General features: G+C 44.6%; 1 long non-coding RNA gene across 1 annotated transcript; it reads right to left on the bottom strand.

The window, feature by feature from the left end:
* Positions 1–27,801: 27,801 nt before the first annotated feature.
* On the bottom strand, positions 27,802–62,573 carry LOC146400262 (uncharacterized). Its single transcript, XR_014816681.1, has 4 exons — positions 60,332–62,573; positions 57,482–57,565; positions 34,038–34,172; positions 27,802–30,031 (listed from the first exon to the last, which is right to left on the bottom strand). It is a non-coding gene; the product is annotated as an uncharacterized LOC146400262 (long non-coding RNA).
* Between the last annotated feature and the right edge of the window lie 9,516 nt (positions 62,574–72,089).

Here is a 72,089-nt window from a genome sequence, read left to right as displayed (position 1 = left end):
CTCTGATTTGATCCGTAGCCTGGGAACTTCCATGTGCCACAAGCGGGCCCTAAAAAAAAAAAAAAAGAAAGAAGAGGATTTAAGTGAATATTTTGAAGTGAGTAATGTTAGGAAATACACTTAGATACATGAAAAATTTTCCCCCAAATTGAGTATCAGAATTTTTGCGCCTGAATTTAAGTAATTTTTTTCAAGCAACAATTCAGTGTTTTTTAAACAGTTACAACATGTAAACTTTTTGGAATCTCTTTCTTTATTTTCAAATTCCAAAACCCCTACCATACTTGTGAAACGATAGAGGGAGCTGGCTAATACCGTAGATTCTAACTCAGAGTCAGAATTCCCTTTTTAGCGACTTCTACCAAATAGAGGGATCAAATTAGAACCTTATAGGGAAGTCACTTCCACTAGTAGAGAGATGGAGAGCTTGGACTTTCAGAAACAAGGATGAAAACTGGTTTGAGGGTGTTAAATGGTATTTTTGGAAGCTCCCATTTTTCGCTTCTACATATGAAAGTTAAATTCTGTTCATTGCGAAACGGTAGCAGACGACTCTCGCCGAGGTCTTTTGCTCCAAGGAGCAAGGCAAGGGCTCAGCCTGGTCTTCTGCAGCCACACCAATGGATGACAATTTGCTCCCCAAGGGAGGGAAGATGTCACTTCACGGCAGCCTTTGCTTAACCTGCTCAGGTCAAACACAGCAAAAGAATAAACAGCCGCAGAGAAAATAAAACGTGCCCGAGGGATCAAACTGACGGGGCTTTAGATTCTCAGATGCCTCGGGCTGATGCAAGTGCAAAGTCATGGACCTTTTTAGAGTCGTGTGGCTGCAAGGGGAGGAGAGCATTTTCTGTAGCAGTGATGGAGACATCTCACCACTTGGGCGTGTCACGGGGGCCCTGGGTGAGCGTGAATTTTCTGTGACCTGCAGCTGGGTCACAGCAGGTCTCCTACCAATCTGTCAGGTGCAGACATGTTGTATTCACATGCTTCTTACTCCTCAGCCCGTGTATGAAGAAGAAAAAGGTAATCAGCCTTGGTGGTGTGGTCTCTGCTGCAACCGCCTGATGAACTAACATGATGCCTGCTGTAAACACGCACCTAGACTGCATTTAAAGCCTTTTTGGCGAAGCTCTGTGTTCCTTAAAATCTGAGGACAGCATCTCAGGGGCTGCATGCAAACACATGGGCTTTGTTCTCTTCATTTTCTGAATAGACTCGTCGTACTCAGAACGGAAAGTGCCGGGTGAGATCACCCGCTAGCTGACGTGGGTCGGCCGGCTGTTCTGGGCACCCTCAGGCAGCAAAGGAAAAGGCTTCATGCCCCACCAGGGACAGCTTGCGCTGCAGCGTAAATTCAAAGTACTGGAGACCACGTCTATTTTCGAGTCTCGGTCCTAATGTCATCTTTTTATTGTGGCAATTGGACTACCCTCTGCGCATCACTATGTGACAACCATCCAATGTAAAAGAGATCTTTTCAGCTCAATAAAATATATCTCATAAATACCCCCCCAAAAAAACAACCTTCTGTAAACCTGAAAACTCAGTGACACAAAAACTTGTTGAAATTCACTCATGGGTTGTTTTCTTCACTCGAGAAAGATGAGAAAACACAGTTAACGATGCCAGCAAAACTACTTCCACAAACACATACTATATAGCGCACTTCACTCCCATTTTTGATATGTCTTATGTATCTAATTTGGCCTCTGTGATGTGACACACTCCCTTGAGAGGTCGTATGTATTTTCTACACATTTGATTGCAGGAAATCTAAGGCAGATTATTTTTCGCTTTGGAATTTGAACATAAAGGTATGTAGGATTAGTTACCATTAGTCTCTTAGAAGATAACTCCACAAATCATAATTTCGTCGATCCTAACTCCATCAAACTCCTTTTCAATGAATTATGCTACTCTTTTTAAATTTTTTACAAATGAAATTAAAGTCAATATTTCCAAAAATCGAACATTCCCTTCAGGCGTTGACAACAACAAGGCAGCAGTTTTCACTCCTGCCCGTCCAGTGATTCTTTCTTGGCAGCCAAGGTCATTTTGGCTTCTCTGTGAGCCCACCCCTGAGCCATCCCTGGGTCCTGTCCTGACTTTTGGGTGGACAGGATTTCAGATGATAGGAGTCCAAGTTAAACGCCAGGCGCCTCAGATTTCGAGCAGTCTGTGTTCCACCCGTGGCCAGGTTCCTGCCTCACACAGCAGCTCTGATAAACGGATTCTTGACTATGTCCCTTTCTGAGGAAACTGGCTTTGATCACCTTCTCTAGGATCCCAGAACACTTTACTTCATTTCTTGACTTCGCTGCATCCTGGAAGGACCAAGCGTCTCTTAAAAATCTTGGGCTTATGGCTGGACAAAGGCTATCCTACTGCTGGCCCTGTTTAAAGCCACCTGCCTGATTCTTTCTCCCCCACGTTTGTCCACCTCACACTGCAGGGCGGGAGAGTAAGGAAACGAGGCGTGTTCTTCACAATGATTATCTTCTCACCTCTGCTCCCGAGGACTCCGTTACATCGTCGGACTTCCACAGCTGTCAGCTAAGCCCCGGCCACTCCGCCACAACCACCCGTCCCCAACTCTCTCCGTGCAAGGAGTTGACTTCGGACACAAAGGAGCTGTTCCCTTTCCACTTGCTCGGCTCCCAAACTAAGAGCACACTCTTTCCACTTGGGCCTCACCTCAAGCCACCGACAAGCAAATACCACTGTATCCCAAGAGTCAGACTCCTAATACATCGGGACAAATAAAATAAATTTTCCATCCATGTGTAATGTACACACTGAAACATCTAGAATCCCCGCAGATGCTAAGCCGCTTTTCATGACAGCTCGGTCAGTGCCACTGACTTGATTCCATGCTGGTGCGTGAGAGCGCAGAGAGAAAAGGGGGAAGAGGAGGCGATATCAGCAGACTGACCCCGGGGTGACGCGTGGATGTTCTCTGCCTTTAGAGCTGCCCGTCTGGGGGACCCGCTCTGCGCTGGCAAAGCCACAGAGGACACACTGCGAGGGAGCCAGAGCCTTTACGTGGACTTCAATCATTACGTCATCACAAGGCTCCGCCCAGTTAATTTTATGTCCAAGCAAACCACACAGTATTGCCATTTCTGGATAACAAGACATGATTTTTTTCCCCGCCATCCATGGAAGGTAGGTAGCATAAAAGGGCTCCTTAAAAAGGTACACGCAATGCATCATCAAGAGAAAGAAAACAGCGAAGGATTAAAAAAAAAAAAAGATTTGAAATGTCAGAAGCTTTACCTTTTCTTAGATTACTTATTGTCCTCAAGACCCCTCCCTCACAGAACGCAAGGCGTGGGGCAGATGCACACAAACCGCCCGACCAGAGCTGGCCACGTGGCAAACCATCGGAAACATCCGCTCTCTCCCACCTCGTAATCCGGATTTCCCCACATCTTCTACACGTTGCTCTGGATGTGCCAGGGATGGGAAGTGCCTTCAGGAAGGATGGAAGCCAACTTCTGTCTGACCATCCAGGCCCCTTTGGTGTCTAGGGAATGTTCTGGCTTGCTGACACACGGCGCTGGTTTTACGCAGGGCTGTAGATGCTTCACCTCCTCTTGTACTCACAGCACTTTGGATGCTTTTGGTTAAAAGCTGCCCTACCCGGCATCTCCTCCAACGCCTTCCCGACCCTTAGATGCCTTGACCACAGGATTTCTTTCTCTCTCTCTCTCTTTTTTTTTTTTTTTTGTCTTTTTGCCTTTTCTAGGGCCCCTCCCGCGGCATATGGAGGTTCCCAGGCTAGGGGTCCAATTGGAGCTGTAGCCACCGGCCTACACCAGAGCCACAGCAACGCGGCATCCGAGCCGCGTCTGCGACCTACACCACAGCTCACGGCAACACCGGATCCTTAACCCACTGGGCAAGGGCGGGGACCGAACCCGAAACCTCATGGTTCCTAGTCGGATTCGTTAACCCCCTGCGCCACGACGGGAACTCCTCTTTCTTTTTTGTTAGAATATAGTCGATTTACAGTGCTGTATCAGTTTCTGCTGTACAGCGTGGTGACCCAAGTCTCACACACATATATATATATTTATGTACAAGCATTATTTTCATCTTACGATCTACCGTGTTCCATCACAAGATTCTAGATAGAGTTCCCACTGCTGTACAGTAGGACCTCATTGCTCATCCATTCTCAATGTAATAGTTTGCATCTACTGACCCCAAACTCCCCGTCCATCCCACTCCCTCCCCCTTCCCCCCTTGGCAACAAGTCTGTTCTCTCTGACTGTGGTCTGTTTCTGTCTTGTAGACGGGCTCACTTGTGTCATAGGTCAGATTCCACACATAAGTGATATCACACAGCATCTGTCTTTGTCTTTCTGACTTGCTCCACCAAGTAACCACAGTACTCTCAGTTTGCCCGTCCCCTCAAAATCACTGCTTCTGGACTTAGAAGGTCTTACATGGGCCAAACAGCAATGTTCGCATTAGTCTCAGCACGAGTGGTAGTGGAATGGTACTGTAATTATCAATGAGATTTCTAAGGTTTTGAGCTGAGGGAGGTTTTTTGGAAAATACAGAAATAAGTTACTTTCTCACCGGGAAAGCTTAGGAAAAATAAACTTCCCAACAAGAATCACAGAAGTCCAATAATGAGTAAGCCCGAGTGGAATTTTGCTTTTATTCTGTACATTAATACTAACAAATCCTTAATCACAGCCATCTAAAAGAAGTAAAAAAAGATTCAAATAGGAAAAACTAAATTATAGCTCATTTATAGATACAATCAGGCCCAGGAAATAAATGTAATAGATACTATCTCTTTAGAATTTATCAAGGCAAATAAACACTGCTCAAATAAATGTGCTTTAATAGTGAGGTTTGACCTCCCGTCAAGTTTTATTTTCACTGTCTTGTGAATAGCTAACATTTATGCCTTCTATTATGTGCCAACAAAGCACTTTATGTGAATTATTTCATAAATCCGACAAATGAGGGTGACTGCGCCCTCTCACTGGGTGTCTGACAGGATTCTACAATACGAAGAGGTGTGTTCAGTGTATGGAAATGATCACCAGTTAATATTTTCATTTTACACAGCATCAGTCTAAACCTGAAGACAAGTCAATCGCCAAAGCCTTACTATTAGAAAACAGAAAAGTCAGGAATGACACGGAATTCCTATCAGATTCTGTGGCTGCAGTGATTAGGCTGCATTTTTGCATAATTTGAACCAGTACAGGTTTTCCTCTCTCTTACCAGGCCTGTCTCGCCGCGTGTGACTGGGAACCATGAGGTTGTGGGTTCGATCCCTGGCCTCGCTCAGTGGGTTAAGGATCCGGTGTTGCCGTGCGCTGTGCAGGTCACAGACAGGGCTCAGATGTGGCGTGGCCGTGGCTGTGGCAGTGGTGTAGAATGGCAGGTGTAGCTCTGATTGGACCCCTAGCCTGGGAACCTCCATATGCCGCGGGTGCGGCCTTAAAAAGAAAAAAAGGAAAGAAATGAATACTTTATACGTGAAAAGCCCGGAGCCCTTCCTGTGCTTCTTCCCCCTGGACTGCACCCTAAACACACTCCCTGTTCGTGACTAAAGATGAGGCATCCTGAGTTCGACCGCCTGTGGATGAAAGGTTATTAGCATGTGATGTTTTTTCCAGAACTTTCCTGGTTTGTTCTGATCTCTGACCAATGTGCCCTTTTTGCAGGTGCTGTTGTCCTACCGGCGAGACCCAGGCCACCACCACCAAGATCAGGCCCAGAACTCCTGACACCAGATCTGAAGACCAAGACTCGCTCCAAGGAAGCAGAGGCGTGTCTGCCTCAGTCCTGGTTTCTCTGAAACCCTGTTTTTCTTCTTTTAGGCTAGTTCTTCCCCAAAGGAAGGCACAGGCTTTCAGGCAGGAGCCTGCTGTGGCCGCTTTGCCCGACAAAGCCACAAAGCCCCCTTTCCTTGGTCACCCGCCACTCTGTCTCTGCGTTTCCGTGGGGCACCTGAGCACAGAGGCCGAGCTTTGACTGAGAACCACGTGCCCTGCGGTGGCAGCGGTGCGGGAGCTCCGGTTCTGTGAGCGCGGGAGACCCCGCCCGTCCGGTGGTCACGAGGCCTCACTGGAGGTGCTGCCGGGTCCTTCCGCTGGCTTTTAATTGCAGGATTCGCTGAGACTGCTGACGTGGCCCTTGGGCTGGACACGGACTCCTGGAGCAGGTGGGATTCGACGCCCCATCCCCGGGACGGGAGGACCCCTCGGGGCTCCTGGCGATGCAGATGAGGGACGGAGCGGGCAAGCTCCACGCGCAGGAGCCGCTCGCAGAGAACGGAGAGGATCCAGGGGTCGGTAAGGCCTGGACGGGGGAGGAGCAGGCCACACTCTGAGGCTATCGAAAGAGCTGAGAAATCGCCGGGTTTGGCTGAATTTTCTTAGAAAAACTAAGGACAGTTTTGGCTCGTGGACAGTAGAGGCTCGTGACAGTCAGGCGAGTTAGAGAGGGAAAAACCATATATTGTCGTGTACCTGAGGTCTCAGGACAGAACTCACACCCATTCCTCCAGTCTTCTTATTTCTCTCTTGGAAACTCTGGGTAACGTTGGGTCTTCATGGGATGTAGCAAAAATAATGAAGAAAAATCACAATCTTTAAGTGTTACCTTTAAAATTCCTTTCCTTATCCGCAGGCAGAAAGAAAAAAATAACTCTGCCGTTTGTTTTTGAATATTTTTGATATGGTAATCCCCAGCTACCAGCTTGGAATATCTCACCTCTTCCAAGCTTTGAAGCATGGAGAATCTGTGAATATTTCAATATTTTTTCTCTTGCATACTGAAGAGGAAAATCTGATTCCTAGAAGCCAAGGAAAAAAATCCCTTCAACTCTTAGGCAATATTTAATTTCACAGAATATAGAAGAAATATACACAGCCCTTGGGGAAACCTCACTAGCAATAGCAAAGAAAGCAAAACTTGACCTCATGATCAGCTAAATAACGTGGTTTTTTTGGTGTGCAGAGTTGAGGAGAGACAACTTCCTTGTTGATGAAAATCCCAGGGTTAATTTTAAACATATGATCATTAATGTTTCGATAAATATTTTGAACAAATTTTTTTAGGTTCAAATACCTGTGAATTGTTCCATTTTCTATTTTCATGTCTATTATTGGTTTTATTATTAGTCCTTGGATGAAATTTCACACTGACATAAATAAAAACCTGTATTTTTGGATGAAGACAGAAAGAGAATATGTACATAAGAAGCCACTGTGTATATTTCAAAGAAAGGAAGCATCTAAGGAGTTTTGCTTTGAAAGGAATCACTCTGGGGAGTTCCCTTTGTGGCTCAGCCGTTAATGAACCCAAGTAGGATCCGAGAGGACACAGGTTCGATCCCTGGCCTCGCTCAGTGGGTGAAGGATCCTGCGTTGTCGTGAGCTGTGGTGTAGGTTGCAGTGGCTCTGGTGTAGGCCGGCGGCTACAGCTCCGATTGGACCCCTAGCTTGGGAACCTCCATGTGCCGCTGGAGCTGCCATTAAAAAAAAAAAAGAAAAAGAAGAAAAAGAAACAAAAGAAAAAGAAAGGACTCCCTCTGCTCATAGTTTCGAGTTGCGTGTGTCAAGCAAAAGTTACACTGAAGCCTTTACTGGCGGTTATCATAACGACATTATAAATCTCCCAGGAGCAGCATTTTACACAATTTTGACAGTGAACGGGAGTTTTTAGTAGAGAGATGAGTTTTTGAATAATAGTGCTTCTTGAAATATTATTTTTGGAAATGCTTAGAAGAATTTAAAAAAATAAACTTTGACAAAGAAACTTGTCACCCTGTTTAAAATTTTTTTCACAAGTTTTCTCCAGTCTTTGGGAAAAAGAGTACTTTATTAGTGTAATGCATATCTTTGTGACTATATAAAAGCTAAATTGAGCAAAAGGTATCTACACAGTGAAATTTACATTCCCAGCTAGAGTTCTCACACTGTCTCCTCTAACCACGTAGGATAATTTTTTAATATTTATAAATGATTGGAGGAGCTCTGCAAAATGTATTCAAATGTGGCATCATTTCGACATACATAGTAGCCACACACAGTGTTTTCAAAGGAACCTGCAGTGAAAACAGCAAGGGAGAAGAACACAATTTTCCTAATCAGGAAGACATTTCTACCTTCATAGAACCGTCATGTTGGAGAGGCCAACCTGCAAGTTTCAGCTCAACGCCCGTCCCTTTCAAATGAATGAGGAAATGGTGAACGAATGTGTGTGAAAGGAATCTGAGGAGGTGCCACCAACAGCTGAGATGGGCTCAGGAGTGTAAAGATTAATAAAGATACGCTCTAAAGGCAGGATTAAATGGTTTTAACTAAAGGAGGTCGATTTGTAAATTCACAAACCCCCCAGTGTTTTTACATGAGTCAGGAAGATGTTTATTTTTAAAGTTAGAATGAAGATTATATCGTAATATCTGTTGTCTGTTTTTGATTCAAAAAAGCTCCTTGGTTGTGATAAATGAGCCCACTTACGTTAGAGAGACTAAACCTGGGTTTGACCACAGGGCCCCCTCTTCTTGTGGACGAGGAGAGTCTCTTCTGCTGCAAAGGGACACGGTACACAGAAAACTGTCCCCACCATCCCGTGGTGCCCTCAGGGAGAGTGAAGAATCCGGGGACTTAGGCTAACGTTCAGCGAGGAAGCAGAAGCTGTTTTTAAGGGCCCCTGTTTGGAGGCGCCCTGCAAGACCATCCATCACGGGCTCCCCAGTGAAACGGGAGCGTGTGTGCAAGGAAGCACTTCTCAGACCTCAGAAGTGTGAGCACGGCTACGATGCAAGATCTGTCAGAAGCAGATTAGAGAACACGGGGGCGGGTAAGTGCAGAGAGTATTTGCAGTTCTCTAAGAAACCATAGGACGTAAAAATGCTCTCATTTTATGCTACACATAATGAAGATTTCATCAGAACCAGTCACCGTGATTACATAGCCAGGGCGGATGGGCTGGAAAAGCACAAAGAGCAAAACTGCTCTGAGGATAGTAATTAAAAGCAATTTGCATATCCACACGCCTGTATAAAATAGATGGTTAGTGAGAGCCTGCTCTCTAGCCCAGGAAAATCTACTCAATAGTTTGTAATTACCTATGTGGGAAGAAAGAAAGGATGCATTTATAGTTATGACTGATTCGCTTTGCTCTACACCCGAAAATAGTACCACATTGTACATCAACTACACGCCAATAAAACTCAATGAAGACAAAAACTTTCCTTTTTGAAATGTGTAAATTTATGCTATACTCAAAGCAGCAAATCCCAAAATTAAACTGACACAAGTGAGTTAATGGCACATCAAATAAGCGACATACCTACCAGGGAGAAGAAAGATTCCAAGGAAATAAAAACACGGTGCTCATTCTTATCCTTAGTAGGTGTGTCGCAAGAAGAAGCAGCCCTGAAAATGAATCTGCCTCTTCACCCAGAAGGTCTCCTGGTAAGAGTTATATTAGTGCTATAATTACAGATATTGAAGGACAAACACAAGTAAATGCATCGGTGTGTGGGAAATCAAGGTCTCACTATAGGAGAAAAGCTAGAAAATATAAAAATAAAAGATTAGAAAAGACACAGTAATATTGAATTTGAATTTCAGACTTCACCAATTTCTGATTCTGAGTCTAAAAATAATGGCTCTGTGTATTTCGTGTGTTTATAACTGCATTCACTTTGCTACACACTGGAAATCGACTCTCCTCCAATAAAATGTATTATTGAAACACTGAAAGAGCCCTGAAAGAGCCAACAAAGATATCCCAGCATTCCACATGTCTAAAGCTTCTCTCTCTCTCTCTCTCTCTCTCTCTTTTTTTTTTTTTTGTCTTTTAGGGCCACACCTGTGGCATATGGAGGTTCCCAGGCTAGGGGTCGAATCGGAGCTGTAGCTGCTGGCCTGCACCAGAGCCACAGCAACCCAGGATCCGAGACCCTTCTGAGACCTAGACCACAGCTCACGGTAACACTGGATCCTTAACCCACTGAGCGGGGCCAGGGATCGAACCCACAACCTCATGGTTCCTAGTTGGATTTGTTTCCACTGCACCACAAGGGAAACTCCCGCCTCTATCTCTTAATTTAATTTCGGAATCTCATGCTTCACTAAAAGGAAATAGGCTTTGTTGGTGAATATTTCGTTTTTATTCTTTGCCACCTGAACTCAAATTATTCCATGTGCGCCTTCCTTCTCTCCTCATTTGAAGAAAACTTCAGCTGGGCACAGTTCTGTGGATTGGAAATTATCCGTCCTCTGAGAAAGACGAGGGGCCCATCATGGTGCAGGCTCTAAAGCTGAGGTTCTCAAAGTGTGGTCTTTGCAGCTCTAAGAGTCCCCACGACTCTTTTACGGGGGGGTCTATGGTTTCAGAGCTGTTCTCACAGTAGTGCTAAGCTGTTTTATTTTACTTTTTTCTCTGTGTTCACATTTGAAAGCAGTGTGACTAGGACTCCCAGCGTCGGAGCCGATCGGGGCTCTGTGAACAGTGTGTAGTAGCTGCTGTGTCTCTACCACACGGCCTTCGTCCATTCCTCCAGCCATGGTCCCTAGGTTGCTTCCCTATCCTGGCGAACGTAAATAATGCTGCAATTAACACAGGGGCACCTGAATCCCTTCTAATTAGCATGTTTTTCCTTCAGATAAATACACAGGAGTGAGTGAAATTTGCTAGATCATAAGGTGGGAAGAGGGAAATGGATGCGGAAGATGAAAAGGTACAAACTTCCAGCTGCAAAATAAATTGAGTCACAGGCATGGACTGTACAGTGTGGGGAAGAGAGTCATTGACTGGAGAACATCTTTGTATGGTGACAGGTGGAAACGACAATCCTGGCAGGACTCATTTTGAAAGAAATGAAAATATAGACTCACTAGTTCCGTAACAGGAACCTGCACGGCGTTGCAGTGCAATTATACTTTGAAAACAAACAGCCTCATATCGAAGACGATCAGAGGTGTGGTTACGAGAGGTGAGGTGGGGGTGGGGCAGGGCTACCTTTAAGAAGAGACCTGTCAAAATGAATAAAATTCCGGTTATCAGACACGTGAGTGCGAGTAATGTAGTGTGCAAGAAAATACATACAGCAAACCCCTCCATATGCTAAATATGCACGTTCTTCGAAAGTAAATCTTAAGAGTGTTCTCATCAAAAGGAAAAAATACTTCCATTTCTTTAATTTTGTGTCACATAAGATAAAGGGACGTTCACTCACCTTATTGCAGCAATCATTTTGTGATGCTTGCAAATCAAACCATTATGTTGTATTCATTAGACTTATGCAATGCTGCGTGCCAAATATATTTCAGTAAAGCTGAAAACAAAGGCTAAAAAATAGAACAGTTTTCCATTAGGCAGCTACATACCTGTGTGAGATTCAGTGAGCTCCCATTCAGCCAAATAACATATTGCAACGCATTCAGTGCCGAAGCAGATAGCAGAATGCAACTGCCATCTATTACACCAAATCTTAGAGATTTGCAAACTTTAAAACAGTTTCAAGCTTCTCAAGTTTGTTGCTCTTTGGACAATATAATTACAGTTTTCATTAAAAGTTTATTGGGAGTTCCCATTGTGGCTCAGTGGTTAACAAACCCGACTAGGATCCATGAAGATGCGGGTTCGATCCCTGGCCTTGCTCCGTGGGTTAAGGATCCGGCGTTGCTGTGAGCTGTGGTGTAGGTCGAAGACGCAGCTCAGATCCCACGTTGCTGTGGCTGTGGTGCAGGCCGGCGCCTACAGCTCCTATTCGAGTCCTAGCCTGGGAAATTCCTTATGCTGTGGGTGCAGCCCTGAAAAAACAAAAGACCAAAAAAAAAAAAAAAAAGTCTATTATTTCTACCAACATGCAATGAGTTTATTTTTGTTATTTCAAATGGATTTATAGATATTTCTAAAGTAGCTTACTTTTGTGTGTTTGCTTTGCTTTTTAGGGCCACACAGGTGGCATGTGCAGGTTCCCAGGCTAGGCTACCTACCTCACAGCTGCTGCTGACCCACACCACAGCTCACGATAACGCCATATCCCCAACCCACTGAGTGAGGCTAGGGATTGAACCCGCATCCTCATGGATACGGGTCAGATGTATTTCCTCTGCACCACAACGGGAACGCCTTCAGTAACTTTTTGATTTTTTTAATATTTATATTTATTTAATTTATTTATTTATTTTGGGGGCTGCACCTGTGGCATATGGAAGTTCCCAGGCTAGGGGTTGAAGAGGGGCTGCAGCTGCTGGCCTACACCACAGCCACAGTGACACCAGATTTGAGCCACATCTGAGACCTATGCCACAGCTTGCAGCAATGCTGGATCCTTAACCCACTCAGCGAGGCCAGGGATTGAACCTGCATCATCATGGACACTATGTTGGGTTCTTAACCCTATGAGCCGCAGTGGGAACTCTCTTCCACAACTTTGAAGTTATAGTGGAGTTCAGGACCAAAATGTTTGAGAACCTCTGTCTTAGACAAACTCACACAGATGTGCGATAGGGCATACATTCATAACAATATATGCGTATGCATCGTCATAGTACTATGCTTTGTACTTTCCAGAAATTTTGTACAGTGCAAGTGTCCTTTGACGCCGGAATGGGATAACGTGGAGCTTGTTCACACAGTAGAATAGAACGATGTCAGTGAAACATGCCACCTACTGAGCGAAAAAAACACGATATGAACACATTTAATGTCGTTCCATAGATGATGAAATTATAACAATAAGACATAATTCGACCATGGGCGAGGCAGAGAGAGTGGCTATTCCTCTGTGACCAGAGCCAGGCGCATTCGAAGCTCGAGGGCTCTTGATGACCGTGCGCTTCCTGATCTCTGCGGTGGCTGCACAAGTGGCCCCTTTCTCGTGAGTCATTCAGCGACTCCTCAGGCTCTGCGAACACAGAACGGTCTTTGCTTTGCCGCCGTTAGAGAGACTTCCCCCCCATTGATGGGTTCCTTTCTGATGATAACCACAGCGTTGAAGAACGGAAGATGGTGGATTTGGGAGTGAACCAGGAGGGGATGCAAATTCCAACATCACCACTTCCTAGGAGAGGAATTTAGTCAAGATTTCACCTTCCGAATGGCATTCTTTATATTCTCTAAACTAGGAAGGAGAGGGGGAAAAAAACAGCTTCACTCCTTGCTCTGAGATTTCAAGGAGTCGTTTAACAGCAGGGCTGGCGGAGACCAGTAAGAGGGCACCCCTCCCTCCCTGTATCTGTCCCCAAAGATGCCTCTGATTCCTCGTCTGTTCTGGAAGGCAGGGCCCTTTACCCAGGAGGCGTGAGCAGCTGGTCCTCTGGGCGCACCGCCTTCCCCGAGGCCACAGCTGCTCTCTGCTGAGTCTGCACAGAGGAGACTGAATGCAAGCTTGTTACCGAGGTGCAGAGGGTGTCTTTCAAAGAATCATCAGATAACTTCAAACAAGGGTCACGTCCAACAAGAAACCTGAGTGTAAGAAACAACATCCCATCCCTGGCAGCACCGTCCATACCCGCAGGCTGCAGGGTCCCAGAGCCTGCTCAGGAAGTAACAGATTTCACACCAGCTCTGGGGGAAGAAGCTGCTAAGATTCTTCTTCTTTTTTATTGAAGTGGAGTTGATTTGCACCCTCGTGTTACTTTCTGCTCTGCCGTGCAGTGATTCTGTTATACATACACGTGCACTTTTATTGCTATATTCTTTTCCATCACTGTTTATCACAGGACGTTGGCTGTAGTGCTCTGTGCTGTACAGTACAGGACCCCGATGCTTAGCCATTCCACTTTGTTTTTCTTTGTCTTTTCAGGGCTGCGCCCACGGCCTATGTATGTTCCCAGGCTAGGTGTCCAGTTGGAGCTGTAGCCGCTGGCCTACGCCACAGCCACAGCAATGCCAGATCCGAGCCGCATCTACAAACTACACCACAGCTCATGGCAAAACCAGATCCTTAACCCACTGATCGATGCCAGGGATTGAACCTACATCCTCATGGATACTAGTCAGATTCATTTCTGCTGAGCCACGACAAGAACACCTATCCATTCTAAAAGTAATAGTTTGCAAACTCCCTGTCCATCCCACTCCCCCCACCCTCTTGGCAACTACAAGTCTGAACCCCTTCTTGGCGGGTCTCTTTGTTTTGTGGATAGGTTCATTTAGGTTGGATTTTAGATTGTACATGTCAGTGATATCATATGCTATTTGCCTTTGTCTGATTTACTGCACTTAGTACGAGAATCTCTAGTTGTATCCATGCTGCTGCAACTGGCATTATTTCATTCTTTTCATGGCTGAGTCATATTCCCTTGTGTATATGGACCACATCTTCTCTATCCATTCATCTGTCAATGGGCATGTAGGGTGTTTCTTGCCAAGATTTTCAATGTCAGCAAGTTCAGAGTTTTACTTTAGAAAAGGGAAAGTGGCCTACACATTTTAAAAATGAGAATCTGAATCTATTAAAAAAATATCCAATATCAGCTGTTCTCAAACATTTTGGTGTCAGGAAGCCTCTGCTCTCTTAAAAATTAGGGATATGGTCCATCAAAAATAACCACATCAGAAATTTAAAAATTGGCTGCATTCCTAAAATAATTTGTTTTAAAATAATAAGCTGGAGTTCCCGCCGTGGCTCATCAGAAATTAATTGACTGGCATCCATGAGGATGTGGGTTTGATCCCTGGCCTTCCTCAGTGGGTTAAGGATCTGGACTTGCCATGAACTATGGTGTAGGTTGCAGATGCGGCTCGGATCTGGGGTTGCTGTGGCTGTGGTGTAGGCCAGTAGCTACAGCTGAGATTCAGCCCCTAGCCTGGAAACCTCCATGTGCCGTGGGTGCGGCCCTAAGAAGACAAATAAATAAATAAATAAATAAGCTCATTAAAGCCTCGCACAAATAGCATAATTTATTAAAAAAATTTATGTCTAAAGTCAAAAACACATTGAGAAGAATATGATTGCTCTTTGCAAATGTGGCTGAATCAAAGATAGCCTGATTCTCAGATTTCTTCAGCAGCCAATGTGTTGAAATGGGGTGTGCAGTCCAGCCTCTGGTCCGTGCCGCTGTCCACTTGTGAGAGAACAATAGAGGGAAAAAAACCAAAATACTATTTTGAAAGTAGTTTTACCCTAGCGGGCTTCTGGAAGAGTCTGTGGAGACCGCAGGCCCCCCCAGGTACACTTGGAGAACGGATGCCTCAGCGTCCCCAGAACAGGACGAGAGGAGGGATCCAGCGCCCAGAGGCCGCCTGGGTCTCTGCATGTGAGCCTGCAGCCTTGCCTGACTGTCACCTCCTTCCAGACGTAGAGGGGCACAGACGTTGTAGTGAGACCTGAGATGCTCAGACATCCTCCGGCCTGCACTGCTGCACGGCCACCCCACAGCCTCTCTTCGTGGAGCCTGTTCTGCTGTTCAGCGCCTCGGGTGCAAAGCTTTAGACGAGCCTCAAACTTCCTTCCTGCCAGGGGTCTGTCTGGATGACTAAATCGCTGTGTTTCCAGAACGAGCGTGACAACTGCCTCAGTTGCTTTCCTGTGTACATCGGCCTTGGCTGTTGAAGGCCATGCGTGCTTATTTCATAGACCATCACAGATACAAGCGTTGATGCAGAAGCCACAAGGAAATGCGCACAGCTCCCTGCTTTGCCGGAAACCCTTTAACTGGAACTAGATGGAAGAGAAGACACAGGATTATTTATCTCCATCACAGAAGTGACATGTACCCTGTTAGTCTTGCGACCTCAGGAGGAATGACAGCTGTGGGTGCTGCTTAGAGAACCGGGGGGAAGGCTGGGGATCAAGGCCCCTGTGGGCCCTACAGGCAGAGGCTGAAAGATGAGGCTGGGGGCCAGAGGTTGGCTGCGTGACGGAACAGACAGAGGACGCACTGCCCTCAAGCAGTTGTCCTGTCCTTTTTTCTGCTGTCACACAAAAGGACACTTGCAAATTGGATGGGGGTGGCCGGGGGTGACCTGCTGATCTTAGTGTCTTCCTCTCCAGATGTTCTCATACAAACATCCCCGGCACAGCGGGTCGTCTCGAGTGGGCGTCAAGAGTGTGACGTGGGGTCTTTTCACGGATCTCACACGGACGTCGTGGAAGAAAACAATCACAGCTCATGTCCTCACGTGTATTTGCCTCTTAGTAGCCAGAGACCACTTTCTAAACAGACAAAGTTTCCTAATGGGCATTATCATTTATGTGACACCTGAAGGGGAGATGTCCCCCCTACAGGCGTTAACGACCGGGGTTGTTGGGGGTGTCTCTTAACTTCAATATGTTCTTCTTCAAAATGAAGTCGTCGTGACGAGAGTCCTACAGTGTCTGGTGCATTTCGCTGCTTAAAGGGCTGGTCAGCGCTGAAAAGAAAGGAGGGGAGAAGACAGGAGCGGGGAGGAAGGAAAGGAGGGAGGGGGGCGACTTGGACAAGGCCGAACGTCGCACCAGGCCGGGCCTGTGCTGACTCAGACGACGCTTGCCTCCACAGCGGGTTTCCAGACAGGAGCGAAGTTGCTTGGCCCCCAGAGGACACGGGAAGGTATCCTGTGGCTGTTTGGAGGAGAGTCGACAGGCATCTAGGGGCTGGGGACCAGGGGCTGCTCTGCATCCAGAGGTTACCGGCCGGCTCCGCAGCAAAGAGTCATCAGGCCCAAATGCCCCAGCACCAAGGCCGTGGAGACCTAAGCTACCAGGCCATGTCTGGCAGACAGACACACTGAATTTTGTCATTTGATCTATGTCCATCTAGTTCTTTGAAATCATTCCAAGACGTTTTGGCCGCACCCGTGGCATTAGGAAGTTCCCAGGCCGGGGACTGAACCCTCGCCACAGCAGCAACCCAGGCCTCTGCAGTGACAATGCCAGGCCCTTAACCTGCCGCCCTGCAGGAGTATCCCCAAGATGTTTCATTTTAATCCACAGCCTGCTGTGAATTTACCAAATGCATTTCTAGAAGGTTAATAGTATAATTCATCAGTCCAGCCAGCTTAATCGTTAGGTAAACATCAGTATTAGTAAAATCTCACTTATCTGCGCAGCGTGGTCTGAACTCAAGGGCTCGTCTAACTTTTCTTTCGTTTGTTCTTAGAAGGAAAGGTATACCCGAGGAGCAGTTGTATCGTCCAGTCTCTTAGTCTCGGAGAAAGACAGGATGACATGGGGAAGCATAGTGAGTGGGAATTCGACTTCTGGCTCGTGCTCATTTAACTTCAGAAAAATAGAAAAAATGGTGAAAAGGGATTTACTGACAGCAGCTGGGGACGGCCTGGCTTCCGCTTTATCACAGAAATTGACTTTTAGCCAATGTTTTACTCCTCCTGGCTTCAATGACATAAGAATTAATTCTGCCTGGCAGGGTTAGTCAGCACATACTTCAGGTGCAATATTCTAAGATTTTAGTAGTAATTCATTTATACTGTGTCTATTAAATAGTCTTAAAGCTATCCTGAATTTAATTGGTAGGCCAATGTTTTATACCACTGACTGGTGAATCACCATCTCCTTTTTTAAATAAGTCAGAACATACCCTGTCCAAGTCACAAACACAGATGATGCTTTGCAGGCTGCTTATAAATGAGAAAGAACTATTATGACAAGAGGCCTTAAAGTAGACGTTTCTCTAAATATCGCTGAAGATAGCAATACACTGTCACTTACAGTTTTTTTAAATAGTATAAATGTGAGACATTGGTGAGGTTTTTTCTTTTTTTCTTTTTTTTTTTTTTTGCACAGGCCATATTATTTCCCAAGGACTGAATTATATTACATGCTTGATGTCACTTCCCCTTTTGCAAGTGCAATTCATTCGATGACGCTTTGGTTCTACAAATATCACTTTTGCACACATATCTCATTGTGTATAATCTCATATTTGACATGAGTCAAATATGGGCACTGCACTATTATAGAATTTAAAATATAATTAATAGCATGGCCTCCATTCAAACGTTCAAATAATAATAAAACACTGATAGTATTCCAAGGCGTAATTATTCCTTACTTTGCACACGTACCTTCAAGGCCTGCTACGCACCCATTTCGCTCACTGTTATTCCAGTGATGCCTGAATTTGTGACGGCGGGTGAAATAAGTAGCCCTGTGCTACCTGCGTGAGACCCTCCACACGTCCGCACAGGAGGTCTGTATTTGTGTGTTATGTGGAAGAGTCTCGTTCCCCAGAAGCTCTTCCAACAGGAAAGGGACGGGGACTCTAAACGTCCGAAGTGGGCAGGAGGAGCAAGCCATGCCTGTGTGCGGGTGAAAAGCTGCCCAGCCTGTGTCTTGCTCTCCGCAGCCTCTGGGCAGAGCAAGTGTGTCCTCATGCTTAATACTGGTCTTGAGATGGAAGGACTAGCCCTGAAACACACCTACACTCGAGGTTACTTAAAAAGACACACATGTTAAAAGATAGTGAAATGTTGAAGATTTTTAATTACTTGTTTTTGAGTTCCAGCTTAATCCCTCTATGATCAAAGAAAATACTTTAATTCATTTAATTTTTTTAAGCTTATTGAGACTTGGTTTATATGGGTCATATTTGGGTTAAAATTAATAGTGTCCCTTAAGCACTTAGAAGGGTGTTTTGGGTTTTTTCTGTCTTTGTTGGCAAAAAGATCACAGGTGTGGATAAGCATATTCACAGATTTTATCCTCTCTCTATATGTTATATATAATCTAATTAGAACTATAAATATACCACTCTGTTTTTGACTTCCTTTTCATCTTGATATGTTTCCCCCTTGTTAGTGATTAAACAAGGTGGCCCTTAGCCTGCAAGGGGTGGGGGTGGGAGGTTCTGCAGGCTGTGTTGCTAGGTAAGCAACTCAACCTAAGCCAGAGTCATCCCTGTAAATGCCTCAAGCTCAGGAAGGACGACCAATGAGAAACAGCCATGAGGCTGCCCCATCAGGCGACTGAAGGCTGTAGCCCATCCAGCCACTTCCTTGTCTGGCTGGGGTGTCTTCGCTCCAAAAGCCGGGCCCCCAGCTCCTATTGGAGGAAGCTCTGAACACCTTTCAGATTGGTTCAAATAGAGGATAAACTCCTAAACAGTTTAACATGACTCATCTTTGAACGCTCTCTTTAAAAATTACTAACTCGGACTCTCAGGTGATCGTTTTTTACTACTGGAAGAAACTACAGGGCTTTGCAAAAACATTCACAAACTGCAACCCAAAAAATATCGCAACCTCTTACAATTTGGCAATAATTCCACGCTTCTTGATCTTCTCCCTTTTGTAAGTATTCACACATACATGATTCTGTAACATGAAATCATACTGGACATCTCTTTTGAAACAACATTATCAGAAATCTAATTCCATGAACGCATAGATTTACGTCACCATTGGAAGTATGAGTTTAACACTGTATCCTCCCTTCACACAAAATATATAATAAGTTGAAAACTAAGGAACATGACCCCAAGACAAAGACGAGGCTAGTTCCTGCATGAACGTATGTGTGGGGGGTGTTTCTATAGTGGGAATTGCAACAAAGCCCTTGTAAAAACTTGATGAGTTGATGGGACTGTTTTCTGAGAGACCCTAAGAAAAGCTGCCTTCTTATAAAATGCACAGGTACGTGGAAGACTGCGTTTGCCGGTTCACAGGCACCTTGCACCTCCGTCTGTGGCAAAAGACACCATCTTCCCCGCGGGCCCTTTCCTTAAGTCCTACACTTCCTGCCCCGTCCCTCAGGTCGAAGGCGAGCGCAGTTCATTTCAGAGTTGATTCCCCAGGGAAAACAGCCCAGAAGATGCGGTGAGAAAAGCATCAGCAAGGGCTTCTCGGTTTTGGAGTCTCTGCAGCCGAACAGCGGCCCCGCTGTGCCTTTCCGAGCACCTCCTCCTGGGCTGGGAGACGAGACGAGTGTCACTGAGAGAAACTGAAGACCAGTGACTGGTGGGACCAAAGGTGGCGCCTTCTCATGTGGCCTGAAACAGATTTACCTTTTCCTGGTAGTTGAGAGAGAACCAAATGCAAGACCTCCCATAAAAATACCACAGAGTGTGAAGTTGCTTGGTGAGCTATTCTCTTTTGTTTCTTTGTGAGAAATTATAAATATTCTTTAAGGAGAGTAAAGGTTTGCACATTTGTAACTCTGAATATTAAATATTAGGTGTTGTTATTTATCGAAACCCTAGTATTTAGACTATGTTTTGTAATTTTAGTATTTTATTAGCTGTTGAAAATAAGCACAATAGTGAATTCAAGTTAAAATACTAAGCTGGCTACCATGGAAGAAAAATTTACTGTTGTAGCAATACAGAAGAAAAAAATGCTATCATATATATATAAAAGCTAACATAATCTATTATATATTACATGGTATATAGCTTATATTAGAAGTAAAATGTTATTGCATGTTGTTTTATATACATATATAAGTCTTAGGACTAGCAAAAGTCTTAACTTAGTTCTTAATTGTGAACAACTTCACTCTGACTAGAACTTTTTGGGTTCTAACTGAAGTTATTTCGAAAACTATGACTGCTCGTGTACCTGTGAAATTAAGTATTTTGCGTATCACCTGATCTCATTTTTGAGAACTTTCATATGGAGTAAAATGATATCTATTCACTAGAAGATGTTGGTATAGGCGTTTTATGTTATGAATAGATCATCAGACATTACATTGAAACATCTTAAAAAATAGCTTTGGCTGTTCAGGCATATGGAATATGGAATTGAATTACATATGAGCCAAGAGCTGACGACTTTAAATTCTCAATACAAAATTTAAGTCTTCGGTTCCTAAGTTCGAATACAATATCCATAAATTACCTAGTTCTGTGTCAATCAAACTTCAAAGTAATGGTCCCCTAAAATGCTCCAGAACATACGAGTCAGGGTATCAGATAAGGAGGCTCACCCGGCAGGGCCGCGGGAGCGGGAGGAGGCTGCACGACGCCTCTCCTCCCGGCCTGCCTGGCACACCCCGTGCCTTGCTCTGTACTCAAGTCGCCTTAATGGTGACATTTGCTGTGACTTGTCTTCTGGCGAGTATCATTTTCCCTCTTCCAGAGAAGACGGCACTGCGGATGTGAAATGCCCATTCATGCTGGAAAAAGGCACAGGGACTTTAAAAAGCTGGTATAAATCCAGACGGCTGTCCGCACAACGCCCAAACTTTGCAAACACTTAGCTTGTCAGTGATGCCAACGGCAAGACCCACACTATGAAATGGAAAATGATGCGGGGGAGAGAGAACCTGTGTGCGTGGCACACACGTAGACACAGACCTGGCGTGACACACACACGGAGCCGGGCCTGGAGGGTGTGTCAGGAAAAATGAGCTCAGCAAGCCTGGTGCTCAAAGCCGACCCTTCCAGGAAAGGCCCGTGGTCAGTCTGGCTCTTGGCTCCCTCCTGGGAACGGAGCTCCCGGCCTGTTCTGCTTGATGCCAGTGTTTGTGCCACCCTGTCCCCATGTGCCCAGATGGTCTAGCTAACAACGTGGTTTACGATGAAAACCTGTTCTTCCTCTGGGAGCATAAAGCAGGAGGAACCGACGTCGGACCCGCAGATGCTGTGTTCCCAGGTGACGGACTCCTGATGAAATCCTGGGGAGCACGGCTCCAGTGAGCTCCTCTGGTTGGCGATACTGCCTGTTTTTGTCCCACCGGAGACTGTCCCCTTTGCCCATCTCACCCTGCCTCCTGCTGTAATAAACCCTGCACAGGACCCTAACAACCTCTGGGTCTGCTTCGTCCCAGTGAACCCCTCGTCCTGATGGTTTTCCAGGAGACCCCGCCATGCGGTCTGCAGACCCTCCACCAGCTGCCCTGCGGCTCGCCAGGCCTCCAACAGCAGCCTGTCCCCCCCGTTTCAGTTCCTCTTAGTCTCAAGCTTTCTTTCATTGCCTAGCGCGACAGGGTGACCCATGAGTCTCATGCCGGAGATAATGCACCAAAAACAGAGCTGCCGTAACTTTGGGCGTGACACTAACTTCTTAATTCAGGGGACCTTTAAGTTAGTTGCCTTAACATGGTTCATTCGCTTTGAATTTTGAAAGACCATAGATTAGTAGAGAAATTTTCCAATGCCATTTCACAAGCAGTGGGACAAAGGTATTTCCAGCGTGAATTCTTACTTAGACAAATATTATTTGTAATGTTATGGAAATGTGTCCACGATATATTTTTGGGTGGTTAATTTTATTTTGAATTGTAACACATTTTCATTGAAGTACAGTTGCTGGGCAATATTATAAGTTACAGGTATACAGAATAGTGATTCACAATTTTAAAGGTTCTACTCTATAGTAATTATAAAACATTGGCTGTACTCTCTGTGTTGTACACTATATCCTTACCGGTGTTTTATACCTAATAGCTTATGCCTCAGTTACCTACCCCTCTATTGCCCTCACTGGTAACCACTCATTAGTTCTCTATATCTGTGGGTCTGCTTTTGTGTTATACTCACTAGTTTGTTGTAGTTTTTAGATTCCACATATAAGTAATATCATAGGGTATTTATTTATCTTTCTTATTTCATGTAACATAACGCCCTCCAAATCCACCCATGTTGCTGCAAATGGCAACGTTTCATTCTATTTTGTAGCTAAGTGGTATCCCATGTATATATGCAAATACTAGGCATATCTGTGTACGTATGTAAATGTGAATATATATACATATTTAACATAGTCGCCTCTGGCTATTGGCAGTAGTTACATTTGACACAGCCGTTGTGAACACTGAGTTAGAGAATCTTGAGAAATCTGAGAATCTGCTAGAGAAAATACAGAATTCGATTCCCACAAGCCCTTAATCACATTTTTGTCAAACCAACAAAACTTGTTTTATGGACGTGTTGTGGATTCACTGATACGCAGCTCACAGCCGAGAGCCGCGCGAAGCACATGCCCCACGTGGCTTTCCACACGCACATCGTTTCTCAGAAAGGCCCCTCGGGGCCCCCCTGCCCTTAGGAACACTACGCAGGACCAGCACGATGCCCGGGGTTCCTTTTAAACAATGAGGGCACCATCGAAAAGAACAAAGATGCAGAAAGCGTAGCGTTGAAAAGATCAGGAGGGGGCTGCTCCTTTACGGGATGAACCGACAGAGAACGTCGGACTTTCAGCCGCAGCCGCACGTCAGGATGCTGAAAATTCCCACCCCTGCATTCCCAGGATCATTGACTTGGGGCTGTACACAGATTTTAGCAAGGAGGCAAATTTACGTGAGATCACTATAGGCAATTACCAACCTAGGGAGGATAAATGGTTTCTCTGTTTGTCATGTAGAACTGTGACCCTTCTGATATTTCCAACATTACCTTTAACTTATTTAAAATAAGTATAGACTTCTAACCATAGACTTCTAATTTTAGTCTTTTTCTTTCAAGGACAGCCTGTCAAGGCTATGCATTTTACAGGCGTCACAATCATTCACCTAGGGAATTGGTAAACGTTCCATCAACATCTGAAAAAAAAGCTTAGGAATGGATTGCATTTTATAGTGGCATTTCTTTCCTTTCTTCCCTTCTTTTTGTTTTTAGTTAAACAATAATATCCTCACTAAGCGGTTACTCATTATTGACATATCAGGAATGAGTATACCCATTGATGCCATAGTTTTTTCCCAAAACCGTCTTTTTCTTTTAATTTTGTCCCCCCCCCATGTTGCTTTCCTTGCGTACAAATCACCTCTGACCACACTTGGTATCTCCCAGGTCCTTTCATTCCTTCATCACTGTTCCGCTTTCTTGTTTCCTGACACCTGTGCGGTAACGTCTTCTCATAGAGGAATACTCTGATTCCACCAAGGCCTAGCATCCGTTATTCTGATTTTATTCTTGGCAATAGCTACTTTCCATTTGGACTCGCTAGTGTCTGTCATCTCGGCAGTGTCCTTAGTCTTCCCTCTGCTTCATTCCTCCCCCAGATCACCCCTCCCTCTCTGTGGACTGAAATCTTTGACTTTCCCTCCTGAGGTGAGTACTTTCCCATCCCGGGAAAGGGCGTGTCCAATAAGTCTCTCTCTCTTTTTTTTTTTCCCCAGGAGTTTTCCTTTGTGTTGTTATTGGTTTGTTTAAATTATGGTTTGTTTCATGATTTTATGAAAGATCAAAAAGGACCTTGCTGGAGTTCCCGTCGTGGCGCAGTGGTTAATGAATCTGACTAGGAACCATGAGGTTGCAGGTTCGATCCCTGGCCTCACTCAGTGGGTTAAGGATCTGGCTTTGCCATGAGCTGTGGTGTAGATCGCAGACAAGGCTCGGAGCCCACATGACTGTGGCTGTGGTGTAGGCCAGCAGCTACAGCTCTGATTCCACCCCTAGCCTGGGAACCTCCATATGCTGTGGGAGTGGCCCTAGAAAAGGCAAAAAGACAAAAAAAAAAAAAAAAAAAAGGACCTCGCTGTGCCTTAACCAAAGGCGTGTGGGGTGAGTGGGGAGGGGCAGAGAAGCGAAGCGAGAGCAGCAGCAGGTCTGGCTGCAGGACCAGTCAGAGGTCAGAGCAGAGCCTCAGGGCTCCTGCCCGCTCAGTGCCTGGTGTACCCAGGCACAACCCCAGGAAGGGAGGGTGGCCTCCAGTGGGGATCCTGTGCCTCCAAGGAAAGGTTTTTATCCCTGCATTTGTCTTCAGTGGTCTGAGCTGTCAGCTCACAAGGTCTCCACCACCCTGCAAAACACCAGCCTGCGTCTCATCCAAGAAGCTTCCTGTCCGCTGCCCCCTCTGCCCTCAGAGGTCTGGTGCCAGCCGCCCACACGCCCAGTTGGTTCCTGGACACGTGAGCGCTGTCTGTCAGTCGCCCCTCGGGTCCATGCGGAAATCTGGGCGCTTTTGATGCCCCCGCCGTATTCTCACCCGTTTCGAGGCTACTCTTTGCTTTTTGCCTGCACAAAGAACGTTCGCTTTGTTCTCCAATGTCTCCCCAGCTGTATCGAGGTATGGATGACAATTCGAAAGGATTCAGATGGTAGGTGTGATAGTGGAAGGTATGCGGTAAGGTTATTTCACGTAGGAACACGCCGGGAACGAGGGCCACGAGCAAGTTAGTTCGTGTTCCGTGATTTATTCAGCTCCCTTTTCTTCTTGGGGAGAACCCTTGCGATCTACCGTCGGCACATTTCAAGTAAGCGGTGGAGCGTCACTAAGCGGCGTCGCTGTGTGCAGATCAGGTGCCCAGGACTTGCTCCTCCTGTACCTGAAACTTACGCTTAGACCAGCGTCCCGCTCCCTTCCGCCCCCGCCCCGCCCCTGGAAACCACCAGTCGATTCGCTGGCTCTGTGAGCTCGACGTCATTCCGATTCCGCGTATAAGGGGTATTGCAGGTACTTGCTTCCTGTGTCTGGCTTGTTTCTTTAAGCAGGACAACCTCCAAGTTTATCTAGTTGTAGCAAACAGCAAGTTACCTTCCTTTATAAGGCAGAATAGTGTTTTATTTCTATGGCATAGCCTGTACATATGACTATACAATATGTACGTGTGATGTGTGTATTATATGTTGTACAATACATTGTTGCATACGGTATTATTTCTATTTCCTCATCTCTCCTTCAACAGACACCGGAGTTGTTTCCGCATCTTATCTCCTGTGAATAGTGTTGGCATAAACGTGCATGTACGCCTATCTCTTTGAGACACTGACTTCATTTCCTCTGGGTTCATGCCTCAAAGTGGGACGGCTGCGTTGTACGGTGGTTCTACTTTGTACGTTTTTGAAGAACCTCCACACTGTTTTCCAAGCGGCTGCACAAATGCGCATTCCCACCAGCCCTGCCCAAGTGTTCCTTTCCTCCCATCCTTGCCCAGGCTTGCTCTCGCTTGTCTTTTTGTAAAGAGCCATCCTGAGTGGTGTGAAGTGGTCGCCAATGGTGGTTCTGATTTGCATGTCCCTGCTGGTGAGTGATGCTAAGCATCTTGTCTTCACTGTCGGGTATTTGGACGTCTCCTTTAGAAAAATGTCTCTGCGAGTCTTTTGTCATTTTTTAATCAGGTTATTTGGGGTTTTGTTTGGTTTGGTGTTTGCTTTTCTTTTTTCTTTCTATGGAGTTGGATGGGCTTCTTATGTATTTTGAATATTAACCACTTATCAGAGATATTATGGTTTGAAAATATTTTCCTACATTCAGTAGGTGGCCTTTTCATAATGTTGATTGTTTCCTTGACGTATTCTTTTATTTTTCCCTCTTTTGGCTGCCCCACAGCATCTGGAGTTCCCAGGGATCTGATCCAAACCTGCACCACAGCTGCTGCCGTGCTGGGTCCTTCACCCACTATGCCAGGCAGGGGATGGAGCCTGTGTCCCCGGGCTCCAGACATGCTGTCGATTCCATTGGGCCACAGCAGGAACTCGTGTCTGACTTACAAAAAAAAAAAAAAAGAATCATGGATAATAGATTGTCGTCACATTTTTCAGATTTTTAGGGAAACTCATTCTCTGTTACAGGAAGGAGAAATTATGAGCGAGACACACCATTTTCCTTTTTTTTTTCTCGTAGAAATTCCATAAATGCTGTGGTTAAGTGGGTTCCATTGACCTTATGCGTAGTAGACACCCCACACAGATAATTCGCACGTGTTTATAGATATGACTCCTTTAATTTACACATTTTAATGTTTTATTGAACATAATGCTCTTGCTTTATATACGTTATCTTTCCCCTCTTCGCACCAACCCTGAGACATGGGTATCTTTTACCTCCTGTTCACAGATAAGGAGAAGCTATTTGGCAGTAACTGTGGAGCTAACGAGGGGGGAACTGAAGTTCTGTATTGAACGGTGTTCGTGTGAACTATACTGAAATTTAAAAACAGGTAACGCTCTTTTTTAAACATGCGCCTTTGACAAAGAAAATAAAGCTTGAAAGCCTAGTGGAATTTGTGACAGTCAACACTGCCGTGAAATGGTCTCAGTCCTCCAACTGCTTTCACTTAAAGCAACTCATTCTGTTTGCCCACAACTCTGTGATTTTGGTCCTGTTATGCCCCAAATGTACAGAAGAAGCTGAGGCCGAGTGTGACCCAGACTGACAGATCTGGGATGGACTCAGAATCTGACGCCAGTGACTGCAGAAGACCCCTGCTTGACCTGCTCACGTCCCCATGGCCCGTCTTAAAGCTCGTGTTCTCAAGTCATCCTACTGAGGTAGACATAGGTTCTATATTCTGTTCAGATATGGATTACTGCCATCAAAAAATAATGCCACTTGCTTGGAGTTCCCATTGCGGCTCAGAGGGTGAGAACCCAAAGTCGTCTCCATGAGGATGTGGGTTCAATCCTTGGCCTCACTCAGTGGGTCAAGGATCCAGCGTTGCACAGCTGCAATGTAAGTTGCAGATGTGGCTTGGATCAAGGACCACAGCTGCAACTCTGATTTTAGCCCTGGCCCGGGAACTTCCATATGCCGCAGATAAGGCTGTTAAAGAAAAAAAAAAAAAGCCATTTGTCCCAACATGGATACAACTAGAGATTATCATACTAAGTGAGGTAAGTCAGAGAAAGCAAGACAAATACCACAGGATATCACTTATATGTGGAATCTAAAATATGGCGCATATGAACTTAGCTACAAAACAGAACCAGACTCACGGACACAGAGGACGGATGTGTGTTTGCCAGCGGAGCAGGGGCAGGAAGCAGGGTGGACTGCAGAGTTTGGGGTTAGTGGATGCAGACTATGACATTTAGAATGGATGAGCGATGAGGTCCTGCTGGGAAGTAGGTCTGACCTCCTGAGACAGACCGGGATGGAAGATAATAGAAGAAAATGTGTGTATATATAGGTCACTTCGTTGTATAGCAGAAATTGGCACAGCACTTTAATAAAAGACACACATTTTCTGCATTTATTATTATTTTTCAGGAGTTGGGCAGCAAACAAGAGGAATAAGTAATTTAGAGAATATTTAAAATGGCAAATGTTTAGGAAAAGTGAAACAGACATGTTTAAAAAGTTGCGGTGACGACTGCTCAACACGTACTGGAGACAGAGGTGTCCCAGCAGGCTCGTGTCCCCGGACCTCGGAAGAAGATTGTGCCTGAGGAGGAAAGAGCCAGGCCACAGGCCCAGAGGCAGCCTGGCCTAGCGTGTTGGAGGAAGAGCCGGGGTGATGTCCTGAACATGAGTTGGTGAGGCCTAGAGGGCAGTAGGAGATGCAGTCACAGAGGTGAGGGGTCACAGGTCGCCAGAGGGTCTGTGTTCTACTGTAGAGCAGCTGCCTTTTCCCTGGGCCGAGGCAGGAGGCCGCGAGGCTGTTGTCTGCATGGAGCTGTCCTGATCTGTCCATATTTTGAAAAGCTCGCTCACCTGTCCTGCCAAAAATGTACCGTGGAAAATCGGGAGAAGACGTGCAGGACCAGGCAGGCGAGGCCGGGTGATCCGTCAAGACAGCGGAGGCTTGCGTAGGCGACGGCAGTGGCTTTTGCACACAGCGATCCTGGTGGGGGGGGGGGGACCAAAACACGGGGTGGAAAATCTCCTGCGTGTACGAGAAAGATAGGTGTGTTCCATTGACGATGGGCGGTATTCGGTGTAAATGAAGTCAGGGAACCCCACAGGTAGAGCAGGTGGAGGGGCTGTGCTCAGGCTAAGGTGTCTGAGGTCCAGTCGGTGCCTGAAAACGTTTGAGGTGTGGGTCTGGAGTTGGGGGGCGGGAGCAGAAGACAGCCTCTCAGAGCGCAGGTGGCCCTTCGGGCGTGGGCCCTCACAGCTCAGCAAGGAGCCTCTGGGAAGCAGAGTCCTGAAGACTGACGCCGGGGACGGTGCAGGCCGGGGACCCAACACGGGGCAAGGAGAAGGGAGCCCAGTGGAGAAGCGGGAGAAGCGGACGTGCCGGTGCGGCCAGACGGGTGGCCCCGAAGAGAAGCGCATCAGCCCGTCGGATGCTGCTCGCAGACCAAGTGGGACGCAGGCGGAGAATCACCGCCGCACTTGAGCCTGTGAGTCCTTTCGGGGGACGGTGTGTTGAACCACTGACTTCGATAGGGATCAGAGGAACCTGAATGTATGGGTCTGGAGCTAATGAGACAACTCGAGGTAACTGAAAAATGCGAGTTTGCTGTCAATGGAGGACAACAAAATATCACATGCGACCTGTACCCTGGAAGCGCAGTTGCCTGAGGTTTCGATTGTCTTTTTTCCTCTTTTCTTGACGGTGGGCGGAGTATCTGTGTACGTGTGGAAACCATCAGTGAAAAGTAAAAGGCGATGTGGCCAGGAGAGAGGAGGGGAGGGTGACACAACGCCTTGGGGAGGCAAGGCGATGGGGACCCAGGGCGTGGAGAGAGAGGGTTCTTGGAGGGAGCTGAGCACTGAGGCCTGGGTGCTGGAGGTGGGGCGCCCCGGGGGTGGAGACCCCCCCAAAAGTCCCTTATGAGCAGAGGAGTGAGGGGAGCACAGGCGGTGCTGGGGCGGGGGGCGAGCAGGACGCGGTGCGAGGGGGCTGGGCGCCCGGAGCACCCGGGCGGCGTGACTCTGAAAGCTGTGAAATGTCATCGTCAATAAAAATACTTTTACTATTGCGAGTCATTTTATAGAAAGCTTTTAAAAAATTTTCCATTAGAACGTAATGGAAATTAATTATCAGATACTTCTTCTTTTAATAATCTTTCTCCCAGACAAACATTTGCGGGGTTATTAAGATTTCTGGCTATATTACTAAAAGTAATAATCTAACCGCCATCATTCTTTAGGTTAAAACCCCATGAAATGTGTTGCTAATTATTTTAAAAAGTGATTCAATATTCAGCCATCAAGCCAAAAATACAATCCCAGGCAAATTGCTCCCATTCTGCCTTCTCTTTGTGTGAAGTCTTGCCAGGAAGAGTCTGTCGTAACTGTGAGTTCCAGGCAGCCCGTCCTGAATCCCCTGGAAACATATTACTTGAAGTAAAATGAGAATTAATGATATTCCCACCTCTTGGGAGAATTTAGAAATTAATAATAATTGTAAATGCCTCCAGCACAGATTATCGGCCGTCAATTGGATTTGAACAGGGGAAATTTCTGAAAATGATGTTACTTAAACAATGCCAGATGCTTGCAAAAGCTTGTTTCCCGGGAAGCGTGCATCTGTCTGGAAGACATGAAAATAAAATGACTAGTGAGACACAGACATGCCTATGAGATATGTTTCACATAAGTCAGATGTGTTGGAAGTTGGGACAGTGGGCAAACATCGTGATTTATTTCAAAAATCTTCCTGTAATTATTTTCTTGTAAAATAATTTTGAGTTAAAATGTAGAAGATGAGATGAGCAAACATCCATCGAATGAGATTGGGGGAATATACTCCTTTACCATAAAAATTTCCTATATTGATAACATGCCAAAAATTAGACCAAATGTAAAATTATCTGCTGTGAAACACACAGATGAAGTTTTGCAATTATGAAAGGATTTATATATTTGAAATTATGTCATAATACAACTTTGAAGTCACCCTTCTCCCCTGACAGAGTATAAGGATGGTACAATCTGTTTCAATGTTGTATTTTTCACTCCCTATGTTTTGAGAGCTGCACACTAGCCCTGCCAGAAATATGTATTGCATGGTTTTTTAATCTACTTCCATCTTAAATGTTAAATTGCTTCCAAATTTTATCATTTCAAATAGGTGAACATCCTTATAGACGATTTTGCATTAATACATTCAAAGTGGCAGAGTTTGATAAAACATTTTTAATATAAAATAATCATATTGCCATGGACAGTTTTTCTTTCAAATGTACCTGTTTAAATTGCTGTCAGCATAGAGTGCAGAAAAAGGGTTATTCCCACCAAAATTATCCTTTTTACAAATTGGGACCAAAGGGAAACATCATCTTTTTGGTTGGTTGGTTTTTTGTTTTGTTTTTTGTAAGATTTTTATTTTTTCATTTTAGTTGAGTTACAATGTTCTGTCGATTCTGCTGTGCAGCACAGGGACCCAGTCACAGGGGACTAGATTTAGTTCCCTGTGCTGCACAGCAGGACCTCACTGCTTCTCCATGATCAAGGTCCTAGTTTGCGTCTATGAACCCCAAACTCCCTGTCTGACGTCCATCCCACTCCCTCCCCCTGGGCAACCACAGGTCTGTTCTTTTTAAGGGAAACTTCTTTTTAATGTAAATGCCTTTGACCTCTTCGAGGCTGTCGCTGCCTGGCTTAGGGTATATGCAGGATTGAAGTTCTGACCAGGCTGTCTTCTGTGTGAAGGACCAGGAATAATTGGGACCATCTCAGAAGTCCACACCACGTCACGGAAAAACCGTTTTCCCGTCAGGGTTGTCATATGTTTCTTAGCGATGTTTACAAATACATTGGTATCCCGTTGGGAGCCTTCACGTCTCCCGTGAGCTCTGGCTCGGCTGCAGGTAGAGGTTTCCTAGGCTGCAGTTCCTTCCCTGAAGCACAGCCTTATATGGGGAGCTTCTCCTTCCCTTTCCTTTGTGTTCTTTCATTACATTGTATCATGTTGGCTTTTGATGCTCCCTTGTTTACGAAGTTTTTAGGAAGTTTTAACTAGTGTTGGAATTTACTGTTAAAGACATTAAATGAGCCAGTTCTAGAATTCCCCCTGGTTGCTGAGAGAATTAAATCTTCCTACTTTTAAACTTGCGATTATGTCTGGTATATGCAGAGCTTGTAGCCAAGATTTTGTTGGCTTCCTACCTTTTATCATGTTGTGTTTTTGCATCTTGGGTTGTCTGTTAAGCTTGCTGCCTAGTCTTTCCTCTTCCAAACATTTCAGCAGCTATGCAGGTGTTTATTTCCTGGGCCTCTGCTTAGCTCTCCAGCCCCCGCCTGCTCTTCTGGAAGCTTTATCAAATCCTTGAACGTGTCTTCTCTCGCGTTTCTAGGGATTTGCACACATGTGTTTATCTGACAGAAGCTCTCCTCTCCTACTTTTCCTGATTGAAGTGGAAGTTCACACAGCCCACTGTCACCTCTTCCGCAAGTGGGTTTTATTTCTTTTCCTTCTGAGTCCAAACTCCCTTCCTGGGACTTGATCTTCTGACCCTCCCATATGTTCTCATAGCGGCCTATGTGTCTACGTCCTACGTACATTTGAATGAATTTTCCTAAAAGAAGACTCTTCTTATATCTATCTTCTAATACTTTTCAGATTCCTTGAAAAAGCTGTTGTATTGTCTTTGTACGTCCTCCTGATACACCGATACCCCCGACACAGAGCAGGTGTTCGATAAACTTGGGGGGAAATATCTCTGAACATATGCCTGATGACAAGCTCAGGAATCTGCTCTTGGGTGGACCAACTGGGACATCACAGTATGAAAAGGACCCTGTACAGAGAGGGCTGGGGGCATGATTGTTAGTCCCGTAGCCCTGTGTTCTAGGCGGATGCCCACCGTAACCCCTAGAACACCCATCACTGCTGTCGCGAAACGCTTTGTGTTTTCCATACATCATTTACCGGAATGAAATTTGTTTGCATCTCCTTCTCCGTGTCCATTCTAAACAGGATTACGGCCAAGTGCATAATTGGAAGAAATTATATTTCCTGCCTGAGATTTTGCTGCGAGGGCAGCAGGAAAGCAAGACTCTGCCTTAAAAGGGAGTGGCGGCTGGAAGATGTCCTCTGGCAAACAAAATAAAACAAGAGCTACTTATCATACACTTAAATAAAGAACAGCACTCATCCTGCTAAAATCAATACATGGAACAGCTGATCTCTAAGAAATATTCTCTCGTTTTTCTAGAGATGACCTGTTGCCATCTCTACACTTTCTGGAGTGGCCACTGCACACAGGTAATCACTTCCCCTCAAACGGTTGTTTGCTGCAGAAATGAAGGGAGTGTTTGTTTTGGCTGATGGAGGAAGCACACCCCTTTGCTGTAACGCGACACCAAAGCTTCCTGCAGGGCAAGGGCTTACATGAGTGTGTCTGGCTTCTAGGTAGGTGAGCTCTGTGGCCAGATGCTTGGTTCCTGGTTTTATCACCTACTTGCTGTATAAACGAATGAGGTCCTTCACCTCTCTCACTCACGGGTAGGTTGAGTGTAAGAAGTTTCCTACCTAATTGGGTCGAGAGAGGATTAAATAAGAGAGTGCATTTAACACAATGCCTGGTGCTTTCTAAGAATTCCGTAATTTTGCTCTGCTATGTTATTATTACAGGAAGCTACTGACTGCACATGGCCTACCATTGCCCATGGTGCACCTTGCTCTAACCGTCTCAGAACCACATGCAGGCCTCTCCCGTGGGAGGAGTCCCATCACTTGACGGAGGGTGGCTTAACGTTACCGTGGGCATTGCTTTCTACAGCTTCGCATATTGTCATGACTACGTCAGTACGGATGTAGTCAAATCATAAACGTTCACCTGAGGTTTGACCTCTCTTGGATCCTATTAAATCCTCTCACACCCTGAGCTTCTAGGTGTTTAACTTCTAGGGCAGCGGTCACGAAGGAATTGGTGTTTCACTCAGAGTGATGCTTTGTGGACCGTGTTTGGGACCGTTTGCGGTCAATGAGACTTTGGTTTGGACTGGTCTGGGCAGGGTCCATGTCCTTGTGCAGCCGCACAGTTAAAACGCCTGGATGGGCCCTTATTTACGCCCATGTTGAGATTCTGCAGCCGGCCTTCAAGGACGCAATCGTGAAGCAATTAGGATGAAAGAGGTTCTCATGACAAACCATCTCCCCACCGAGATTTACTCATTTGCAGTTGTCGCAGAACGTAAATGTGGTTCATGTCACTCTGGAAGTTTGCGCAGGCCAGGGCACGCCTTGCGGTACACAGGGAAACTAGCGCCAATTCTGAGGTTTATTTCTGGGCTAGTATCTCTGTCGTCCTGTCCCTTCTCCCCTGTCTCCAGCCCCTTAGTGTCTCCGGAATCTCTCGGAAAGTGTCTGCTCCCGGGACAAGTCTGGCCCGGGCTTCTTACCTGCAAGGTTCAAGGCACCGCATGTCCGGGGAGTCAGCCTCCTCTCAGGCCCCTTTGTGAGGATGCTCCTTCGGTTGCTAAGCAACAGAGGCCCCAGGCTCCCTCTGGCTCAGCTGGAATGCCAAGGCCTTGGCCCTTGGACCTGTATGTACTAAACACTTGCTTGGAAGTGCTGCCTCTGCAGCACTGACCTGGATAGAGCCACCGGTCTCCGCCTGAACCAGGGCAAACCCTCACGCTCCCGCGTGAGCATTCCTCCGCACGACGTGCGTCTACATCCAGCGTCGCCTCTTTTCCGACGCCAGCATCTCTGTCCACTCAGCATCCTGAAGAGAAAGGTAAATTGAACAATAAAATAGCCCTTTGCATTCTATATTCTGCACAGTGTTTATTAAAATCATTTCACATTCAAGATAAAAATAGTCCCCCCCCCGGGGGGGCCCCCGGTGGCTTGGCGGTTCAGGAGCCAGTGTCGTCACTGCTGTCCCCTAATCCGGTGACTTGGATTCAATCCCTGGCCCAGGACCTTTCACATGCCGTGGATGTGGCCAAAAAATAAATAAAGTCCTCTATAGTAACCAAGGCAATGTCATAAACGTCACTGTATTGTTTTTATATTTTTAAAATTGTGTTTATATTATTGTGTTTCAACTTCTTAACAGCTTTGCGGCTGGGGAGAGACGGCCTCTCTCAGGAGGTTCTTAGACCCAGCACAGCCTCGGCAGCCGCAGCCCTTGGGCACACACACTAACCCCTCTGAGCCGGATCTCCCACGCTTGGCCCGTCAGCCCCAGGAGGCGCTGTTCCTGCCTCAGTCACTCCAAGCAGACAGGAGCATCCCAAGACCTAGAGTCCTCTGAGGCGGTTCAGACGGGCAGGCCGCACACTGTTCGTTTATCTGGCCTCCTCGCCCAAGGAAACTCCAAGGCAGACCCCAGCCTTGCGTCTCCCCTCCCTGCGGGCGGCTCCGGCTCGGGACCACCGCGGTGGTCGCCCTCCGGCCCTGCGTGCAAGTGCCTCCTGGTGCCGGGACCCGTGCTGCTGAGGCGTGTGCTCTGGGCCGCCGCCGCGTCTGCTCTTGTGCTTCGACCTGACTGACCATCAGCAGAGTTGAAGCGGGAGTTATTAGAGAAAAACTGGATGCACGGTTTATCTGCCCTTCAGATCCTAAAAGAAAGGAGAACATAAACATTGGCCCCTCGGATTAACTTTATTCTTTAAAACTAAAACCATGAAGGCATCATTCTTTACTTAAGATGTCAAATAACTAATAACCTCTGCCTCAGAACTTTCTATGCATTTTATTGGCCTATATTTGGTACTATAACTGCGAAGGAGGCAGCTCCCCTGGAAATCGCTTTTCTCTTTCTAAAATTGTTTTTAGCCTAGAGGAAAATCACATTAAAAAGTCAAGCTGAGAAAGCATTTTACTTTGGGTAAAACTGTTACTCTGGCTCTTCTAAGAATCTTAAACTCTTGGAAAACATTTTTTTTTCAAGAAAGAAGAGCGTTCTCTAAATACGTTTTAAAAAATGTTGTTTGCCAAGAAAAATGTTGAGAGAAAATGGCATATAATTTTAAATAAACATCATTTACTTAGAAATAATATTTTCATTTTATATGTATTTGCTGAAATCTACTCATTCTTAAAATTTATCAACAGTTTTCTGTCGACTGCTTAAATATATGTAATTACTCCTTGTTCCTTGTATTTCATTTTATCCTCTACCATCATGCGAGTCTGTCTCTGCTTCAAAACAAAACAAAAGAATGCTAAGCCTATTTAGAAGTATTTTCCCAGTATTTTATCAGTAAGTAAAAATTTGAAAACATAAATAATTATATAGATTCATTTCACTTTGCCTTGTTCATTCCAAATGGTAATTACGTAGCTTATCTTTTCTGAACTCTGCTGAGCCCAAAGGCCTACCCCTTAAAGGCTAACATCAGTCTTTCCTGTTTTTCTGATACTTCATACAAAAGAGGTCAGACTAGGTGATATTTGGGTAGTACTCAGTACGAAATCAGGATAAGTCATCCACAAGCTAATGAAGTAATTGCCATTTTATTGCGTAGTTTGATGTCACTTACTCCAAAATCGCTATTTTAGAAATGTCTTAAAATACGTATCAAAAGATTGATTGTCTTTTGTTATGAACTGTTTATTATACACCCTCATATTCAAAAATCTGTACTAAAAATTAATTTTATTTTTTCTTTTAAAAATTTTTTAAAAATTGTAGTGGATTTATGATGCTCTATCAGTTTCTTCTGTACAGCAAAGTGACCCAGTCATACATACATGTATACACACACACACACACACACACACACACACATTCCTTTTCTTATATTATCTTCCATCATGTTCTATCACAAATGATTGGATATAGTTTCCTGTGCATTTGTAAAGGTCAAGAAGAGACTCAGCTGTAAGACTGCATCATAGACGTTAAGAGAACAGCTGCTAATAACATGTTATGCTAATAACCATATCTGAAATAATTGAAGGAACTGTCGAATATACTGATTCCTTCTCAGGTGCACCTGCTTAAAAGATTCGAGACATTTCCTACATAAAAGGAATTTGACAATGTATGTTCTTCAAACTCTATTAGGCTAAACTGTAGGAAATTATAAAATAGCTTGTATTTCCTATTACAAGTAACATTTGCTATTGAAATTTTGTGGATCTAAGCTTAGATTCATAGTATCTGATTTAATTACATTATTTATGCAGAAACTTGTTCATGTACAGGCTGAATTAATTTTCCTATGAACATTGAAAGAATGCAGCCACTTTAATGTTTTTTTGTGTTACAAATGTTCTCTAGGAACTGCCCTGGAATTATCACGTAATGTGAGCATATTATTGCTGAAGAATGTTTATCTGTGCGAAACTTGGGATTAACAGTAATAAACACTGACTTCAGTATTTATGTTTCTAAAATTTTCAGACATATTTTTGCAATCACAATTAGAAATTGCACTTAGAAAAGTGTCTCCTTTCTTTTTCAGGAAATTAATAATTAAATTGTTGGGTCTCTAAAGACCAGTGTCTATAAATAATTAATTAAAAAAATACATGCAACATGCATCTGCAAGTAGGCTAAGATTTCAGGAATCTGAGACATGTATCAAAGTGGGAGGGAGGAATACTAATATGAAACCAGAGACCTGGATATATCTCGAGGACAAAAGCCCAAGAAAAATAGAGCTTTAGTTTTCATTCTCACTAACACAGGACAAGACACCAGATCTGAGACACCCACACAGATCTGAGTCAGCTGAAGGGGCTAAACCCTGAAGACGAAGGACCAGGGACAAACCAACCAACCAACAAGCACATTCTACCTGTTTCGGCTAGAGCACAATTGAAATGTCATGAAAACACCCCTGGTTTTTATTGCATAGTCTTAGTTGTTGTTGTTGTGTTTCGTTTTGTTTTGCATTATTTTTTGCTTTTTAGGGCCACACCTATGGCACATGGAAATTCCCAGGCTAGGGGAGCTACAGCTGCCAGCTTCCACCACAGCCACAGCAATGCCAGATCCAAGCTGCATCTGTGACAGCTCACAGCAACCCTGGATCCTTAACCCATTGGGTGGGGCCAGGGATCAAACCCACATATTAGTCAGATTTTCTGCTGAGCCACAACAGGAACTCCTTTAGTCTTAGAATTTTTAATTATTGGCTTATTCCAGCAGAAATCTTTGACTTGAGTTTATGAAAACCGCAGATCACAAAATTTTAATAAATAGCAATCAAGACAGCCTCAGGGGGAAGGTTAAAGAAGATTATATGTAGCCTAGAAATTTGTTGAGCTGGTGTATAGATTAAGCCATTGGCGGGATGAACACAGAGACCTGAAGAGATGATACGTTGGAGAAACAGAGGTTAAGATACAGGGAGGTGAGGAGAGGCGCGTAATCTGCAGGGAGAAAGGGTTGTCAGAGCAGCCTGAAAACAACGGCTGAGATATTTCTAGAATTAATGATGGGCTGAGTTTACAGACATGAGAAGCACCGCATACACCAAGAGAATAAGCGGAATGGGGCTGCAAAATTGAAAAACTCTGAGCAAGGAAAAGACACAAGTTTAAAGTGGTTAGAGAGGACATTTACAATAAGTGAGTTTGTGGGGTGTGGGCGGGTGCGCGTCAGGAGGGAGTGAAAAGAAATCTCCACCGTATTGACAGGAAATAAGTCATTGAAGGACTATGTGGCCAAACAATATTCTAAAAAATAGAGCAAAAGGAAGATAATTTCAGATAAGAAATAAGAATGTACTTTCAAAGTAAACCTCCTAACAAACTCACAAAAGTATATTTTAAGCAGTACGAAGTTCCAAAGAAAATTTGAAAAGGTGGAAAAAACATTTGGACAAATATAAACAAATATTTATAACAGGACACCCTTATTCCTAAATTTGAAACCTAGGATAAATCTAAACTTAAAGCATGGACAATGGCAAATTAAAGTGCATCTATGCCTCTTCTACAACTGTATGCTGCGTTCACACTTGCTAATATACAAATTGACATCTTGTAGCCAACCTCCAACACAGCAGAAACAGAGTATTTAACCCCAACCTGACAGAGGAGAAAATACGGAGTAAGATGTAGCACATCAATAGCACAAAGGAAGTGAAAGAAATGCTGAAAGAGGGAGCTCCCCCTTTCCCTCTTAGCCCTCTGTTAAGAACCCGGCATAGTGTCTGCGAGGTTGTGGGTTCGATCCCTGGCCTCGCTCAGTGTGATAAGTATGTGGTATTGGCACAAGCGGTGGTGTAGGCCACAGATGCACTCAGATCCGCTGCGGCTGTGGCTGTGGCTGTGGCTGTGGCCAGCAGCTGCATCTGTGATTCCACCCCAGCCCCAGAACTTCCATATGCCAATATGCTGCAAAGTGCAGCCATTAAAAAAAAAAAAAAAAAGAGGAAAAAAAGAAAGACAGAATGAAGGAGGGAAGGAAAAAGTAAGAAATAAAGGGAAGAATGAAAGAGGGGAAAACAAAGAGCTTAAAATGTCTTAATACAGTCAAAGAAAGTCAGAGAGGGTGAGAGCTTAGAGTCAGCACCAAATAATACAAATAGGACAATATGTTAGCAATCGCTATAGATATTAACGGATAAAATACCCAGAAAACGAAAGAGAAACTGATTCTATAAAAGAGTATATTGTTTATAGAAAAACCTAAAACAGGAGTTCCCATCGTGGCGCAGTGGTTAACAAATCCGACTAGGAACCATGAGGTTGCGGGTTCGGTCCCTGCCCTTGCTCAGTGGGTTAACGATCTGGCGTTGCCGTGAGCTGTGGTGTAGGTTGCAGACGCAGCTCGGATCCTGCGTTGCTGTGGCTCTGACGTAGGCCGGTGGCTACAGCTCCGATTCAACCCCTAGCCTGGGAACCTCCATATGCCGCGGGAGCGGCCCAAGAAATAGCAACAACAACAACAACAAAAGACAAAAAGACAAAAGACAAAAAAATAAAAATAAAAATAAAAAAAATAAAAACCTAAAACAAGTGAGCACAAAATGTGAATGTTTTACAAAATATTTAAGAAGAAAATACCTGTGCATGAGAACTGATTTAGGACAAAAGAGTTTTATATAAAAAAGCTATTACATTAAAGTAAAAATTAAATATGTTGTAGACAGACATATATAAACTACAAAATCCAGAAACAGAACCCTACATGTATGAATTTTTTGTACTTAAGCACAGTTAAATTGCATGCTCCGGGGAGAAAAACTGGTTGTCTAATAAAGGAGCGTGGTAAATTCATTATTCATATAAAAATGAAATCAGATCTCTACTCCATAAAAAAACTGATCAATAAAGTCTAAATTAAAAGTTAATAGAAAAAAAACAGTTTTTAGTTTTACTATCAACTTGGCTAGGCTGTGATCCCAAGTGACTTAGTCAAACACAAGCGTCGATGCTGCTGGGAAATATTTTATGGATGTGGTGAACAGCTATAAGCACTTGACTTAGTTGAAGTAAGGACCCTCTCCATCTGCTGCATAAACTATTAACCAAACCGGAATTCTGAAGGGCCAATAAACCTGAGGAGACACCCGCTCAGCCTCACTGATAGTTGGGGAAATAAATATTTCAACTACAGGGACAGACCTTTGAAAAATTGTGTAAGTTGACAAAAATTAGTCAACTGTAACTGTTACATCTGAGTCTGGAAGCAGCGTCAACATTTGCACATTATCCGTGTGGTGACAAGCAGCGCAATCACTTTGTAAAATGACTTGATATTACTCTGGGTGTTGAGCAGGCATTTGTCCTGTGACCCAGCCAGGGCACGCCGGGCAGACACCCTGGAGAAACTCTTAGAAATCCCAGTCTTTCTGACTAGTTAAGAGCCATACTGTGTGACCTGGTAAAAAAAGTGAGGAGCTCCAATACCCATTAAGAGGACGTAGAGGAATTCCCATTGAGGCTCAGCAGCAGCAAACCTGACTGGTATCCATGAGGAGGCTGGTTCAATCCCTGGCCCCGCTCAGTGGGTTAAGGATCGGGCATTGCTGTGAGCTGGAGCATAGGCTGGCAGCTGCAGCTCTGATTCGATCCCCAGGATGGGAACTTCGTATGCCGTAGGTGTGGCCCTAAAAAGACAAAAGGAAAAAAAAGAGAGAAAACGGTTTAGAGACAAGTTCATATCTACCTTCTTCAATTTGCTCTGAAAAAAACTGAAGAAGGACCACTTCCGAACTCATTTCACAAAGTCAGCACTACCCTGAATCCTAAACCAAAGAGGACACACGTGGTGGCCACGAGGCACCTGAAAAGGTGCACAGTATCCCTGACTATCAGGGAAATGCAAATAAAAACGTAATGAAATGCCTCCGCATCCCTGCGGGAATGGCTTTTATCCAAAGAACAAAGAACCCGTTTGGTGAGGGTGTGGAGAACAGGGAGCCAGGGCACACTGCTGGCAGGAATGGCAACCGGTGCATCCGCTATGGAAAAGCAGCGTGAAGATGCCTTTAAAAATTAAAAATATCGTCTAGCCGTTCCACTTCTTAGTATCTTTCCAGGAGACTAATTTGAAAATATATATGGTCCTCTATGTTTATTCCGGCGCAGAGGAATATGTATTCTTACATAAATATAATATGCAGGATATGGAAGCAAAAATCCAGTTGCCTGCAGTACATGGGGAGAGAACGTATATGTGCATGTGTGTAACCACACATGCTCACATCACTTTATGCATTTCCTTACAGTATTTATATTAGTCAGCCGTTAAAAGATGAAATTTGCCATTTACAACCACACAAAGAGTGTTATACTAAGTGAAATAAGCCAGACAGATAAATACAGATGTCATCTGATTTTATTTATATGTGGAATCTAAAAAAAAAAAAGCACAAACATTAAAAAAAAAATAACAACAGACTCATAGATCCAGAGAACCAACAAGTTGTTACTAGAGAGAACAAGGGTTGAAAAATAAGTTTAACAGGTGAGAGAGAGTAAGAGGTACCAACTTCCACTTACGAAGTAAATGAGCCGTGGGTGGATGTATGAGCAGGGCGAGATAGTCAATAACCTTGTCAGATCTTCGCGCTGACAGATGGGAAGGAGACACTTCGTGGTGATCATATGCCGTAATGGACAGAGAGATGGAATCATTATGGGCACGTCTTGAACTCAGAGCGATACGGGTCAGCTGCACTTGAATTAAAAAATTACGTAGCCACTAGGAAGAAATGCCTCAAAATGACAACGGTGGTTTATCTCCAGGGACGAGGTTGATGTGCGATTGTTAATTTTTACTTTATCTTTCATGTACATCTAGTGGCCTGACATCAACTGCACTACATGCAAAACTGGAAATAAAACAATAGATAAAACTAAAAACAAAAAAAATCAGTTATCACAATCTGAAATCATTTTGTACTATAGTCTTTTTGAGAAAAATACAGTTATTTCATTTAAGTAAATTCCACTAAAAATATATATCTATATAATATAGTTATATAGATATATGTATATATGGTAAATCCAAATAAAGCTTAAACTAAGAACTTGTCTTCGTATTAGTCTCCAATTTTATAAGGAGAAACACACATTGAAAGAAGGGAAAAATTCTTGGTTCCAAGCTCGTATTTTATAATCTCACATGGAAATTCCTTCATTTTCAAATGTTCAAATCCCAGATGTTCTACTCAGTTATTTTTAGAAAAGTTGTTTTATGTCTTTTTATCTTTAATTGAAGCACATTGTTCTTACTTTTTGATATGATAAGTACATAAACATACAAGAATCCCCTAATTCACAGAAGGTTGTATTCCAAAAGATGTCTTCAGGCGTTCCCGTCGTGGCTCAGCCGTGATGAACCCAGCCCAGTAATGATCCTTAGCCTCACTCAGTGAACCAAGGATCCAGCATCGCCTCGAGATACAGCGTAGGTTGTGGACCTGGCTCAGACCCTAAATTGCTGTGGCTGTGGTGTAGGTCGGCCGCTGCAGCTCCAATTCGACCCACAGACTGGGAACTTCCATATGCCGCGAGTGTGGTCCTTGAAAAAAAAAATGAATTAATTAATTAACTTAAAACCCACGAAATATTGCTATAAATAAATTGAGTGGTTGAAGCTGGTAACTTTTTCCTATGGGGATGCCTTTTAAAATGATGCTTGATTCTCATATCAACTACCAAAAAATGCATTTTATCCAGTATGTGACTGAAACACTATAGAAAAAGAGGATGTGAGTTGATGTTGAAGATAAGTTTTGTCACAGCAGAAACAATCCGCTTAGTTCATTGTGTTCCCCAGGTATTTTTTACTAAGTAACTTCATGCGCACTCATGCCCACCTCTGAAAACACAAACGCAAAGGAGCGCTGGGAGGGTCTCGAGGAGTTTACATTCTGACCCATCGGTTGCGGCCGCCGTTACTGAGGATTCAAGTGTGTGTGTTATGTAGACCGTTTTCCTAGACCCCGCCACTTAGTCAGCAGCAGGCAGCAGTAAAAGCCTGGTCTTTGGAGTCACACTAAGTCTGCAAGTGTTTGGAATAATCAGCTCCATCAATCTCATCTCAAGAGTCCTGGGTCACTCCCGAGTCTCTTGGCTCACGTGTTTTCTGGCTCAGTTCCCTCTACCTGGGGATCGTGTTAATTACATTTCTCCTATATTAATTGTTTCCTGCAGGAAACGCCAAGGATCAGCCATGGGTAGGAGGCAGTGAGTCTAGATTACAAAGGTTCAGTCCCACAGAGCTGTGATCTGTGCCCTGAGCTCCCTCTCAGAGAGAGGAGAGGGCTGCCCACTGCAGATGAGAAACCGGAGTTTACAGCAGGGAAGGGTGAAGACTTGACCTGCAGAAACAGGAGCCCCTCCACGGCTGCTGGACTTCTAAGGCTGGGAGAAGCCTAAGGCCGGGAGCTGGGGAGAGAGGGCTTCCTACCTGAGAGTTAGCGCAGCGTTAAGCTGGACCCCACCCGTCTTCATGTGGGCATGCCAGAAAAAAGGATGTGTACTACGTATGCTGGAAAATCGCGGGGCCCTACCAGAAGATCTAATCACAGCCGAGAGACGCTGATCCACAAAGAAAGTTTCAAGCGAGCTCCTGGGGGAGAGGACAGCGTATTCCTGCCATGGGCTCATTTCCCCAGAGCAGCTTCGCAGGGATCTTTGTCTCTGAAGTTCCGGGAGGGGCAACGGGACGGGCCTCTGCCGCCTCCTCCACGTGTCTTCATCCGCACCTTTGGATCTGCTGATGGAGTTTCTGCGAGGCTCTGCCTTGACCTGCTGGCTTTGCTGGCGTCTCTATCTCAGGTCTGCAGCAACCACTGGTTCTGTCTGCTAAAGGGGTCATCAGCTCCTGTCTAAGCCACTGGAAAAGGCACGTCCGTGCAGATTGTGTCTTGTCTGTATAATTTATATGTCTTCCCTCGTAAGGGCAAATTTTTCTTCACAAGAGTTAGCAAAATTGAGCAATCTCCAGAAAAGCAATTCCCCAACATAAAAAATAAAGGAAAATCAGACGAATATAAAGCCAAACCAAATAAGTTATCCTCTGAATTATTTTCCAGCTGAAGAAATCTAACTTATTATTTGGGCATTTAAGGACTTTTTATACTGGCCTTAACTTATCATTCTTTAGTATCTATATGGGCAGTCCATCTAGGCTGGACATAAAATCCTGTGTAAGTCTATCCGTATTGTTAGGAGATTCAAGAATCCAAACCAGTGTAGACGCTCAAGTGCTCAGACTGTTTTAACTCGGTCCCTTTCTCGCTGAGTTACCCTTGGCATCTCCTTGACATTCCTCACTCTTTAACAGCGGTGACCCTGACAAAATTTAAGTCCTAGTGTACAGGTTCAATCACATAATACAATCAGAAGTTTAAACACAAGTTTTGTTCAATGAAAATCGGCTGCTGCAATTCCCTGATGAGACATCTAATTTCTTCTTCCTGGAAAACTGCCTAAATCTTCTAACTTCCAGAACCCCTGTTCCAATATTATCTCCATTTAAATTCTTTCATTCTTAGATTCCCACCGGACGTTTACCTCATACCAATATTATATTTTGGCGCAACCAGAGAACGTGAGGCTCAGGAGCTGTGTGGTGGCGCAGTGGTGAAGGATCCGGTGTTGTCATTTTGTCATTGCTGTGGCTCTGGCTACAGCTGGGGTGTGGGTTTCATTCCTGGCCCAGCAACTTCCACATGACACAGGAATGGCCAAAAACAACAAAAAGGTAATTTTTAATGTTCTATTTGTGGATGCAATCTTCAAAGGTATGAATATCTACTTAAATTTGTGCTTTTATTGTCCTGCCACGACACAGAGACTCAGTTGCTTGAATTATCAGGGACGAATATTGATTTGATCCGCTCTGTGGTCCAACGCTAGAAAGCCCACATCTGCTCAGGGCAGCTTCAGATACTCCTACTGTTTTCGAGCTGCCTCTGGCTTTGCTGACGTCTCTTTCAGACATTCCAGCAAGAGGACTGCAGCGGAAGGAAGGGGAGAGAGAGACAAGGGAGAGGAGAGAGAGAGATGCTGCAAGGATGAGTCAAGTTCCAAGCAAGGGCTCTTGCATACAAGGTCTCCAAAGTCTCACATGTTGAAAATGAGCGCTAATTTTCAAATTTGATGGGGTATTGACTAAACCACAACCACAGCAACCAACCTTTGCTTCCGAAGTTCTTTCCCAGCGTTCTCTTCAAAACGTTGCCATCATCCTGTTCTGCTGTGGAAACACCTCCTGCCACATCCTGACTCATTCCTTGAAAGGACACCGTTGCTCGGAGGACCAGCTTCGGTCAGATACACAGGGACGTTTTCTAATGTTCTGTTTCGTAAGGGTCTGATTTGAGGAGCTGTCATATCTGCAAATGCTCATTTATCAACATTTAAATGCTTGTGAGCGCGTTTCCGGACTGTTTTCCTCTGCTTCAGGGTCCGCATGTGGGAAGCATCTTCATCAGCTCATCACGGCAGTTTTGGGGTCCGCTTCTCTGCGTGCCCGCTGACATGACGCCCTTTCATTTTTAAGACGCCTAAATGTCTTAGGTCTCACTTGACCAGGGGCAGGGGGGACCTGTTGGGTGAGTTACTGGACTTCACATCTCGAAAGGTCCATTCTTGGGGTTCAGGGAGATCACAGGGGGGACTTGCTGGGTCCACTGAGGCCCCCATACTTCTGTTTCTCTGTGGGTCTTCTGCACTACCACTGCCTTTATCTCTCCCCGACCCCAAGGAGACCCCAAGCCACTGCTCCTATTCTAGAACCCCAGCATTGGTCCTGCAGATTTCTGAGCCCTTTATTTTATTTATTTATTTATTTTGCTTTTTAGGGCTGCACCTGTGGCACCTGGATGTCCCCAGGCTGCAGTCTAATCAGAGCTGCAGCTGCCAGCCTAGGCCATGGCCACACATCTGTGACCTGGGCCAGGGATAGGATCCCAGCCACAGCTCATGGCAATGCAGGATCCTTGACCCTCTGCGTGAGGCCAGGGGTAGAACCCACCTTCTCAGGGACACTAGCCAGGTTCGCTGCCGCTGAGCCACCGCAGGAACTGCCCGAGCCCGCTGCTTCCGTTTGTCTCATGTGAGGGCTCTGGGAGTTCCTGCTGCGGCCCAGACCATTAAGGATTCAGCATCACTGCAGCTGTGGCTTCAGTGGCAGCTGTGGCTGGGATCCTATCCCGGGCCCAGGAACCTCCCTCTGCCAAGAATGCAGCAAAAAGAACCCCCAAACCAAACCAAACCAAACCAAAACCCAACAACAACAACAGCAACAAACCGACTGGTGAGATTCTAGGTCTCAGGTCTCCTCTCAGTCCATCGGTCCAGCGTAGCACCTGCTCTTTCCCTGTGATCTTACCTGCTTCGTATCCTCCCCAAGAACCAGCTGCCCTTTCTTACTCCTGGGCATTCTCCGCCTGACTTTCTGCTCCTCTCTGCACTTGAAACCAGCCCTACGTGCTCACCTCTTTCTACCCCAAGTGCAACTGAAGTTTGGATCATGTCATAGGTTTTGAATGGCTTTATGTGTTCTAATTTTTGAGCTATATAATTTGGAGAATATATAAAGAGATGTGAGTCTGTCCAGCTCCAAGGGCCCCATGGGAATCTCAAGTCCTTCTATTTTAAATGTCAGAGACTTAAACCATGTTCCCATCAAGTGAACGTTTTGCACGCTGAGGGGTAGCCGTACACCACAGCGGGTTTTCCTGTTACGTGTGCATTTAACGAGGATTCTGCAAACACTTGGCTTGTTCTGGTTTAGTGTTTCTATAATGAAACTTTGTGTGGGACCCGATTTCCAAGTGCAAGGTCATCTGTTGCAATATTGTATTCCTGCCAACTATGAGAAAATGAAGAAATAAAACCTTCCTTTGAAAGTCTGTAACCTGGGAAAACGACCGGTTGTTTCAAGTCGCTGGTGAAAACGTGATTTACACAAGGCCTTGGACTTCACTGCAAACAGGAAGGAAAACCGTGGAGATTTTGAAAAATTGGTATTTCTCTGCCAGACAGGCAGGGATTCTGATGCAGCAGGTTTCTGGACGGAACCCCGGGAACATCCTTTGCACAAGCACCACAGGTCGTTTCAGGTGACACACACCTGTTTTGTTCTCTGCCTTTTGCACTGTTTTGTTCTTCGCATCCATGCAGCTTTCATCCATCGCACTAATCGTCGTTGAGAATTACGACAGGTACTACTGTTACAGTCAATCCGCCACTGTCCCTCAAACGCGCAGGCGCTGAAGGTGCAGGTGTTCTTCTTTGTAACCCTGGTAACACAGCACAACGTCGCGTGCGCTGTCGCCAGCCCGCAAGGATCTATGGTTTATGTGAATGATGCCAAAGGACAAAAGCACCAAAGCCAAGCTCCAGACACTCCTTTTCCAGGCTATTAAAATGAAGACGGATTGGCTGAGACGTTTACTGTAAAATATAGAGTTCATTTATCTACTTGAGTATATGTTTCCTATGCTATCAAGACCAGGCAATAAAGCCATCAAACTGCCTGTAAGTAGTAAAGAAAAAAAAATACAAGAATGTAGACGAAATCGTTTGAAGCTGTCTTTAGAAATTATCACACCCCCTTCACGTTCATGTCCAGGAGCGCATACGGCCGGTCCCCTTCTAGGACCTGTGAGTCCAAGGCCCAGATCTGGACAACCTGGCTGGCACTCCTCAGCAGGTAGCTTCTGTCCGATTTCCTTGAACTGAAGTTGCGCATTCAGAGTAACTTCTTGATGTGATTCTTGACATTAAAATCCAGAACCCTAGCCTCTTTCCACGGCTCTTCACGCCTTTCCTTTGCCATGCCACTCCTGTACCCATGCAATCATAAAGGTCCTTCCCACATAATTCATCACCCATAATCTGTTCTTCCAAAAGAAAAATATTCTTATGATTCAAAAAAATGATGGTAATGGTTTCATCCGTTGTGGATTAGAGACATATAATGGAAAAAAGATTTATACTTGCTGCATCTATTTCTGATCACCTACTCTATTTAGGGATTTCAGGCATCACCTCATTTATTTCTCAAGGCAACTCTTCAGTGAATATAAAGCCATGTAAAGGAGTTCCTGCTGTGGCTCAGTGGGTTCAGAACCTGACACTGTCTCTCTGAGGATGTGGGTTTGATCCCTGTCCTCCCTCAGTGGGTTAAGGATCCGGTGTTGCTGCAAGCTATGGCGAAGGTGGCAGATACGGCTGGGACCCATTGTATTCGTGGCTGTGGTGCAGGCCAGCAGCTGCAGCTCTGATTTGACGCCTAGCCTGGGACCTTCCATATACCACAGGGGCAGCCATAAAAAAAAAAAAAAAAAAAAAAAGACCAACAAACAAAACCTTGGAGAATACGCAGAGGAAGTCATTGTGATTCGAACAGCACTAACCTGCCCAGAGATTCTGCAAACTGGCATCTCTGTTTATCTTAATTCTAGAACTTGTAAATTGTCCTCCTTAAAGTTATATTTAGTCAATGAGAGGATATTTGGTGCGTAGGCAAGTCTTAACATTCAGGTAAAAGTCAGGACTGTTCATTCTCCTCCTTCACAGACACATTTCTGGCCATGACGCTCTCAGGTTCCGGTCTTAAATCTTATTTTCCAGCATTTTCTGAATTGTGGACCATGTACCCGAGGTTCAGGGATGCTCCTGAGAGCAGTTACATCAGGAAAGCAGTTGGATCATCTGTCCTCATCTTAATTTCAATGAGCCCATTTCCCTCCCTTTTCTTCTGATATTAATTTCCAGGTCCCCTTTTTAATTCTAGGTTTTGCAAAGAGCAAATCTATAAACCAAAGTTGCCCCATGTAGTCTAGTTCTGGTAAGTTGAATATAAAGAAAATGCCCAGCCCACAATGGATTTTAATTATTTAGTTAGCGTCTACTTTCAATAAAATGCTATATCCTTTCCAACTGTATAGCAATTTAAAAATCATGGGAAATTATGTCCTCCTGTTTCCATAAAAGCAGTCAATGGGTTATCTGCCTTCTCCTTCAGTATGGCTTTTTGATGTCCATGCTTGCCCTGAGGGCATTTGAAGACATAGGAGAAACTGATTTCAGCTCCAGACCGCCCAAGCGCCAATTACCTGAAACTAATTACTTGGTCTTTCTCCCCTAAATCTTGTCTTCTCATCCCTGATTAATGAGCACTAGTAACACACATACACTCTCTCAGTGGCAATAAAACTCAGAAGTTTTTATACGCAGCTTTTGATTCCTCATAGCTCAATGCCGTGCACACTGTGCTTAGATGCTTCCCCATCTCCAAGGTGTGGCCGGACCCGTCGAACGTCCGTGGGAGCAGCCGCGTGACATCCCCGCTTTGTCTGTGGGTTGCACGTTCACAGCTACGCCGCAGTAAATGCCCAACACCGTTTCCAGAAGCATGGACCCTCAGACTTTTTCAAGTGAATCCAAAACTCCCATGTTTCCCAGTGTATTTCTGTGTCCAACTCTTTCCATTCCAGAACAGATAATATGCTTCTCTCTCTTTTTTTTTTCTGAAGCCAAGGACGAGAACCACAGCATCTGTTAAGGCATCGTTCATGGAACACAGACACGTGCGCGGTGGTTCTTTCTTTCCCTGTGCTTCCACCTTGGCCTGGGTCTTTCTCACCTCTGACCTGAGAAGAAATCATCCCACTCGATGCAGCGAAATTCAATTCTCTGAACACCATGCCCTCAGCTTCTGCACAGACGTGTCCTGCCCAGATCGACCATCAGAGCATTTGTGCTGGTGGGGGCGGGGGGGGGGTTGCTGGAAGATGTGACTTCTCCTGAAGGGAGGCAGATAGACACAGGTCAATGTGACCAAATTCTGGGTCCAGGAGGTCCCACTGTGCCTCAGTGTGTTCGCTGGCGTCTCTGCAGTGCCAGGATGCAGGTCTGGTCCCCAGCAGTTGCGATTTGGAACTACCCGGGAAGTCCGTGTGTCACAGAGTGGCCAAAAAGAAAAATCTGGGTCTGGTAAATAACTGAGGAGTCCCTGGTGGCTCCGTGGATCTGCTGTGGCGGGGGCCCCATCCCTGGTCCTGGAACTCCTGCATTCCACGGGCACTGCCAAAAAAAGGAGAAAACAGCAGCGAGTCTGAGTGGTTGATGTCTTAGAAACAAAAGGTGGGTATGTTTGAGGGTATATGTGTCAGTCTGCAAATAATATGAAGTTGTGGTTTTTCTCTGACAACAAGCTTAGCTCAGTTCTGCTTCGTGGCTTTAAACATTGACAGCAACTCCAGCCTCTCGTTAGAACAGAAAGTTGGAAGGGGCATCGTTTCCACGTTTGTAAAAACAAAACAAGACAAAAAACAAAAACAAAATACGCTGTTTTTTACAACAAAAAAACTTTGGATAATCTACAAAATCAGGAGTTCCTGTTGTGGCGCAGTGGTTAACGAATCCGACTAGGAACCATGAGGTTGCGGGTTCGGTCCCTGCCCTTGCTCAGTGGGTTAACGATCCGGCGTTGGCGTGAGCTGTGGTGTAGGTTGCAGACGCGGCTCGGATCCCGCGTTGCTGTGGCTCTGGCGTAGGCTGGTGGCTACAGCTCCAATTCAACCCCTAGCCTGGGGACCTCCACATGCCGCGGGAGCGGCCCAAGAAATAGCAACAACAACAACAACAAAAGACAAAAAGACAAAAAAAAAAAAAAAATCTACAAAATCACAGATTGTTTTTTCCCCAACTTGCAAGAGAACGAAGGGCAGGACCATCAACTAAGGGAAAGCAGCATCTCCCAGAAACACAGAAACCAGCACTTGCTCATTGGGAGGAGGCAGCATGGGAGGTGGGGGAAGAATTCTGCTATAGATAGTAGTAGCTAGTAGACAGACCTCCCGGCAAGGTAGGCCTGAGATGTGGATTCAGAGTTTCCGGGCAGAGGTCCTATCGTGGCTCCGCGGTTGGCATCCCAGACTCTTACCCGTGAGGACTTGGGCTCCATCCCTGGTGTCGCTCTGTGGGTTCAGGATCCAGCGTTGCTGTGAGCTGTGCTGTAGGCGTCACAGACGCGGCTCAGATCCTGCGTTGCTATGGCTGTGGTATAGGCCAGTGGCTCCGATTCAACCCCTACCTTGGGCTCCAAAAAGACCAAAAAAAAGGAAAGCATTTCCAGGTGATGTGACTGTCCAGTACGTAAAAGGTGAAAAAGAATTACCAGCTCAGGTTGCGAGACAGTTTCTAAGGCTGTCACAGAGTCAATAAAGCTTCTTGTCCACATTGCCATTTGCTTGTATTGATCGCATTTTAAAATGTCACAAAGAATGATTAGGACCAAGGTATCCAATCATGCAAATGGTTGACTTGAGAGAAGGAGCCATTGGTCGTAGTTGGGGAGATGCAACAACGTGGCCTGTGATTTGTCTCCCCATCACCCTCGGTGGCTCCACGGGAGTCCTTCCGTACTCCTAGCCCATGTGTAGCCCAGTTCGAGAGGCAGGAATTCTAGGCGCTTCGGTCACAGGGGAATTTATGTCTCCTCGTGGCCTTTTCCCCAGACCTTGCCACCTACCTCATGCGAACCAGTGTTGGCAGAGGGAAGTACCTCAGAGCAGGTGCAGAGGAGGGAGCCCTCAGCACCCACGGGAAGAACCAGAGCCCCAGGGGGTCCTTCACTCCCCTCCCTCATTTGACGCAGAAGCCCAAAACGAGCGAGGAGGGTTTCAAACCTCTTCTTCCCATTGAAAATCTATTGCTACTCTGGAGAGAGAGAGCGAGAAAGTGTGTGTGTGTGTGTGTGTGTGTGTGTGTGTGTATTGGAGAGCGTGAGACAGAAGAAGGGGGGCGGGATTCGGAGAAGTGAGAGAAGGTGGGAAAGAGAAAGGAAAGAAGGAGGAGGAAGGGGGAGGGACCAGCCCACCCTTGGTGAAGGTCAGGAAAGCTTCTAGATTCTTCGATACCCCACGTGGCCAGAATCTCTGAGAAACCCTGCCCGAGAACAGGAGCACTGACCCTGCCGGAGATGGTGGCTGGACCGAAACTCTTCCTGGACTACAACAGCTTTTTCCTACCTCCGCTTTTTCAAAACAAAGGTTTAGGGAAAAGCATCCTCTGAAGAGTTGTCTGTGGTACAACTGTGAAAACAGAGTCCATACACTCAAGATACAATCACACGTAGGCAACAAAAAACGTTTAAGTGACGGCAAGTCAGTTGTTTCAGAATAAAGGAATAGCATCTATTTTTGATAAGCCGGAAATACACTTTTTGGGAGGCAGAGCATTTGCTGTGAGACTTTCAGGAAAGGGAGCTGTGCGGCCTGAGTATTTCCTCGTGGAGAACTTTTCAGTCAAGAACACAAAGGGGGTGCAAACCAGCTGTGAAAAGGCCGCTTGTCTAGTGCCTGCACTAGGCTTTCCGGAGAGCGAGCAACGGGAAACAAACGGAGTGCGGATGCACTTTGGGCAAAAGGCCTCGGACCAGAGCAAGGGGTGTGTCTCGTGAGGTTAACATCCAGCACACGTGCTCCCGTGACGACAGGAAGGTCCCCGGATTAACTCTCCGTGGTCGCGCAGAAGGAGACGCTGACCATATCAGAGTGTTTGTGAAACTACGTCCAGACACATCAATCAAAACTTGAACGGAAACCCTGCCGCAGACCCAGAAAGGGGGCAACTGTGTGACAAGGACCCAGAAAGGCATTCACGGCCCAACCTCCCAGCGAGGAAAATGAACAGTATACTTTCCACAAGAGCAGCCGTCGCTTTGGAAAGTTAGTTAATTCTTTGAATATTTCCTTCGGAATCCCAGTTAGAAAAATGCACACAGTCTAAATCCTGAGATGCGAAGATTAAAATCTAGACATGAATGTCCACAACCTATAATCAACCAAATACCTTGATCAAGAAGTTTGTCACAAACAAAAACACTGTTTTCCCTGTTTCCCGTGGATCAAATTAGGCTCTATGCTTTTTCAAAAGTCATGTGATTACATTATTGTTGATCTTAACACAGAAAAAGCTAACAGAACTTGAAATTAAAGCCATAGGACTATACGTGCCTAAGACATGCTTGAATATTGTCATATACACGGTATGGCGAAGAGACGAGAACATCAAGGAACAGTGACAAAAAAAAGAAGAGGGAGTGGACAGAATAAAGCATTCTTGATGGACATAAGTTACTGTCTATTCAAGTCTCTAGAGAGAGAACTCACTCTAAAAGGGCTGCCAAGGAGAACTGTCAAGAAAATAGTGAGAGAACCTTCGAGGGTGCCCAGCAACGGAGCCAGGGAGAGCAACACAGAAAGACCAGTGAGAGGCCGCTAGCTACGCAATGAAGGAGAGAAATCGACGCCACATCGCCCATCTCCCAGACCTGACCAATGGCTCTTCTTTCAAGTCTTTCATTTGCAATATTGATAATTTGATCATAATCATACTTCGTGACTTTTAAAATGAGATTAATACAAGCAAATGGCAATAAGGACATGATGCTTTATTGACTCTATGACAGCCTTAGACGCTATCTGGCAACCTAGCTGGTAATTCATTCAACCACATTTTACAAATTACAAATTTATCTTTCTGATAGGTCTACCTACTATCTTCCAAGCAGTAGCTTTTAGTCCTGCTTTAACAACAAAATACTTACTATTGTATTAGTAATTTACGCACATCTTTAAATTAAATTGTACTCTGATTTGATTATTTGGTCATGAATCCAAGGAGAAACCAGTGAACTTGTCAAATAATCAAGCTGTCACATTGTCAGTTCTCTAGGAGCAATTGCACCTTCTCCAATTAACCCATGTTTTCAACCTTTTAATGCCTTATATGTTCCAGGAACTTGGAAGAGAATTGGTGGATAAAATAGTTACGCTACCTGCTATCACTGAATTTTAATGTACTGTGAGAAGAATGTATTAATAAAGATAATCATGGAATAGTTCCATATGAACAACAAGAAAGTGGAGTCAGGATAAAAACTAATGTTCTACTGAGTCTCCTGTGGAAGAAGACCAAGTTCCGTATCTCTTTGGAGTCGATGCGAGGGCCCCACACGTCCCACTGGATGGGCAGTGATGTCCTCACGATACTAGGATTCAAATTTCTGTGTCTTCATGAGTCAAGTTTGAGATTGTGTGTCTTTCTAGGAAAATGTCCACTTCATTTTCTAAGTAGGAAAAACATTGTTAAAAATGCATTTAAAATATTCATCCCACTTTTAATCTACTGGGCCTGTAATCACACCATTGCTTTCATTTCTCATGTTGATAATTTGTGCTATATTTTCTAGTCTTTTCTCGAGTGATTTCAGGATCTGTCTAGCATGAGGTTTAAATATTTTAATAATTTCAAATAACCAGATTTTTGTTTTCCTGTGTTTTTCTATTTTCTGTTTTTATTTTTTATTTTTTTTTTTGTGGTCTTGTCTTTGTTGTTATTTCAATCCTTCTTACTTAGAGCTCAATTTAATCATCTTTTCTAATTTGTTACATTTAAATTTGCATTATTATTATTAGCTGGCTCTCTTTTTCTAAAATAAGTGTTTAAGCAATAAAACTACCTTTAAGGATCACTTGAACTGCATCTTACACATTTTGGCATATTGTGTTTTATTTTCATTTAGGTTGAAATAATTTATAATATTCTTTGACTCACAAGTTCTTTAGAAGTGTGTGATTTAATTTCCAAATGTTTGTAGATTCCGTAACACAAATATTTATGCTCTCAACTTATAGTATAGTTCATTTTGGTCAGAAAACATAGCCTGTATGATTTCAATTCTTTTAAATATACTGAAGTGTGTTTTTTGTGAATGTTGCACCTAGACTTGGAAAGAATATGTATTTTACTATTTCTGCAACAAGCATTTTACAAATATACATTAGCTAAGAATTCCATGCAAGACTGAGAAGGGAATGGCCCCTCCCGCTGGTTGGAGTGTTTCCAAGTTTCAGTTTATCCCTGATACAGGCACAGCAGGTGCCATTTTCAGACGATCTTACGCACAGGGCACTCTAGTCTCATGTCCCAAACTTGGGCACTGATTTCTTCCCCAGCCCTTTTCCTTTGGGGACTATTTTCTAGGTTCAATTACATGTAGTCACTAATCCCTCTCTTTAATTCAGACTTTTTTTGTCCACACTTCCACTCAAATTTTGAAATGTTACCTCTATAAGAATCTGCATGTAAACAGTCATTTACCTGCTAAAATCTAGGAGAACAAATGAGAGGACTATACCTGTCTTTGTTCATTTTCCTCTGCTAATATTGAGGTGCCTGAGAATTCTAACAGGGGAAGGGGCAGAGAACCAAGACAGCTCCCTCCCTGGGCCCCTCCCAAACTGGTGCTTTGTCCTGCAGCAAGCACATTTGTTCTGTCTTTGTAACAACCCATCAGCAAGGGGCAGTTTATTAGAACCAGCTTTGTGGGAGGTACCCTGAGCATGAAGACAAGCACCCTCATAAAATGAGACAGAATGTAGTTACAAACAACCTGATACCTAGAAAACTCCTGCTGAGGCACAAGGAATAAAAGGAAACATTTTTGATGTATCAATCAATGTATCAGTGAGCAGCTGAACTCATCACCACTGCAGCCCCCGCTACACCCAGATTTCTTGCAATGAAACAATAGACATTCTTATCATTTGATATAGTCTCAGGTGGGTATTCTCTTTCTTGAGTTCAAAATGGTCTGGGAGGCCCAGAGTGATTTTGACTCCATGCGTCCATGGACTTTCTTTGTCCTGATCTTGGGAAGCACATTTCTCTCAGTCCAGGGAAAGCTCTGTGTTTGCAGCAACCCAAATGTTGCGATGACCCCAAGACCACCACCCACTAATCTACACACCTGTGTAACCCCCTCCCCCGAGTGTGGACAGAAACGATGAAAATAGTGATCCGAAGATCATGTTTTACATAAGACTCTGTCGTAGTCGACTGCAAGGACATTTTCCTGTTGCCTTGCAGGAAATCATCACGCTAGAAACGGATCCGGGGCTGGGATTGGGGGCCCCACCCAGAGGTGCGGCGAGCAATGCCAGTTAAAAGCCAGGAGGAAAACAGAGATCTCAACCACGCAACGGCAAGGAACCGAGTTCTGCCGACCACCTAAATAAGACTGACAGAGAATTAGAGATTCAGATGACGCTGCCGTTCTGACCAGAACCTTGATCGTAGGCTGGAAACAAAGGGAGCAGAGGATCTGGATCACCTGCGCCCGGAACCTGACCTTGAAAACTCTGGGGCAAGAAATGCGTATTGTACTGTTTTAGGCCACTATGTGGTGAGTTGTTAAGCATCTGCGGAAAAGCAGCATAATCTTCCTGGACCTTCTACCCACTCTAAATTCTACAGGAATATAACTGACATCTCTGAAAGGAAAATGCCCATCCTGAATTAGTAATTTTATAAAACTTTGTGTGACTATACACTCCTGGACTTTGTATAAATTGCAAACACCTAGACACTGAGAACGGAGAACAATCAGTGGTAATTGGGTACCAAACACCACAATCTTGTTCACATTCATTTTCTATGTCGTTATTATATACTTATTTCTCTAGAAGCTACCTCTACAGTTTCAGCTGCTTTACCCATGTTATGTGGTTTCTATACCTAACAATTCAGCTCCTAATATCCTAATTCAAGTACAGAAAAGCAAAATCAGCACTACCTATTCTTCTGAAATTCCTAAGCAAATTTAGGTGACAGGTGTAGAAATTGCAAGACTAATTCGGAGTATAAGGGATTGAAAAGCTGTATACTAGTTGGCCCATAAGATATTTCCATCTCATTCAATTTAGATAGCATGGACCTTAGAATCACCTTTTATTAGCAAAATGTTTGAGGAACTGATATAAATTTGAATAAGCGGCAAAGCAATTTGTCATAGATCCAAACGGTTCTCCTCTTTTCCTACGGGGCATTTAAAACCTTCTCAAATGTTTCTTTTCATTAACTTCACTCCATGGGTATAGCGTGATAAAGCAGGGGGGAAACAAAATGAAATATTTACTAAATGCTTTAAAATATCTGCAAGTTATAAATTACATTATTTGTCAGAATAAATGTCTCCAATCACAAAGGAAATAAATATCTATTTTATTAAAAGTGGAAAATACAGATAAAATAATGAGCTACCAGTATTTCTAGAACTCTGTTTTAAATATTCTGAGGAATTTAGACTTTATCTGTAAGACACTTGAAAATAAGTGCATGGTGGGTTAAAAACAAAGTCATTTTGTTTGCATTTGTTTGTTTTTGATGGAGAGTAAAACTGAACAACATTTTATATAATATAAACATGATTAATTTTCCTCTATTGCATTTATTGGCAAAAATATTAAAGCTCTTTATTTTTTTCTAGTATGGTACTCATTCTAAAATATGTAAGACTATTGCCTAGCTGTTTTTGTTTGGTGTGTCAGTATTTCTGTTTGGGTGTAATTTAACAGTTTGAAGTTTAAAATATTCATGGAGTAGGAAGCAACTGACACAGTACTTTTGGGTGTTGCCTCAGGTTACATAGTTAGAAAAACTTTCTCATCACAAAACTACGTGAACATTCTAGCATTCCTAGAAAAGTATTCAGCGCAGAGAAATCCCTTGAAAAATTCTCATTGATCATTTAACCAGTAAATTCATACACACTCCAATATATGAGATAGATACCTAACAAGAACCTACCGTGTAGCACAGGGAGGTCTACTGAGCCTTTTGGCAAAACTCGGCCTCTGTCCACCGGTGCTGAAGAGAAACGTGGAGACAGACCTGCGGGTGAAGGAGAAAAAGACAGCGTGCGTTGCTTTGCCGGGCAAAGGAGGCCCCAGCAGGCTAATGCCTTAAAGACTGTGCCCTCTACAGGGAAAAACTGGGGGGCGTTTTACAGTAGAAAGGAGAAAAATAGGATTCCACGAAAGAACCATGGTTGAGAGCAAATATGCCTTCTTCGCTCTTTGGGGGACTCTTAGTCACCAAAGCTGGAGTCAGGAGATCTCGGCCTGATCACGATGGGTTAGGGTTAGGGTTAGGGTTAGGGGTTAGGGTTAGGGGTTAGGGTTAGGGTTAGGGTTAGGGTTAAGGTTGGGTTAGGGTTAGGGTTAGGGTTAGATGGTGCTCGTCTGGGTCATCCCTAGAATAACAGGACTTGCAAAAAGGGCACACTGATCAGAGACTAGAACAAACTAGGAAAGTTCCTGGAAAAACAACATCACGTGCAAAAGTAATAATTTCACCCACAGGCCATTGTGCTTGGCGTGCCTAATCTCTTTTTTTTTTTTTTTTTTTTTTGTTGTTGTTGTTGTTGCTATTTCTTGGGCCGCTCCCGCGGCACATGGAGGTTCCCAGGCCAGGGGTTGAATCGGAGCTGTAGCCACCGGCCTACGCCAGAGCCACAGCAACGCGGGATCCGAGCCGCGTCTGCAACCTACACCACAGCTCACGGCAACGCCAACGCCGGATCGTTAACCCACTGAGCAAGGGCAGGGACCGAACCCGCACCCTCATGGTTCCTAGTCGGATTCGTTAACCACTGAGCCACGATGGGAACTCCGGCGTGCCTAATCTTTAGCTTATGGGTGATTGTGTTTAGGGTGCAATTAAGCCAGGGAGAAGGACAAGGAAGGATTCTCAGTGTTTCAAGCTTAGACTATTCGTTTCTAAAAGAAGCATAAGGAATATAACCTTTCTCTTAGGTGTATAAGATGCCTATGTTTTTATGTGTGACCCTTGAGAGGGGACCAGGATGTTGCCCCATTTCCTAAGAAGAAACGGGGACACAAAAAGGCTTGTGTAGACAGGAGCTCCACAGGGCCCTGCTCAGTTACACATTGTTCTGTAATAAGTTATATGGTCAAAAGAATGTATTCATATATATATGTGTATATATATGAAACTGAATCACTTTGCTGTACACCTGAAATTAACAGAGCATTGTAAATCAACTATACGCCAATAAAACAAAAAAATAAAATAAAATACAAAATAAAGTAAAACATTTGCAAGGGGTCTCACTAGGGGTGAAACTTACTAATGTCCCTAAGTAGATTTCAAACCCACTTTTAACATTTTTTGGGTTTTTTTCCACAACTATGTTTTTCTTTTCTTTTTTTTTTTTTTTTTTTTTTACACTTAAGGGATGAATCTGGAATTAATTTGTGGATATTTTGAAATTGTAAACTAAGTTTTTCTTTCACCATATTTTTTCTATGTTTTGTTTTTTAAGGAAAGATTAAATTCTATATACCCTTTTCTGATTCAAATTCACCAAGTATTATGGAAGGCCTAATGTTCTGATCTACTCTTTACTTTTAATATATACTTTTAATATAAGGGAAACGAAACCTGCCACCCCAAATGTCTCTTTGGCATGTGGATCATTTCAAGATGACAACAGTCAATGCCCAGAAGACTCGGGAAGAAAGCCTGACCGTCCCCGTCTGCCTGAAGAATGGAGGCAGAGGACCTGGCCCAGGATGGGCGCCGGGACCGCAGGTAACCGTGAGTACGAAGCAGGTGTGGAGACGGTGCCCCCAGCCGTCTGTTCCCCTAGACGGGCTCTCTGCGTCCTCGCCTCCGCCCGGCCCAGCAAACATCTATTTAACAACCTTTTGGGTTCCCACCTTCGGGTGCATTACCCACCCCCCGCAACTGAGGTCCCAAAGCCACTACCTCCACGTGTTAAGCCTTCCCTAATTAATCCTTACCTGTTTCGTTTACCTTTGGTGTATTTAACTCTGTTTCTTACAACAGATTCTAAGTTATAAAAGATGCTCTGGAAATATGGTTAGAAGCATTGGCCATCTTTTAGAAATTTTTGAGAGCTTGCTAATTTTACAGACTGGCCGTTTCATAAGAGACATATTTGAGATAAAGAGCTAGCTTGGTATTCAGCTTTTAGCCAAACCCTGGAGGCATGAAGCAATCACGAACTTAACACATTTCAACAGTAATCAAATATCCACTGAATTGATCCTGCAAAAATCCCTCGTCTCTTGTAGTACTATTGAAAATAAATAGAAGCTGCAATTGGTCTTATGCTTTATACATGCAAGATGGGGCACAAAGGCTGTATTCATAAACAGTTTGAAATCTGTTTATATGCTAGAGAAAATAGGAATTTCTAACCCTTTAAGCCCTGAACTATTCTTTGTTTTTAATTAGATGTTGGTTGCAATAAAATTTCTTTAAAAATCAAATGCTATCTATTCATTAAGAGGTCCATGTCATACTCAGTATAACACTAATCCCTAATTTGAAAGACAAAAAGGACTACACCTAAAAAAGGACTATACTGAAAGTATGAAAAGTCCCCTCTGTCCAATTAAACCTGGTATAAGGGGAAGCGGAGAAACCTGCTTCAGCCACATAGCTGCAGCGACGTGAGGTCCCCTGTCACTGGCTCTACGAAGTCCCGACAAATAAATAAGGTCAGAGTCTTAAAAACTTGCATTAAATGTGATGTGTATGATAAATTTTAAAAAAAATTTAGCTTACAATTAAGTACCGTCCTAAAGAATAAAATCTGATGATTCTTACATACGCTTGTTCTCAGTCCTTCCCCTGCTTCTGTAGAAATGAGTCTCCAGCAACGGAGAAAAGGCGGTCCTTCGATTGGTTGCTCTTTAGGAAAAATTCCAAGACCGGGGCTGGCGGATGCTGGACCGAGCACTGTGGGTGAGCTGCGTTTCCAGGCTCCTTCTCCCGGGATTCAACACGGAAGTCACACCAACACCGTGTGTCATGTGGTTCTCATCTCCGGTGACTTCTTCTTCTCTCTCATTGGATCCAACACCCTGAGCCGAGGCTGTTGCCCTCCTGACCCGCATTCTCGCTGCAAACTAAGTTTGTGATCCATCGTAACAGGACAACGTATTGCTCATGCAGTTAGTGTTGAAAGCGGAAAATCGTCTGTCAGTCCTGTGACCTCAGCAGCCTCTTAACCGCTCTGCATCGCCCTCAGCTCCGTTTACCGATTGAACAAGTATGTATGTGTCTCTCATCAGCCTATCTCCATCTTCCTCACTATCCTTCTCTCTCGTCTATCTGTACATCTATCCATCTCTCATCCATCTCTCTATCTGTCGACTGGTCGACCGATCTACCAGCTTATCTAGAGAGAGAGAGAGACAGAGAGAGGGAAGTGGCTCTGTCTTGGATGCGACAGCAAGCTCTGGAGGTAAACAGTAGGCAGAGGACATGAGAGCAGCATGCTCACTGGGTGTGCCAGACGGTGACGGCTGCCACTCACAGAGCAAAGTCAGCCTGGGAGGGACAGACATGGCTGTGACGGCTTGGGTGCTGGAACTTTAGGAAGGGCTGTGGGGGAAGGTCTGCCGAGAAGATGAGAAGACTGCTGAGGACAGTAAGCCCCGAGGCCAGGGCAGAACAGGCCAGAGGAGGGAGCACACGTCCAGACACCGGAAGATGCCCGACCCGTCCGCAGTCAGCTGCCGGGCACTGGGGCTGGAGAGTCTGAGCCTGGGCGGGGTGGTGGAGCCCAGACCTCAGAAGTCCTGGGTTCCGGGTTTGTCCAGCCTACACTTTACAGAGCAGAGCTGGCCAAGCTGTTTTCTCCCTCCGGAGAGCTTCTGACCCTGTCTCAGGAATGCCGCTCTTTTAAAGGAGACACGCAGCCAGCGGGGATGTTGTCCTTTCTTCTTATATGTCCGGAACCACCGTCCCTGTATTTTCCATCCATCTGCGGCCAAGTGAAAGGTTATCTGGATGGGAAGACGCCATAGAATGTTTCATGCATTAATCCCAAAGAGTAGCCTTTGAGGCAGTGCCATGTCCCATTTGGGATTGACCAGATCCGAAATTCCCTTAGAACGATTAACAGGGAAAAGCTTGCATTCTTTCTTCCCATTTTCCCAAGTTCTAGGAGGGTCTCATGCTGCAGACATTTTTTTCCCCAGGGAACATCGTGGTCAAAATCCTTGGCTCCTCTAAAGACCTACGGTAGTAATATCTGACATAGTCAAACTAGGAGAAGACTCAAAACAAAACCAAAAACCAAAACCCAAAAAACCCCACGTGCTGGAGATCTGTGGTGTACAGGGTACACTGAGCCTGGGACGTGTGGATTCGGAAAGTTCTGCCTTCACTCTCTTCAAGTTTGTGATCAAGTTCAAGGGACAAGTCATGGAAAACTGTCACCGTGGAAGGCAGGCTGCAATGGTTGTGCTACCTCAGGTCCAAGGTCCCCAGAAGCAGGAGGTCACTGCTGGGCTTGCCGATGGCTTCAGGGAAGGGGCTTCAGGGAAGGCTGCGCATAAGATCCCTGAAGAACAATTACGAAGCAGAGAGAGCCATCGAGTGAGAAAACAACCCGGCCTCAAGAAAAAACAGAAACAAAGCAAACTCCGGCTTTTCTGCACTATAAATTCTGCTGTTGTTAGTCGGCTGTTTCTCCTTCAGCCCGTGCGCGGGCTCTGGCTTCCTTTGTGGGATCTCCTGCGGAGAGTGAGGTGTGGGTGGCTCAGGCACCCTCGCCATCCACTGCAAGAAGGGAAAACCAGAGGAGGGGTCCCCGGGGGGTTTCTTCTTTCCGAGCTCCCAGAGGGCGCAAGCCGCCGGGATTCCCTGTGCCCCGGGATTCAGGCCAGCGCTCTCCCACGCGGGTCTCCCCGGGCTTTGAGGTTGGCCCGGGAGACATCCTTGCCTTCCACGCATTCTGACAGCTCTCCCGCGTTCCACGCGTGTCTTGATGGTGCAGGCGTTTCGTATCTTCCCACGATCTGGCTTCTGCTCGTGGCCACCTGATCCGGCGGAAGCCTCCTGAGCCTCCGCCTCTTGTCTCAGAAGCAGACGCCTCTGGTCGGTCTGTGTGAGCTGCTGTTTGCTCTACCGTCTAACCTCCCCTCCCCGCCTTGGTAATGGCTGTACCCCTGACATACAGAAATTCCCAGGCCAGAGGCTGAATCCAAGCCGCAGCTGCCACCTACTCAGCAGCTGAGGCAAAGCCGGAGCCTTTGACCCACTGGACTGGGCCCAGGATCAAACCCACACCCCCGCAGACACCCACGCTGCTGCGGGCTGATTCTTAACCCATCGCACCACAGCAGAACCGCCGAACCTCACTGCTTTTGATTACGGGGTTTTCCGAGGTTATTCCAGTTACTACCTGGATTTTTCACATAAGGAAGGAAAAAGCACGAGTCATCCTGTGACACCACGTTAGGTCCATTCCTCGTCACACACCATGTACAGAAATGCTTGTCTTTGGAAAATATCTCTTTTCACTTATCAGCACTGTATACAACTTATCCCTTATAATTTCTGAAATTCTCCCAAGGGATTTTGAGAAGTGGCGTTGGTGTATCTGTGGTATATTGTTTTTGAGCGTGTACCTAAGTTGACTTTAAAGAAAGAAAGCACATAAAAAATGCTAAGACGCCAAGTGTTCCATTAGCACTATGGGTCATGAATTAATGCATAAGGAAAGGAAGCACCTATTACCCAAACCCTTTGCAAATATTTACTGAAAACTAGCCGAGCGTCTTGTATTGTTCAGGGGCTGCCAGCCTCTACCTCAGACGGTCTAGAAGGAAGAAGACATAATACACATTTTCTATATGATGGAAATTAGGTGGTGGGAATTAATGTATATTCCAAACTAACTCACCCACATATGGCACCACTAGTACGTGTCAAGTAAAATCCAAGACATTTTAAGACACCTTAAAATATCCATGTAAGCTGCCACAAGTGGGGGTGAAACCTTAAAACTGCATTTTTTACCTTACGAAGATACTTCCAAAAATATGAACCATGAATTAAATGCTCTCTCAGGAATTAAAAAAAATTCATTGACAGAACCCTCCCATGGAGCCTTAGCCCATCTCTCAGGAAAGTGCCATGGCCCGTGCTCTCGGGGAAGAAAGATTCCTTTCCAGACTCATAGCGGGGTGAAAAGAAAGATAAATTTACTGAGATAAGATGCTGCTCGTGCAGCGGGATGGCCTCCCGACATTCAGGGAGCACTGACCCTGACTGCGTGGTCCTGTCGGTTTTTATACCCAGGGAAAGGAGCAGTCTTACGATACACCTGCGGACCTGCTGGTGGTTTCGAATGGTGCACTTGCTGGTTGAGGGCCTATAAGGTCCTATAGGGGCAGGGTGAGGGGTGGGCCACATACTGTCCCAGTAGGGGCCCAGGAGAACAGGCCAGGTTCCTCAAGGCTGGGCGGGGGCATTACAGTGATATAGGTGGGGTGATGATAGGGCCTGGTAATTCTTATCTTGGCCACCAGCTTTGAGTTCTGTCTCCTCGAAGAGACCTCACAGTCCCACAGAAAGGCCAATGAAATCTACGAAACTTATCTCCTACAGCCATGTTATGAAGGCACTTGGAAAAAGGGCAGGTGTCAGTGCCAAGCTAAGCAAACAGGAGAGCAGTGTCCCCATCATACACCCACGTGCCTCACCATCTGGACTCTAAATGCGCGGGAATCATGGTGATTAGTCTCGCTCACCACAAACCCAGCCAAGGAGGGGCTTACCTAAGCCTATTCTGTTTCAGAGCTGGTAACCCTGCTAGATGGAAGAACGAAACCTCAGGTCCTGCTATGTGGTCACGGATCTAAAGTTTTCTTTCCAACGTTAACAGATATTAAAAGGTTCTCATTCAACAGATGAGAACACGCCAGCAGTCTTGGTTAAGTATTAACCTAAGTTCCCTCCTCTCAATCATAATACAATCAGGGAGACACCAGTTAATTGAATAAAGTCAAGAACATCACCCTGGGAAACATATTAATAACATTCTGCTTCTCAAATGAGAGGAGGGAGTTCCCACACGGAGCAGAGGCTTAAGGAGCTGGCACTGTCAGTGCAGCAGCTCGGATCACTCCGCTGTGCAGGTTGCAACTATGACACAGGTTCAATCCCTGGCCTAGGGATTTCCATGAGCTGCAGGTGAGGCTAAAAAAAAAAAAGAGAGAGAGAGAGAGAAGGAAATAAAGGAGAAAAGAAAGAAAGAAAAGGAAAGAAAGAGAAAGAAGGAAGGAAGGAAAGAAAGAAAACGAAAGAGAGGCTGAGTTGTATGGTCGAGGTACTTAGTATGGGATTTCAGGCTTAAGTACTCAGGCTGAGTGAGTGCTTATTACCTCTTGGAAGTCCTCACTCCTACCTGTTGGCACATGCCTGCGTTTTAACGTCTGTATGGATCCTCTTTAAACTAGGTTTATTGACGGGATTACCTATTTTCTGTTTGTTTGTTTGTTTTTGTTTTGCTCTTTTATTCATTTTTTTTATCTTGCTTACCTTGTTGTCTATTTTATTATTTTTTTTTTATTTTTATGTTTTTGTCTTTTTGCCTTTTTCTAGGGCCGCTCCCATGGCACATGGAGCTTCCCGGGCTAGGGGTCTCATCAGAGCTGCAGTTGCCAGCCTACGCCAGAGCCACAGCAACGCCAAATCCGAGCCGAGTCTGCGACCTCCACCACAGCTCACGGCAACGCCGGATCCTTGATCCACTGAGCAAGACCAGGGATCAAACCCGAAACCTCACGATTCCTAGCCGGATTCGTTAACCACTGCACCACGAAGGGAACTCCTTGTTCTCTATTTTACGAGGGCATTTGGTGAAATATAATATGTTTTGAACCAAATTCAATGACAATACCATGTCTCTATCAGAAGGTTTATTTCAAATCTCAGAGCACTCCCAAATAGTATTTCAAGATATTTTGTAACAATTCTTCTTCCAGTGTATTTCCCTGGGTAACATCTGCTTGCTTCTTTCTTTCTCTGTTTCCTTCTTTCTCTTCTTTTTTCTTTCTTTCCTTCCTCCCCGCCTTTCTCTCTCTCCCTTCCTTCCTTCTCTCCATCTTTCTTTTGATGGAACACTCATCTGTTGGTTGAAAGGAACAAGAAGCGGAGGTTGCAAAAACCAGAGGGAAAAATAAGTTTTGGAAAAAACGAGGTCAGGGCTGTATTTGCACGAAAACACCATTTAAACAACTCAAATTCTTTGTGGCATGAAGAAAAAATGGTTACAAATTTAGGTAAGAGCAAAATCTAGCAGCAGGAAACAGGCAATCCTTAGCTGACAATGTGTATCTTCTTTATGATTGCGGGTCCTTTGAGGAGGAGGGCAGAGAAGCGTCAGTACAAAGACTGAGAATATTTCAGAAATTTAAAAGTAGCTACTGCCTTATCTGTAATAATATGGAAATTTATGAAATTTTTCCTTTGGCTAGAATCAGGACATGAAAATTCATATTATTAGCACACACTGGTCCCAAGAACCTTTTCTCTCTTATCACCCAAATGGCAATGTCCTTCTATTAGCTGATCAATTTCATTAATAAGAGTAGTTATTAAAGAGAAATGGTGAGTTCCCATCGTGGCTCAGCCGTAACAAACCCAACTAGTGTTCATGAGGATGCGGGTGGGATCCCTGGCCTCATTCAGTGGGTTAAGAATCCAGCATTGCCATGAGCTGTGGTGTAGGTTGCAGATGCAGCTTGGATCCTGCGTTGCTGTGGCTGTGGCATAGGGCAGAAGCTATAAGCTCCAATTCGACCCCTATTCTGAGAACTTCCATATGCCGCAAATGAAGTCCTAAAATGACAAAAGAAAACAAACAAACAAACAAACAAAAAAGCAGAAATGCAGTGAGGATTTGCGACTCTGGTCTTAACTCTCTTAAGAAAGGCTTTCCATGTAATGTCAAGTTCACTGATTGGCTGATAAATTGGTGGAAAACTGGAAATAAGATTAAAAAGTAGGAGTACACAACCTTTAACCATAGGAGCAGCTCCATCAGATTAAATTTGCATTCTTGTTACTTTCTGCTCCTCATGATATTTTATATGAGAATTTTCTGAAAATGCAAAGGGATGGGCATGGAGGCGTTTAAGAAATGCGTTAGAAGGTCTCTTGGAAATAGAGTAGAATAAGTTTGAAATGCTACAGGCTGCCTCCTGAGTGCAGCGCGAGGTTTTGAAATTTCCTGAAGAGCTGGGGACCCGTCCATCCTTCAGCTGCCTGGAGCCGTGGGTCACCTGGACAAGACTGAGATGGGCATTGAAAGTTTTCACCCCCCAAGAGGTCGCCTCCAGGCTCCAGCCATTTGGAACATGGGAGGAATTTGATGGCTGCTGTGCTAACCACTGTGTAAGCTAATAATATAAACAAGCGTGGTCTTTGGCCTCAAAGAGTGTACTGGTGTGAAGGAGACAAAAGCGTAAGCAGGCAGTTCAAATAACACGGGGGGGCAGTGAGGGTGGGTGGTCTCGGCTGTTCAGAGAATGCACGAGCAAGTAAATGCCATTTCAGCTAAGGAACGAGGAATTTGGAGATGTTATACAGACAGAGGAGACTCAAGAAGTGAGGTGTTCATTTCCCAAAGAGGGAGAGGAAGCTACCACCGTGCCCTACCTGGAGTCGAGGTCATAAGAGCATATAAGAGCTTTAGGCAGAGGCTGATTCCTGAGGGGTGGCTGAAATGTAACCAGCGCCATGTGAGACAAAGGCAGATAGTTGGTCATTATCCAGAAAAGGAAAAAAAAAAAAAAAAAAAGAACGAAGTCATTTGCACATTTCAGCAAAGATGATTCTGTGGCATTCCAATAACAAAAAATGTGGGGGGATATTAGACATCACTAGTTTTTCAATACCTACAGCTCTTCAGACAGTCATTGAAATGGCAGAGTCATCAGCAGAAAGAAACATAAATCTTCCTCCCAACCGATGCCACGTAAACTAGAATATTTTAGCAAGATTTGCTTCCAGTCTCGTGGCTTCCAGCAGCTTTCCCTGATTTCATCAGATAGGTATTACCTGTTTTTGCAAATCCTATAAAACTAGCTTGTGTTGTACCTTGTGTTATAATACTCTCTCTTTTCACCTATTGAGAACTTTATCTTTGAGCTTGTCATTTTCTCTCCCTGCACAGTGTTTTGTAAATATTAGCCTTTCCAGGAACACTGAGCTAATAGGCAAACAGAAAGAAAGAAGGGGGGTGGGAAGGCGGGGGGGAGGTGGGGAGGCAGAAGGATGCATTTTTCAGATAACCTCATCCTCAGATTCCAGGATCCCCAGAGTTCCCGAATGACCGAAGTTCATAAGGTTAAACTTTGTTCTGTAAGGTTGTAGAAGTTCATAAGGTTAAACTTTGTTCTGTAAGGTTGTAGAAGTTCATAAGGTTAAACTTTGTTCTGTAAGGTTGTAACGATGCAGTGTCCCCTGCCCAGCCTCACTGTGGTCGTAGGATTGTTTTCACTGCTTCAAACCCGGTCCTGTGCTTGGTCCTTCAGGATCCCTCCTCTCCACCGCCAACCTCCAGACGGGCGACGGCAGTGCCACTGCCTTTGACGTTCTGTCTTTCCTCATAAGCTACGTAGATGGAATTAGACAGATTGGAGCTTTCTCTGCCTGGCTTTTTCACTTGGAAATATGATTCCGCCATGTCTTCTCAGAGTGTGACTTTTTTTTAAATCATTGAATAGTGTTCAATTGCATGAATGAACACTTGCTGGAATAACCATTCATCTATTGAAGGACCCCCTGGTTGCTTCAGCTCTTTGGTAATTATGAAAAGAGCAGCTATACATTTACAAGGAAGGTATTCGTGGGTACAATTTTTGAATCAGTTGGGTAAATACCTAAAGGAACACTTGCTAGATCACATGATACGAAGCTGAGTTTGTCAGAAACGGTCCAGCAGTCTTCCAGCGTGACTGTCCCGCTTGCGTTTTCATCCCCGTGAGTGAGGGTTCTTGCTTCTCCGTAACTGGCAGACTTTTGTGTGCTGTAAGTATATGTGATATTAATAGTAGGTGTACAGTAGTATTTCATTATTTTAGTTTGCAGTTTACTGATGACACATGATATAAAGCATCATTTCTATGCTTATTGCTGTCTATATAGCTTTTTAAATTAGGTGTCAGTTCAGAATTTTTGCCTATGTTAATTAGGTGGTTTTCTTACTTTTTATCCCTAAATATTTTATTTCTTTTTATGAAATTGTAAATTGAATTATTTTCTTATTTTTCCTTTTGGATTGCTAATTGTTCACCACGTAAAGATTATAGCGTGATATCAAAATTATTTCATTCATCACCATATTTCTAAATTTATTAGTTAGGATTAATACTGAATGTTAATGATGAATGCAGGAAACATTCATTTCCAATCAATGAAATTTAATTGAAATTAGAGCTGGTATGGGAGTTTCAGGTGGCAGTTGATTCAAAACATTTATGTGTATTAAGTATTCATATTAAGTGACACGTACTTTTCTAAATTATCTTTAGAACATTTGCATTTTCATTTAGTCACATAAAGCATAGTAAGCAGAGACAAGGAACAAAATCTAGGGTTTAATAGCTGCGGTCATCCCAGGCTGCCACCACCATCGTCCCCGCGGTAGGTCCAGACACCCGCGGAGCATCTGCGCACCCCTGCTCATCGCTCGCACACTCCGCGTCTTCTGGAGACACCGCGCATTTCCGCGTCCAGGCTCCCCGTGCCCTCCTCCGGGCTGGGACTGCCGCGCCCTTTGCCACCTCACCCAGCGCTGCAGGTGCTTGAGGTCCAGTGACACAGGAGCCGTCTGGAAGCCCCTGTGACACTAGGACGGGTTAGTTCCATGGGGCGGGAGGTTTCCATTCTCTCCAGTCTGGGGCATGGACAAAGAATCCGTTATATAACCATACAGTCAATTCGACGAAGGCAATAACTTCCTTCTGATGGAAGAAAATTTTCCTCTTCCATAGCTTTTCTTCCTTTCTGGCCTCTGCATTTAAAAAAGAAAAAGAAAAGAAAAGAAAAATGAAGGCTGCTTTTTTTTTTTTTAACAAAATTTCCTTCAAAAATTTGGAATGTTATTATAAATGTCTCAGGTTGCTATTTTCCAGACTAAACACATTCATTTGTCTTTGTGACATGATTTATAGACTTTTCAATACCTGGTCATCATCCTAATGTATTATAATTATGTTCACTGGGGTAATAAAATAGTACGGGCCCTTCTGATGGTGGGATTAAGTGGAGAAATACATCAAGCTAATTAATGACAAATATACTATTACTATAAAAATGTCAACTTCATTCACATTCATGTAGAATCTTAATAAAAATTATAAACCAATACGTGATTCTAAAATAGAGATAGAAGGAGTTCCCTTTGTGGCTCAGCAGTTAAGGAACCTGACTAGGATCCATGAGGTTGTGGGTTCAATCCCTGGCCTCACTCGGTGGGTTAAGGATCCAGCATTGCAGTGAGCTGTGGTGTAGGTCACAGATGTGGCTCAGATGCTGCATTGCTGTGACGGTGGTGTAGGCTGGCAGCTGTAGCTCTGATTTGCCCCCTAGCCTAGGAACTTCCATATGCTGCAAGTGAAGCCCTAAAAAGCAAAAAATAAAATAAAATAAAATAGAGATAGAAGAATAAACACCCAAGGGAAAAAAAAATACATTTGTAAAGGAATAGCAAATGTAGAGGAGCTAAATACCATCGAAGTCTCATAATTAAAATAATTTCTTAGCACTTAGAAATATTCAGAGTTAAATTGCATATATGTGAATAAATATGTATTATTATATGCATATTTTCTCTATTAGTATGATAAAAAGGTGTTTCAAATAAGTGACAAAAGAAAAAATACCTCCCCAAATAGTTTGGAATATTGATTACTTTGAAAAATAAATAGAACTCGATTTTAGATTCTATGCCACTCAAGTAAATACATTTCAGGGAATATAGAAGCCTAAGTATAAAAAGGAAGCTATGCTAAGAAAGTATAATGACACAGGTCAGCCCTTCGGCTTACGTCTTTGACCAAGTTTTCCCGGCCTCTGTCTCTAGAGTTAAAGTCTCCCTGTAGGCTGGATGATGGCTTTGAGGATAAAAAGGCGTTTCACGTCGTAAGTGTTTCCCGCTCTCCTCTGAGTCCTCGATTCCTCCACTATCTTCTCTTTCTTTTCTCCTGCTCAGAGTATATCACCTCTCAAAACCTCCCGCAACCCTACCTCCAACTCCACCGCATCTGGTTGTTTTTAACTCTTTCCCACCCTCACTGCATCCACTTCTCTGCTCTGAACCTGCCTCCTAACCTGGGCCACTGCTGCCTGTCGCCTGCTCAGAACCTGGTCCAGAGCCCGCCCTCATCACACTCGCAGCCTCGGCAGCGTTGGCAGCGATGACCGCCCTCTTCGGAAACACCGCGTCCCCGCTTCTCCTGGTTTTCCTCCTGCTACGCTGGCTGTTTTGACCTCCCTCCTCAGAAACTCAAATCCCGCAAGCCTTAACATTTGCCGTCTTCGTCCTTTCCACTTTCTTTCTGCACGTTCTCTTTCTAGGTGCTCTCCCTTGGTCCGATGACTTTAAATACCACATCCGTACCTCCGACTTTCTGCTTGAATCTTGCAGTTAGGTCTCCCCAAGGCGCCTCCAACTTAACTCTCCCCTCCATCCTCCAAATGTTCTCCCCTCGGGGCTTCCCGCCTCCCAAAGGGACCTCATCCATTTCCTATCATGCTGCAAACGGAAGAGTCACTCAGGATTCTTCTTTTCTTCTCATGTTATATCCAAATATGGCAACACATCCTATTTGCTATGCTAGATTAAAAAATTCCCTAAACCTAGCTCTTCTTCCAAGTTCTAGAACTAAAATCGAATCTCAACCAACCATCTCCTCGAGTCCTCCAGGGCGAAAAACAGAGACGTCTCTGAAAGCAAAGTCGGCGTGGCACAGCCTCTAGAGGGTTCACGCTGAAGCCAGGTGCCTGTGTTGGGGGACTGGCATTCCTGTTCTTCTCTGTGCTTGTGCCTTGGCTTCTGCGGCTTCATCCGCAGGATTCAGACACTAGCAATACCAACCTATTAGGTAACGTGGGGTGTCAAATGCACGAGTATGTAAAAGTACAGAACAGTGTAAATCTGCAGGACATGGTTATGGGCTGTATAACAAAGGGAAATTTCTCTGAATGTCGCCACTTCAAAAAGCGCATTCCTATATCATAAAAGATCTATTAACCTGGATAAAACAAATTAATGAGAATAAAACTATAGGATATCAGTAGTTAGAATGAAGATAGAATATTTGGAGAGTGTCACACTGGAGCAACAGAAAAAGGAATTCAAACATAGTCCAGATTCAGACACTTGCGTGTACAGACAAAGACTGCTTTACAAAAATGATGGAAAGAATCCATTGGTTTTCTGGATTTATCTTAGGGAGACTAAGCAATATGGGGGAAAAAGAAAACCTTGAAAAAAGACATTTTTCCCCCCAAGAACAGCAGTGAAAATAGAGTCTTTTAAATAAATTATATTGGATCAATT

The sequence above is a fragment of the Sus scrofa genome, chromosome 9, assembly GCF_054392235.1.
Source record: "Sus scrofa isolate SSC_HxYL_T2T_F1_AM1 chromosome 9, Sscrofa_HxYL_maternal_Yorkshire_Landrace_v2.0, whole genome shotgun sequence".
Classification (NCBI taxonomy): Eukaryota; Metazoa; Chordata; class Mammalia; order Artiodactyla; family Suidae; genus Sus; species Sus scrofa.
This window is presented reverse-complemented; position numbering and strand designations above follow the sequence as displayed.